This window comes from Spinacia oleracea, chromosome 6 (genome assembly GCF_020520425.1).
Source record: "Spinacia oleracea cultivar Varoflay chromosome 6, BTI_SOV_V1, whole genome shotgun sequence".
Classification (NCBI taxonomy): domain Eukaryota; kingdom Viridiplantae; phylum Streptophyta; class Magnoliopsida; order Caryophyllales; family Amaranthaceae; genus Spinacia; species Spinacia oleracea.
Genome location: NC_079492.1, coordinates 3,703,855 through 3,768,722, shown reverse-complemented (window position 1 = coordinate 3,768,722; position 64,868 = coordinate 3,703,855). Strand labels below are relative to the sequence as shown.

Below are 64,868 nucleotides of genomic sequence, written 5' to 3'. Positions count from 1 at the left end.
AAGGAGAATTGATGAAATGTTCGGTTTTTATTAAGTTGATATTAATTGATTCTTACACATTTCTTCATCATACATAAGATGCATCTATTTATAGATGTTACTAATTCTATATACTATTCTAGCTAGATATCTCTTTGGTTAATCATAGTAGATTAGTGTAGTTACTTTTCTTACGAGGTTTTTCCTACACACTATCAAGAATTACAATTGATGTTTATCTAGTTTCTTCTAGATTAAAATTAATTTTAACAAGTAGTCTTGCATTTTTTCATTTTCCCGTTTAAATGAGCTACGTTGCTTATGCTTGTCCGTTTTATTGTTGTAATTGTCTATCACTATATGCATATTCATGTAAAAATTGTATTAGGTTATACGAAGATTTATTGGAACAAAAACGTAGCCTCTTGTACGCAAATCACAAAACACTTAGGGGTTCTCATATGATAAATTTCTTTGTCTCTGTTCATACCTATATTTCTCTTGGCCATGGAGAGAAGAGAACAACATAAAGTTGCTACTATTAGGGGTGTGCAAAAATTGGTCCGGGCCGAAAAGAGGACCGGATCGGACCGACCCAGATCGAACCGAAACGGACCGAAGGCAATCGGTCCGGTCTCCGGGTCAAGAAATATTAATTTCCGCTCTGGTTCAAAACCCGATTTTGGGCCGAGCCGATTTTTCCTTAATAAAATGTAATATAAACTACTTAAAAATTTAATTCTCTCCTTTAATATGTTGTAAATATTACTACATTGTGATATATTTAATTTTAGCTTCCAAAAAGACCTTAAACAATTTTTTTTTTATTTATATTTTATCCTTCTTACCATAATTTTTAGAAAAAATAAAAAATAGGATAAATGGTTTTTTACCACCTAAAAAAATCGAAAAAATATTTTTTACCACCTAAAAAACTAGAACTTGTATTTTACCATCTAAAAGAAAATTAAAAACTTGTTTTTTACCACCTGAAAAATGGAAAAATGTATTAAAATGTTATGTAGGGGGCGACAATAACGGTAATACTTCTTATATGTTTTATTCTTCCACGATTTCATGTATTTAACTCTCTTCACTTCCCCAACTTACTTATGTTTCATGAATTTGCATAATTTTTCACCACCATTAATTCACAAAATCGACAAAATTTAATGAAAGTAAAGCAAGAAGGGTGAAAGAGTTAAGGAAAATCATATAGGGAGTGTAAAAAATTGGAGGAAAGTTGAATTAGATAGCCATACTTCAATTAGTAGAAGGTACACCCGGTTGCGTGTAGCTCTACACGTAACCGGGTCAAAACTACGTCGTTTTGATTGTTTTTTACCAAAAAAATAAAATAAATTAACAACACAAAATACTTTGCAGATATTTTGGTATCTTTTGGCAGTTATATTAGGATAGAATTTTTAAATTTAAAAAACTGCCAAATAAAAAGTCAATAGAAAAGGAAAAAGATTTAGAGAATCAATTAGAATCCTCGTTGATGTCGTCAAAAGGGGAAAACCAAAATAAAGAACATCTTCATCTCCAAAAATCGCAAATTAGGCGACACAGTTGCTCAAATTCGTAAATTACGTATGTGTTAATCTTCATTTATTCAAGTAAGTGTGTATTGATGTTCTTTTCATGTGTAATTTAATTGTTAATTTCATTTATTTTGACAGTTTTTGATAATTTTATCTATTATTAATTGGAATTTCATGGGTTTTCTTTACACCCAAGAACAGACGTGCATCTTAATCAATGGCAGACGTAGTGTTTATCAACCAGTAATTAGAATTTGTCCTATTTTGCGTTGATTTCCTTTTCCAATTGAACATGTGCTTTTCTTCCTAGTTATGTGCTTGTAGTTGTAAATATGTACTTTTATGTGAAATAATGTTTTTTTGGTCATAGTTATGTGCTTGTAGTTGTAAATATGTACTTATATGTGAAGTAAGATGTACTTTTATATATAGTAATGTGTTTTTGGTCTTAGTTATGTGCTTTTGGTTAAATGTATTTTTTTTTGTCCTATCATGTACTTTTACACCTTCAATGTATTTTTGTTTTACGATTTGTTTTTTATATGCCTTTACACATGTATTGTATCTCTACTCCATATTAATTTAATACATGATACGAGAAATATGGAGTATGAAAAAACCGCAAATAAAACAATGTAAAATGTTAAAGATTTAAATGCAAATAAAAGTAATTGATTGTTTTTGTAAAGATTTGTCAAAATATTAATAGAATCTTTGACTTTTTTAATCAATAAAAATAACTGATTGTTTTTGTAAAGTAACCATGATATGCGTGGTTTTTGGAGGAAGTTAGTTATGTGATTTTACATTTTTTTTTTTGGCAAAAAAATCAAAACGACGTAGTTTTAACCCGGTTGCGTGTAGAGCTACACGCAACCGGGTGCACCTAATAATTTGCGGCCATACATAAATGATTTATCTAATTTTTCTCTTTTAGGTGGTAAAAAACAAGTTTTAATTTTTTTTAAGGTGGTAAAATACAAGTTATAATTTTTTAGGTGGTAAAAAACAATTTTTCGATTTTTGTAGGTAGTCAAAAACAATTTGTCCTAAAAAATATATAAAAATATTTTATCCAGTCCAGGTCGGTCCAGTCCGGATTTCGACCGATGAACACCTAAATACCGCCACTATCGTCTGCCGGAAAAACTGACGATGGGATTTCATTAGGAGTATTATGACATCATGATTTGCACCCAGAAAGAAAATTAAGGGAAGTTTATAGGAAATATCTATTTATATTTATTATTATTACACAAGGTTGTTAGAAGTTGTTACACAGTTAGTTAGAGTTTGTTAGCCTAGGCTTTACTAGCTTGTATATAAGGCAACTTTAGCTTGATTGTTGTGCAAGAAATCAGATAATAAAAATATCATTCTCTCTCAATTCCCTCTGATCTTCTGATATTCTTCATGGTATCAGAGCCAAATCTCTCTTCTGAGATTTAGGTTTCGTTTTTTTTTTCCCCTGAAATCAGCACATTAAAATTGTGTGATTTCTCAGATTACTTGCTGCGAAATTTCTTGCAACTGCGAAATTTCTTGCGCAATACGACAATATCTTGATCAAAGTATTGTGATCGATCAATTAGTTGAGCGTAATGGTGATTGTGAATTCAGAAAATTCTGATTCTCAGGTGCACAATGGAGACAGTGGAGGTAATTTTGATCCATTCTTCATTGCTAATTCTGATAATCCTACTGCTTCTTTAGTTTCTGTAGCTTTTAATGGCATGAATTTCATTCGCTGGAGTAGAAATGTTAGGCGTGCATTGATAGCTAAGAACAAAGAAGGTTTTATTAATGGTGAGATACAAAAACCAGCTGTGAATAACAAAGATTACCATAAGTGGAAACGTGTGGATTTCATGGTAGTTAGCTGGATTTTGAGTTCTATGAACAATGAGCTTGCTGATGATTTTGGATATATTGACAATGCTGTGGAGTTATGGAAAGAACTGAATGAAAGGTTTGGTCAATCCAATGGACCTTTGATCTATCAATTAAAAAAGCAGATTGATAATCTCAATCAGGAGAACATGACTATAGTCACATATTACGGCAAATTAAAGAAGCTTTGGGATGAAATGCAGAATCTAAGAGCATTTCCTTCATGTATCTGTGGTGCATTAAGTCAGTGTAGCTGTATGTTCTTGAAAAAGATGGCTGAATTTGAGGAAGAAGATAAGATGATGAAGTTTCTGCTTGGTCTTAATGGAGGTTTTGAAGGAACAGTTACTAATGTGTTGTCAATGGATCCATTGCCTAGCATAAATAAGGTGTTTTCTATCACACAACAAATAGAGAAGCAGGAGGAAATGAATAACACAGCAGCTGAAGGAATTGTTATGAGTAGTAGTGCTATGGCTGCACAAACTAACAAAGGAGGACAGCAGTTTCAAAGATACACTGTTGGATCTGGCAAGAAAGATTGGAAGGAATTGAAGAAGGAGAAACTGAACAGAGTTTGCTCTCACTGCAAAGGAAAAGGACACACAGCTGATCAATGTTTCAAGCTGATTGGATATCCTGATTGGTATAATTCAATCAAGGCATCTAAAGGCATTCAATCCAATGGAGGTAGACTTGCAGCTAATGTTCATACCTCTGAAATTGGAGATAATCCATTGGATGACACAACTGGAGATACTGGTACTGTAAGCAATGAGATGCTGAATGCTATTTGTCAAGAGGTTATGAAAGCAATGAAGGGCAAACAAACTCAGAATGGTGAAACCAGTGGCACAAATTGTTCTTTTGCCAACTATGTAGGTACAATATCTCACTCTTTTAATTGTACTGTGAGTGAATTGCCTGATGAATGTTTGTGGATTGTTGACTCTGGAGCTTGTGATCATATGACATATGATGAAAGTATACTGATAAACAAGAAAACTCTGCTTAATCCTATTAAGGTTGGTCTGCCAGATGGAACTCAAATGAGTGTTGAAATCATTGGTGATACCTTTCTAGGGAACAATCTGATGTTGAAAAATGTTTTGCTGGTGAAAGGTTTTAGACACAACCTTTTATCTGTTGGTAGACTAATTGAGCACACTGGTGTTAATGTCATATTTACTGGGAGTGAATATTGTTTCCAGGACCCCTCTAATTCTGTGCTGCTTGGTGCTGGAAAAAGGAGACATGGTCTTTACTATTTTGTCACACCTGCAGAGAACAAGTCTTCAACTATTGTGAGAAGTTCTGGCATTAATTGTCATGTTTCAAGTTGTAGTACAGTAGCTAATGTTGCTGAGGAAGTTGTGAATAATGTGAACATGATTAGATTACCAAATAAAACTGCTACTGGTATTTCTAAGCCTAAGAATAGTGACAGAAACAATCTTGATCTTCTACATGCTAGACTAGGTCATGCATCTCTGTCCAAACTGAAACATGTAAATGATGAATGTTGCAGAGGTATTTCAGAATATAATTGTGGTGTATGTTACAGCTCTAAGCATCATAAATCTCCTTTTCCTATCAGTGATAGTAAAGCATCTGAGTGTTTTGAATTGATACACTTGGATCTCTGGGGTCCATACAAAACCAGAAGCTTAGATGGTGCTTCTTACTTCTTAACCATTCTTGATGATCACAGTAGGGTTACTTGGACCTATCTATTGCATAACAAATTGCAAGTGGAAAGAGTTGTATCTGAATTTGTGTCTATGATTGAGATACAATTTAATAAAAAGGTCAAGAAGATTAGGACAGATAATGGTACTGAAATTGTCAAGGAATCATGTAGATCATTCATTGCTTCTAAAGGTATTTTACATGAAAGGAGTGTTCCATATTCTCCTCAACAAAATGGCAGGGTAGAGAGAAAACACAGAAGTCTTCTTGAGATTGCTAGATCTCTACGGTTTCATGCTGGCCTTCCAAAGAAGTTTTGGGGGGAATGTGTTCTTACAGCCACTTATTTGTTAAACAGAATACCCTCAAAGGTGCTGAACTGGAAAACACCATATGAGGTTATGTTTGATACTAGACCTGTCTATAATAATTTGAGAGTGTTTGGTTCACTTTGTTTTGCCTACAATGCTCAAGTTAAGAAAGACAAATTTGATTCCAGAACCAGAAGATGTTTATTTCTTGGATATCCTGCTGGTTTTAAAGCTTTTAAGTTGTATGATCTGGATACACACACTGTTTTTGTGTCAAGAGATGTTGTGTTTTTTGAACACACATTTCCTTACAAACTATCATCTCAGTCCATTTCTTCTGTCAACACCAATCCTCAAATGGTGCAATTTGGCACTGACTCTTCTTCTTTCATTCCCAATTCTTCTCATAATTTTCACTCTACAGCTCAACCTTTCACTCCTGATTTTGTACCTGATACTCCTACTTCTGAACCTTCTCTAGATAGTTCCTCTTCTAAAACACATCACAACTCTTCTTCTCCACCATCTTTAAACCATATTGCCTCTTCTCCTGCTTCTCATTCTTCTGATTCTAGTACTTCAGACAGTCACACTAATGACACTCAACCTATGACTGAACCTACACCAATTCTGGCTACAGAATCTCTTCCTCACACTGATACTGTCATTAGACATATTCCTAGACAAATTAAACCTTCCACTACTCTCAAAGGTTTTGTTGGAGGATATGTTCCTCACAGACATACAGAAACTCCATCTAGCAGTGATTCTCTTTCATTTTCAGTCAATTCCTGTTCTCCTAATTTTGAGAATGATGAAGCTTGGTTGATTGCAATGGCTCTTGATAGTTATGATACATGGGAATCTTTGGCTCTCTCTGTTGGTCTTGCTTCCAATGATCCTAAACACTACAATCAAGCCAAAGATGATGACAATTGGATTCTGGCTATGAATAAAGAGATTGAAGCACTTGAGAGCAATGAAACTTGGGAACTTACTCCTCTTCCTGAGAATAAAAAGGCTATTGGATCAAAGTGGGTTTACAGGACTAAACTGAATCCAGATTATACTATTGACAAATATAAAGCCAGATTAGTTGCTATTGGATATCAACAGGTTGAAGGCAAGGATTTTACTCAAACCTTCTCCCCAGTTGCCAAATTAGCAACAGTCAGGGTTGTAATTGCTTTAGCTGCAGTCAGAGGTTGGGATCTGTTTCAATTGGATGTTAATAATGCATTTTTGCATGGCTTTATTGATGAAGAGGTTTACATGAAGCCACCACCTGGTTATCTTAAAGCTCAACCTGGTGAGGTTTGCAAGCTGAAAAGATCTCTCTATGGTCTCAGACAGGCATCTAGACAGTGGAACAAGGAGTTAAGCAAGTTTCTGAAATCTTTACACTTTGAGCAATCTAAGCAAGACTACTCCTTGTTTACCAGATCACTTCATGGAGAATTTTTGGTACTTTTGGTGTATGTGGATGATATTCTGATAACTGGTACTTCTGTTTCACAAATCAATGAGGTCAAACTTTTGCTTGATCAAGCATTCACAATTAAGGATCTTGGTCTTTTATCATATTTTCTTGGCATTGAAGTTCACAGAAACTCTAATGGAATTTTTCTTTCTCAAAGAAAATACATCAAGGATATTCTTCTTGATGCTGGCATGGATAATTGTACTGCTGCTCCTGCACCTCTTTCTTGTGGTTTAAAGCTGACCACTGATGAAGGTGATTTACTCACTGAGCCTGATGTATACAGAAGATTAGTGGGAAGATTACTGTATCTCAGTATCACCAGACCAGATTTATCTTATTCAGTGCAACACCTCAGTCAGTTTGTGAGCTCTCCAAGGGTTCCTCACTTAAGGGCTGCTCTTCATGTTCTCAAATACTTGAAAGGGACTATTGATGAAGGCTTATGGTATTCTGCTGATTCCACAACTCATCTGTCTGCATATAGTGATGCAGACTGGAGTTCATGTCAGTACAGCAGCAGATCCCTTAGTGCTTATGCTGTTTTTCTTGGTACAAATTTGATTTCTTGGAAAACCAAAAAGCAACGAACTGTGAGCAAATCTTCAGCTGAGGCTGAATACAGAAGTATGTCAGCTACAGCTAGTGAACTAGTTTGGATTCAGGGGCTTCTTGAAGACCTACAAGTCACTGTCCCATTGCCTGTGCCTCTATATTGTGATAATACTTCTGCTGAGCATTTGGCCAAGAACCCCATGTTTCATGATAAAACTAAACACCTAAAAAGGGACATGCACTATGTTCGTGAACAGGTTGAGGATGGATTCATCCAAACAGCTCATGTTTCAAGTTCAAATCAGTTAGCAGACTTGCTCACCAAACCCCTTTCTTCCTCCCAACATCGATTTTTATCTTCCAAGTTTGGCCTTGCTTCCAAAGTCCAGCTTGAAGGGGGGATATAGGAAATATCTATTTATATTTATTATTATTACACAAGGTTGTTAGAAGTTGTTACACAGTTAGTTAGAGTTTGTTAGCCTAGGCTTTACTAGCTTGTATATAAGGCAACTTTAGCTTGATTGTTGTGCAAGAAATCAGATAATAAAAATATCATTCTCTCAATTCCCTCTGATCTTCTGATATTCTTCAAAGTTAATAGGATAATTAAGGGATTGCACACCAAAAAGTCGTGGTATTGTGAAGTATTTTATTACATTTTATTTGTTTAGTTGACTATGTTAGAGTATTTTATTACGAATAATTTTCTAACTGATAATAACTTGAACATAGTGAACTAAATAATTACGGAGTAGTCAAATTCTAATGGGGCTATTCACCCTTTCTCTTCATTTTATTTGATGTAAATTCTTCAACTATAATCAGGTAAATCAGACTAAAATCATATTCATTATTGCTATAATTTTGACGTTATATATGACTTTTTTTTAATCAATGAATTGATTTTGATTTTAAAAAAATAAAGAAAACACCTCATTTCCCTCTAATACAATAATTTAGGAATGAAAGGAAGTATATTTGGTACGTACCACCCTCTTAAGCTCTTCATTTTTCTAATATGAAAAGCATATATATGCTACAAAAAGAACATTAAAATGTCCATGTTTAACCATTAACAACTCACTAATTGATGAATGATTATCCTTTTTAAAGATAATGATTTATACAACCCCTAATGGAACAACATACTACCTCCGTTCCTAAAAGTTCTTTACGCTTTCCGTTTTAGTCTGTTCCTGAAAGTTCTTTACACTCCTACTTTATTCCATTTGTACTCTTATTTGGCCCATCATAACTTACCCACTCACAATACTTTAATATTAGTTTCCACCCACTCACATTGTTGGACAATTTATAGCCACTCATTTTCCATTTGTTACCCCCACCATCACATGTTCACCAAAATTCCTTAATTACCGTGCAAATAGTAACCGTAAAGATCATTTAGGAACGGAGGTAGTACATTTTTTTTAATGTAAAAACGACGATATATTTCTTAATAATTAGAGAAAGTCGGATACAAGCCTCAAAACATGAGGAAAATACCTAGCAACCTACCCGAACTTGTCTCTAATAAAACCTAATCCCCCTCGTACGCAAAAACTTATAATAAGGAACAACATACAATTAGTACCTTATAATAGTAATCAGTAAAACCAAATATTAATTATGCTGATCAATATGTAATTTTATCATGCATTCTAAACTAAGTCCAATTTTTAAAATATAATAAATGTTTATTTACGTTCCTAAAGACCGTAAATATCATTACTTTTCTTTTTTACGAGTCATACGTAAGACTATGAGTAACATGTTGAGGCCGTTATTTCCAATAATTGTCATAGAAGTACATAACATGGGTATATGAAGAGAGAAAGTAAGTTGCTTTGACCAAAAATCAAATACGATTGACATATATACTCTGTTCTTGACAGGGCCTGGCCTACTTGATTCCGGAGAGGTCTAAAGGGACCCTATTATTTTGCAAAAAAATTGTTAAATTGATATTGAGGTAATTAATTACACTTAAAATAGTTAAAATGTATATAATTAACCTATAATAATGACGATGAAATACCTTAGCTTAATGGTTGCTTAATTTATATTTCACCCAGGATTTGAATCCTCACAATAGGACATTTTTTACAATTTTATTTGTCATTCGTTAATCCTCTAAATTCTTCAATTTTGTTTGTTTTTCTCTTTGTAAGTCGTTTTTTCTTCTTCACTTTTTATACTTTTTGTTTCTGTAATGAGATAAACAAAAACTCTATATTTAGATTCAAATAAGGATTCACAATACCATTACGGAGTATTTTGTTAAAATAAAAGTTCAAAACATTTACAACAATGCCACGTTACGATTTTATCTTTTCTTAATCGTTATAGAAAAAACATTATTCCTCGAAACAGGTTGGCCTAACAAAAAGCTTCAAATAGACAAATTAATACTTCAATTGTTTAAGGAGTAATCCCAAACACCAAGGCAAAGAATTGGGAATACCTTGACTACCACGACAATCCAACAAACAATCCCCTTAAATCCTTAATTACACCGCAAATTCCCTAATCCTTAATCCTCTCCTTTTATTCTTCCCTATTAAAATTAATTAAATAAAATAAATAAATAAAAAGATCAAACCACGAAATTTCCATATAAATATCCACAAAACCCTTTTCCAATCCTTTTGATTACTCTTTTTGATTGCGACGTCCCACATAGAGTTCTTCATTCAAAAGCTGTTCCAATCGCAAATTCTTCCCTTTTCTTGTTCTGGGTAATTTTCAATTTTTATAATTGATGTTCTTTGGATTATTTGATTGTTGATACTTCTTTGTAAATGTCTTTGAATTACTTTATGTTGATATTTTTCCTACTTTTGTTTGATCTTTTTGCAGATATCAATTCGACACCTTTGAGTGCTAATATGGCTAAAAACTCGTTCAAATTCGAGCACCCTCTTGGTTTGTTTACAATTCATTGATTTGGGGTTTTTCTTCTTCCTTAAAATTTTGGTGTTTTTGGTGTAATTTGAATGTTTTATGATGTGTTGTGATCATTTTTAGTGAATTATGCATCTGGGTAGTTTCTATTTATGAATGTTGGTAGCAATTATGTTCAATTATGTCTTAGTTATTGTATTAAATACATAATTGGATTAGGGTTTTGATTACAAAGATACATTTCTTGCACTTTAACAAAATGTAGTCAAGATCTTCTTGTTTGATGGATTGTTGTGGGATTGGGAGTTATGGTTGATGATGCCCTGCCTCTTGTATTATTTCATAAATGAACCTGATTTTGGGGCTTTCTTTGGTAATGAATGGTGGTGGAATGTTTACTTGAATATGACTGATTCCTTGCGCAAATTCGGTACGAAATCTGAGTATATACTTAAGGAATAAGATAAACAATACTGAATTTGCCCTTTTCTTGAAGGAATGTCCTTAAATAAATATAGAGGTATGATGAATATACTGTTTGAATTGACATTGATGAATTACATTCATAAGTCTTGTAAACTTTGGAAAGACAGGAGTTAAGATTTTCAATTGAAATTAGGCAGCTTGCTTATTTGATGAACACATTTCCTCTGCTTTTTTCACCGGGGTTTGCACGTTAGTGTAAAGTTTTTCAAGGTTATTTATGTTGCTTGGAAAAGTTTGAGATGAATGTGTTATCTGATGTGTATACTGAAGGTTACTGCTTCTTTCAAACAATGTTAAAAATATGTGGTGTAGCCTTAATTACTTCCATGTTTGATGTACTAAATTAGTCAATCTATTAGATTGTAACGTTGTTCTCCATTACGACTCCTGTTTTTCTCTTGAGAATGTAAGCACGAATTGAAGCCCGTTTTTTTTGTATCTTTCCAGAAAAGAGACAAGCAGAATCTTCTCGTATCAGGGAGAAATATCCTGATAGAATTCCTGTAAGACAGTTTTGTTTGCTGAATTGATTCTGATTATAACAAGACAAGCAGTTTTGGGGTATGATATTTTCTCAACTTCTTGAGAAATTCTCACCTAGTTGACCAATTTGTGCAGGTGATTGTGGAGAGGGCTGAAAAGACTGATATTCCCGACATTGATAAGAAAAAGTTAGTCCCATTTCTGGCAGTTCCTTAATTGCAGCCCCCATTATTTAACGCGGATTAGTTCTAAAACTAAGGTGTTTTAGTTTAGATAGAACAAAGAAGTGCACTTTTTCTCAAATTTAGAAAGATTTATCTAGCTAGTGATTTATGTCAGAAATCCCTAATCTTGTAAATTCTTGCAGGTACCTCGTCCCAGCTGATTTGACCGTTGGTCAGTTTGTGTATGTGGTGAGGAAGAGAGTGAATCTGAGTGCCGAGAAAGCCATCTTCGTATTTGTCAAAAACATTTTACCTCCCACTGGTAAGTTGGAATGATATAGGCTCTGTTTGTTTCAACGGAAAACATTTTGAAAGGAAAATGATTTTCCATGGAAAATAATTTTGCCAAATAATTTTCAAGGGAACATATCAAGTGTAAATAGTTTTCCTTTGTTTGTTTCCTTTCAAAAAAAACATAGAAGTGAAAATGAGAGGAGAAAAGGGAAGTTGGTTTCCCTTAGAGAAAAGTTGTTTTCTGCCATTGGGAAAATTGCTTTCCACGTTTAACAAAACAAACAAAGGAAATGAAAGGTGTTTTCCGCCAAAACAAACAGAGCCTTAGTATTGAAATTGTTATGCAAATTTTTGTTTCTGAAAATGTTTGCAACTTTGGTTGTTTGGTTTTGCTACAGCCGCTTTACTGTCAACAATTTACGAGGACAATAAGGATGAAGATGGGTTTCTTTACATGACTTACAGCGGCGAGAATGTGTTCGGATTGAGGTGCACTACTTACTGATGCGTGCGTAAATAAGCATGGACTCATTCATGGTTGACATAAACTAGAAATGTAAATGTTCTGATGCTCATAATAACTATCATACTACTGTTTCTTAGAATCTCAATTTGTGTTGCTAACAATCAGTCTTGATTCTGTTTATATAATTAACTACATATTTTGAAGATGTTGGTTGTTCAGATTGCGTAGTTTACTGGCTAAGTATTCTCTTTAGTTTGATGCTTTGTTGCTAATCATGTTCATCTTTTTGTATAATACTCTGTTCCTTTACATGCTAAAGAGTAAAGACGTACTACCACCGTTTTAAAACGATCTTTATACTTTCAGTTTTAGTCCGTTTCGTGATGTTATTTACAATTGTTTTATTCTATTTTGGGGTATGAAAATTTATTACCTTCTCTTTCTTACCCCACAATTTTTTTTTCAATTTTCCACTCACTTTCCCTTATTTTATTCATTTTTTTCTTACACTCACCCACCTTTTTACACATTTCTCTTACTTCATCCATATTTTTTTTAAATTCAACCAACTTTTTCATTTTTGTCTTAATATTTGTGCAAATAGTAATCGTAAAGATATTTATAAAACGGAGATAGTATGTAAAGCACAGGAGAGAAGCGAATAATCCGTTATATAGACAGGGGGAGGAAAAAGAACACGATTCCTCGAGGTTTTTTGAGTCATATTCAGGTGATGAGTCACTTGATTCAATTTAAGTTATGATTTCCCAATAAACCTTTGAGATACATACAAAAACATCATTCATAAGCTAATTTCTCACAAAGGAAAACAGAAGAAAAACCATAAACATAGGAATAACAGATAAAAAGATTGATTTTGTCACTCGGGAGGAGGATTCTTCTTAACACCTTGTTGTTTCCCCAACTTGATTCCCACCATGGCCGCAACCTTAGCCCCGAATCCACCCAAAAACGCCGTCTTCTTCTTCTTCGTCTCCACCTTTTCCGTTGGTTTCGCTTCATCCATTGCCCCGAAACCTCCTTCACCCCATTGATCAGCCCACGTTGGCGCCTCCGAAGCCATAATAACACTACTCTTATGAATGAAACAAGAAGTTTTCGGTTACCTTAATGAAGAAAGAAAGAGTGAGATTTGAGGGTAGATTTGTGCTAGCTTGCTCTGGTTACAAGAAAACTAAGAGAGGGTAATCTGGTTTTTAGATTTCTTAGGAATAATATATGGTTGGATTAGGATTTAGGCATGTGGGTTTGGTTCTTTTATGGTGCTTTCAACATCTTTTCAGTGGACATTAGACAAGCCAACTTACTTTTATTCACTTGTAGCTTTTCCTTCTTGTTAAGCAAAGTCTTATTGCCAACTAGCCAAGGATGTAAATGAGCCGAGATTCTAGATAAACTACCCGGGTTCAGACTCAGCCAATCACTATTTATACTTTTCTTCATTTTTTTTTTGTCCAAATCATTCTTCATGAGTCGAGATTCTCGATAAACTACTCGGGTTCGAACTTGGCCTGTAATTTTTTATATTTTTCTTTCATCTTTGTTGTCCAAATCTTTCTTCCTAATTTGGAAGGTCTTGCAATTATTTGCTAGTTTTGTAATGTGTATCCTTTCTATTTGTTGATCTTAATACCACAATGGTGGAAACAGATAGTTTTAGTTAACATCTTCAAAAAGATTAATCTATTTTTATCACTTTTTTCTTTACTATTCTATTATTTGGTTAGGTAAGATGAATGATCCAATTGGATCAAACTTGACAGGCCAAGCCCCTTATGGAATTCTCACCTCTACACACATATTAGTACACTATACCGAGGTCCTTGGCCAAAACTACTAGTGCAAGTTTCCGGCATAACTCAATAATGCCACTAACACTCATCTGAGTGTTTATGGTTCCAAACAACCTTATATATAATCTTCGAAGTAGTTGAGTTTAATTACATAGGAACTAGCCGTATATGGTCCATATAACCCCGAATAATTTAGTCGATATGCACACACAAAAATTAAGTTATGAACATAATTGTTCAGAGTGTGGAATAAGAACATCTGACTTGTGAGATTGTATTCTTCTACTGTGATCGCCGGCTGGGATCTGCACAATAGAATGGATTAACTAGCCTCGGGGTGATTCGAAAATCCCCCTTCGAAGCTAAACTAAGATTTCCGAGAGTGTTCAGAGAATAGCTAAGTGATAAATGAGTTGTGGGTCATGACAATAAATGAGGTCCTTCTTATATAGACGGGCAGTCTGTACGGACGTGTGGACAAGCCTTTTGTTCGTAGGTGATCTGTCTGATAGTGACCTCTCTATGGGATCTAACGATGTGGCATGATCGTTTTAGCCGGTAGGAGTGTGAGATTAGGCAGTAAGGCCTATAAGTATCAGCTTAACCTCTAGATGACTTTTGCCTACGAGAGTCTTGCCGGTAAACCGGTAGGACACCCCGTACAAGGATATTTTAGGTATTAGACCTTACTCGATGGAAGTTGTTGAGTTTGGTTATTAAGAAATAGCCCGAAAATGATTCAATATCTTTGGCTACCATAAATATAATGTTATAAAAATGTCTAAAACATAATTTAACAAGAATTAGAAGAAGAAATACATGGAAAGGGAAAGGAGGGAAAAGCAAAAAAGAAAAAGATGCAAAGTGAGAGAATTACTTCAAGGAATGGGAAAATCTAGAGCTTTAAGATATTCAAAGCCCATATTCAGCAAGATTTCATGTTCTACTATGGAACATATTTTCAACCTTTTAAAGCTTAGCTTTTAATGAGTAGATAGTTGGCTGGTAGGTCCTTGGTAAATATGAGTGTGGGATGGGCTGGGCCGGGCTTCATGTCACATTCATATGCCTTGGGCCTGAACAGGCCCAGTCCACACCAAATCCACTTAATTCATATTGGGCCAAAATTTTCAAAAGGACAGTCCACGTGCCCAATCGTGCCTAAGCACAATTTCACTCAGTTTAACGTTGTCGACTTGTCGTGTTATATCTTGTCGTATTTTTTCGAGAAACGCAGACCAAACATGACCCACAACTTCGTATTCATGTCGGGACGGGCTTTTCATGTTATGTCATGCCGTGCCTTGGGCCGCACTGGCACGGTGCTACCTTTAGTACTTGGTTGCCCTTCAGTAATATGCTTATGGATAAAGGGAGAAGTGGATGTAAACTCGGGATTCACGAAGACATGCTTGGGCCGTAGAAATCGTGTTCGTTTTCATTGCTCTCTCACTCACCAAACTATGGCTGAAAAACCTCACTCATTATATCTACAATCTCGTATGCAACCACTCAGACAACAGGTATAATAGATGATTCTACGAACAAGTATAATCAAGATTTTATTCTCAAATTTCATTTAAAGTGCTTATATTAAATATATAGGTGTGGAGTAACTAAATAAGCATTCATCAACAATATTTATCTATTACTCCGTAATAACTTTCACAGCTTGATTCAAATGTAAAGGTTTTCGCTAGTCAAGCAAAAAGTATAAATCGTAAGACCATATTTGAGTCGGAGAAAAAGATTCTACAATTTGAATCGCGATTTCAATAACCATGTTTCTCGAGCCGTAGAAATCATATCCGTTTTCATTGCTCTCTCACTCACCAAACTATGGCTGAAAAACCTCACTCATTATATCTACAATCTCGTATGCAACCACTCAGACAACAGGTACAATAGAAGATTCTACGAACAAGTATAATCAAGATTTTATTCTCAAATTTCATTTAAAGTGCTTATATTAAATATATAGTTATGGAATAACTAAATAAGCATTCATCAACAATATTTATCTTTTACTCCGTAATAACTTTCACAGCTTGATTCAAATGTAAAGGTTTTCGCTAGTCAAGCAAAAAACATAAATCGTAAGACCATATTTGAGTCTTAGAAGAAGATTCTACGATTTGAATCGTGATTTCATTAACCATGTTTCTCGAGCCGTAGAAATCATATCCGTTTTCATTGCTCTCTCACTCACCAAACCATGGCTGAAAAGTCTCACTCGTTATATCTACAATCTCGTATGCAACAACTCAGACAACAAGTACAATATAAGATTCTATGAATAAGTATAATCAAGATTTTACTCTCAAATTTTATTTAAAGTGCTTATATTAAATATATAGTTGTGGAGTAACTAAATAAGCATTCATCAACAATATTTATCTATTACTCTGTAATAACTTTCACAGCTTGATTCAAATGTAAAGGTTTTCGCTAGTCAAGTAAAAAAATATATATAAATCGTAAGACCATATTTGAGTCGTAGAAGAAGATTCTACGATTTGAATCGCGATTTCAATAACCATGCTTCTCGAGCCGTAGATATCATATCCATTTTCATTGCTCTCTCACTCACCAAACTATGGCTGAAAAATCTCACTCGTGATCTCTACAATTTCGTATGCAACAACTCAAACAACAAGTATAATATAAGATTCTACGAATAGTATAATCAAGATTTACTATCAAATTTCATTTAAAGTGCTTAGATTAAATGTATAGTTGTCGGAGTAACTAAAATGCTTATATTAAATATATAGTTGTGGAGTAACTAAATAATCATCAACAATATTTATCTTTTACTCCGTAATAACTTTCACAGCTTGATTCAAATGTAAAGGTTTTCGCTAGTCAAGAAAAAAAAAATATAGAATCGTAAGACCATATTTGAGTCGTAGAAGAAGATTTTACGATTTGAATCGCGATTTTAATAACCATGCTTCTCGAGCCGTAGAAATCATTGCTCTCTCACTCAGCAGACTATGGCTGAAAAACCTCACTCGTTATATCTACAATCTCGTATGCAATAACTCAGACAACAAAGATTAAATTAGCAGCAAACTACACTACAATTATATACCTACCTTTCCTCTTATCTATCTATCAATCTACTTGACTTTCCTTACTGATTTAGATTTCTTCATTTTACTGCTTTTACTACTGTCAATACTTTCCCAACTGTATCCACTTGGGATACCAAACGGGTCTGAAATCAACGCCTCTGGACACGGACATTGCTGCTGCGTCTTGTTAGATGATCGACTGCTGCTGTTACTCCGTCTAAGCCACGAAGAAGATGAAGATGGTGCAGGCTTGGTGTGCCATTCTCGTTCTCGTTCTCGTTCTCGTTCTTCAGAAGAAGAACAATTCCCGTTTCCCAAGAATCTGGGACTCGATAATGGAGTGTAGAAAGACTCGGTTGGTTGTAGCTCTACGAATTTTGCAAATGTGACTACTACTCTTACTGTTGGTACCACGGGAATTGCTATCTGCAACATCAGGAAAAACAGTAAAAAAACGGGTTAGTGTCAAGGTTTACGACTAAGTAATAAGGAGTAGTCTAGAACTCTAGATTAGAGTTGCCAAAATCTGACAAGACACGAACCGGACACGAAAAAAAAGTAAAAAATGGGTTAGTGTCGAGGTTTACGACTCGTTTAATTAAATGGGTCAACACGATACGACACGTTTAATTGAATGGGTTGGGTTAGTGTTGAGATTCTCAACACGAAACTGACACAACTTAAACCATTTAAGAGAAAAATAGCCAATAATTTAATGTATTGGGTTATAAACCTTATAATGGAGCCAATTTTATCGAACAAACATGACAACACGACACGAACCGGACACGATAAAATCGGGTTAGTGTCTAGAGTTTCCGACACGATTAGTTAAACAGGTCAACGTGACACGACACGTTTATTAATTGGGTCGGTTAGTGTTGAGGTTTTCCAACCCGTTTATATTCGACACGAACACGAACACAACTCGACACGTTTGCCAGCTCTAGTCTAGATGGCAGAACAATAGAGGAAGAGGACCACTAGATATAGGTATATACAGCAAAAGATGCATTATCTGGGTTGTTGAGATTGGTACCACCAAGAAACAAACCAAAAGGAGTTCATAAACATCAATGTTCATTATATCCGTGATACCTCAACTACAAAAGTTCTGAGTCTTTCAACTTAAATCAAGTAAAAGAGAGATTAGGTAAATTACCCTAAAAAAACTCCCATCCTTTTCAAAATAACTTGCTTATTGCATAATGACAGCAAAATGCAGTTAGAGAGCATCTACACATACACAACCAGCTAAAACTGACTCCTCAACATGAACAACCCTATATTTTGCTGGGTTCTGACTCTTCATTTCACATTAAGTATCAGTGTGGGACCCTAGACACTCGGACATGGTATGGACACTTCGAGTTTTTGACACTTGATTTTAGGCCAAAATCAAGGAAGATTTTCACAAAATAACATAGTTGGTCACTTGGGCATGTACTCGTGTCTGACAAGAGTGTTCAGCCAACTAACATAGGTTTAAGGCTAAATTAGCATGCAAAATGCATTGAGGAAAGGGCAATTAGGCAGTACTCCACACAATCCACACTCCCAAAAATGGCACTTCACTGCCCAAACCCGAGACGGGGTGACTTGATCAACACAGGGAACAATAAACCACGCAAACATACACACACACACACACACACACATAAAACTCTAGTCCTTAATCACTAAACAAACAGGTTTGGCTTCGAATAAATGTTTGCAAGTTTTCATGTTACGGTGTGAAATGAAGAGTCCGAGTAACATATTTAAGGAGTATCAAACATACACATTTGGATTCCAATAGATGTTTGCAAGTTTTCATGTTATGGTGTGAAATGAAGAGTTCGAGTAACATATTTAAGAAGTACTAAACATACAGGTTCGGCTTCCAATAAAAGTTTTCAAGTTACGTTGGTGTGAAATTAAGAGTCCGAGTAACATGTTTATGGATTACTGCTTTATATCTCAAAAGTGTCACACAAATCATTGAAGTTTATCTTACTTAATCCCTAGATCCAGCTTGAAGTTCAAGACATCTACTCTCACAACTCACAAGTCATGCCCCCAATACACCAACCTGGAAAACCAATCTCTAAAAAGGACATATTTCTGCATAGGGTTGTCCAAATAATTAGTACAAGCATATAGAATGTCACATGCCTACATCATTCCTTAATTTTGGTGGACTGCTATAGGTAAAGTTTCCTCCACTCCATCTCAATAATCAGAAATTCAGAACACACAGCAAGTACAATTAACAAATGGGCCCCACATGCTTAAGGGTGACCCACATGTTTAGGGGTCCTAAACCCGACATTAAAAAATACTATCAATGGTCCTACAAAATAAATTCCTTAATTATACTTTACAACTTTGATTTTATAAGGAGTAGTAGTTGTAAGTAGAATTTCAAAATCAAACGGTCACATTTCCAAGACGAAAACATTGGATCATGTGGACCCATTTGGATTACATAAAGCCTAAACAAAGTTTTGTTTTGATCCTTCCATATCAATTCATCCATTAACCCCACCATCAAAGCCAAATCATTCCCCCAAATCTCAACAATCTAAACATTGTAAAAAGTTCCAAACTTCAATTTTACCCTAAAAAGTCCCAAACTAACCCACATTTCCCAATTATCAATAAATTAATATTACTACTATATTCATAGATAAAGCAAACCAAGACTAGCACAAAAAGAACAAGGTCAAAAATCAGAAAGGATTTGTGTAAAATGCACACAAATTACTCTCCATATTTCCCAATTACCGAGTATAAAAGATATCCACGCACGCATGTTGATTATTTCTGTTGTACAACCGGTTATATTCACCGAGCAGGCAAATCTAGCAATAACAAACGAACAAAGGTTTTATAAAATAAGGTAGAATTTTATACCAAAATTAAGTGAGATGCCAAACATATCCTTTTTCTTTAGTAAAAGCACCAGGTAGAATTTTGGTACCCCCACATTTCCAAATTACAAGTAAATCAAAATATCTAAGTGACCAAAGCAAAAATAGAACAAAGTTAAAAATCAGGTACTATGAACAGCATAAATACCCCAGCTGCCCTTCGTCTTTACTGGAAAACCTGCCAAACCCCACATTTGACATTTCCCAATTATCAATAAATCTATTTTACTGTACTTTTAATGAACAAAGCAAGCAAGACCAACAATAAAACTGGAGTAAAAGAAAATCAGGCTAAGAGGAATTATGCAAAATACCAAAAGTGTCCTAATTGGGATTCTCTCTATTTTTCGTGTCTCCCATTCTCGTCTTCAAATTCTGACACCTAAGCTAGAAAAATAAATAAATTAATCCCTCTTTTTTCCCCTTCACGCATTTCAAACCGTCCATTCACCAAGAGAAACCCGATACTTGATGAAACTTGGCAACACACACAAACTATATACACCAATTGTCCACTTCCGGTGATTGGATCATTTGATTCAATCTCGAGTTATTTAATCTCGATCCTTAATGGAACTTGGCAACACACGCCAACTATACACCATCCGTTCACCAAGAAAACCCGATATTTGATGGAACTTGGCAACACACATAAACTATATACACCAATTGTCCACTTCCCGTGATTGGATCATTTGATTCAATCTCGAGTTATTTAATCCCGATCCTTAATGGAACTTGGCAACACATACCAACTACACACCAATTGTTCTCTTTTCGTGATTGGGTGATTTTGATTCAATCTCGAGTTATTTAATCTCGGTCCTTGATGGAACTTGGCAACACACACCGACCGTCCACTTTCCCTGATTGGATTGATTTATTCAATCTCGAGTTATTTAATTTTAGACATTACCCCTCTATCGAAAACTCAAACATTACACACCAATTGCTATATATACCCAAAACATCAAACAAAGCAAGAACAGGTTAATAAGATTGGTCAAATTCTTCAAGATTTTGGAGAGTGATTTATCATTCCTTGAAACAAAGAACAAAGCAAGAAACACTAGCAAAAGTTGTTCCTAAGTTAAAAATCAGGTAAATAATCATGTGAACAACTAAATAAACCCTTTACCTTTACAGAAAGAAACCAGAGAGGCAGATACTAATGACATGACACTGACAAAAACATGGCAACCCCAACATTTCCCAATCATCAATAAATCAAAATTAAAGCAACCAAAAACAAAAAATAAAACCAACAATATAAACTGACAAAGTTAAAAATTCAGCTTAAAATTAAAGTCAAATGCCGAAAATACCCTTTACCTTAACAGGAAAAGACCCCGGTGGAAACTTGGTGGTGAGCAACTCCCGCAACCTTCTCACGGCCTTGACTTTATTAGCTAAAATGTCAAGTAACGGCAAAACCTCCTCTGTTTTTAACGGAAAATCATCCGTTAACCACACCGTTGGCCGCAAACTCTTAACATACTCTTTCTCCTTTGTCTTAACCTCCGCCGCAGACGCAGACACCACCGGAATCCTCGCCGCCTCTCGCCGCCTCTCCACCACCGGTATCTTAGCTGACTCGTTCACTGTCGAACCTCGCCGCCTCTCCGGTACTGGTATTCTCGCTGTCTCATTCACTGTTGAACCTCGCCGTCTATCAACGGTCTCCGCCATAGGTAACCTTGCTGTCTCATTCACTGTCGAAGCTCGCCGCCTATCCGCTACCTTCGACGACGGCGCAAAATTTATATCAACACTCTTCCTCCCTACCGACACCCACTCTCTCTCCTCCTTAACAAAACTACTATGCCGCCGTTTATCTTCGTAATTAAACTCGAAATTCTCCGCCACTAAAAAATCGTCCTCTTCATCAAGCTCTAATGGAAGCACTTGTTCATCTCTTGAACTCACCCTCCTTGACCTAAAACTAAACACTACATTCTGAACGTCGTAAACTTTCGCCTTCCATTCTCCAACGCTTTCAATTTTATCCTGCCGTCGCCAATTTGTACGCGGAATTAGCTCCGCCTTGGTAACATCCATCCCTGGGCGGTACACGCTCGTTTGAGAGCAGAACGCCGCCACGTCTTCATCCGCCATTGGTGATCCGGCATTCTCAAAAGCGTCGAAGATTTTTCCGTCGTCGCGGTTGAGAACAATCAGAGAACCTTCTGGAATTTCTTTCTCGGCGTCACCATCGCCGAGGAATAGGAAGCTTTGATCAGCTCGTTGGATTTTCATTCCGTCGAATCCCGCCAGTGTTGTGTCGGCGCGTAGATTTCCGTCGCGCTTCCATATTCTGCAATTAGCAAGTAATTAAGCGTTATTAGTACCATATTTAAGTTTATTGCAATTTAAGTGTCAAATTAATGATAATTTAATGCTTGTTAATTAAACGTAGAGTAATTAAACCAAAATTAAAGGTTTCAATTCTGTAATCAACACGAAATTGAAGCTAAATTTGTAAAATAATTTTTAAAATTTTAAATTTGCTCAAATTTTCAAAATCAAATTACCAAAATCCATGAAAATTTACATATTAAGGACAATGTAGATTAAATTGATTAATTTTCTTAATTTGGTAATATTGTAGGCAGACTCCAGTGTTTTTCCTACTGCAAAACTCATGACAATTTTGGTAGATACTATGAATATTAATTAAGCATACAAATATAATTTCCTAAATCTTCGCTAAATTTCTGTGTACTGTGTCTAAATACATTGTGAGAGTGTGTAATCTTACGTTATAAAGCAAAACCTGTTGAAGGAATAAAAATGGCGGAAATATGAAGTTACCGGTAAGTATCAGAGGGAGCAAGTTTGCCAATGAAGGGAACAAAAGAGGATTCAAAATGGAATTGAATCTCAAGATAAAAATCTCTCATCCTTCTCAATACAGCAAGAAGTCTAGGAAGGCGGCGGCGCCACTTAGACCAAGCGGAGAGGTGGTGGTGTTGGACAAGGATTCGAGAAATTTCAACTTTCCGACGACACACAGCGTCTTGAAGCGGGTTCCACCCTGAGGAGTTCTGCAGTGACACGTCGGCCCCGGCGGAAGCGAGGAGTTGAGCGGAGACGGCGTCGTTTAAGCGGACAGCGAGGTGGAGGGGAGTATCCCGGAATGGAACGTCGTCGCGGCGGTCGAGGAGGGAGGAGATCTGATCGGAGATTTTCTCTTGGCGGAGTGAGTCGGACTCGGTGATGACTTTGGAGGGGTCAGCGAGTTTGGGGAGGGTGGAGAGGAGGCGGGTTAAGGTGTGGTGGTCGTGGAGTACGACGGCGTAGTGGGCGGGGCTGTGGGCGTAGTCTGATGGGTTGATGGGGTGGGATGAGGAGTGTGACGGTGGTGGTGGTTTTGACATTGTTGCAGAGAGGTTGGAGAAGGTGGAGGGTAGTTTTGTATTTTTGTGAGGAGAGAGAGAGAGAAGAAGAAGAAGACAAGACGGGAGGACAGAATGGAAGAAGAAGAAGAAGGGAGGAGGTGAAGGGGGGAAGCGGAGCGCGTCTTTTGTTGAGGGAGAAAGAGAGAGAATTCGGACGTCTTTGGATTTTATTTGTCTTTTTTGGATTTCTTTGAAAATGTGTCTTTTTGAATTTTCAATATAAAATTGAATATCGGGTCGGGCTGAAGTTACAGGTCAATGTACGGAGTATGTTTTTTTTGTACCGGTAAAATTTACTCCCGTTCTCAGAATATTTGAAACGGTTTGACTTTTTGCACTATTCACATCATTCATTTTTCCTCTATTTTATTTCAAGTATATGAAAAATATATAATATATTGTTGGCTTCATCTTAATATATATTTTCAAAATATTACTATATTTTATAAGTTTTTATAATATGTACGGAGTAGTTAAATATATTGATGGTCAAAGTTGTGCATTGGCAAACGTGTCCAGTCAAAACGTTGTGAGTATTCCGAGATGTAGGGAGTAATTCATTGATAGTAGATTCATAAGTTTATACACATTTGTAAGGGAGATATTTTTCAATATTGTGATCCTTGAATGGACATTGCATTGTAGAATGTTTCTCGTATTGATTGAAATGATGTACTATATAGTGTTGTTTGTTACTTGTTGTTTGGCTTCACTATTCAAATCATACGAACTAAGTAGAGATGGCCAACGTGGTAGGTTGGATTGGTCTTGGGTGGGTTTGGTGTATCGGTGATAATTCATACGGCCCGCTTCAGTTGAACTCATGGTGAATCGAGTTGTGGGTTGTGTCGGAAAATATGGACACAGTACATGATGGGTAGGGATGGCAGTGGGTAATGGACCCGACCCGGATCCGTGGATCCAGATCCATTTTCAACGGATCTGGATCCTCAATTTTTGGACCCGACGGATCCGGGTAGGATATGGATCCTTGGTTTTAAAAACGGATCTGGATCGGGTCCTAAGTCATTACCCGGATCCAGATCCGTTTACCCGTTTGTATAAAAAAAATATATAAAAATATAAAAGTAAAGACTTAAGACTTGTAGTATTATTGAAGTTTTTGAACTTTTAGTATTATTTATGTTGGATTTGTTAAATTTTATTTTAGTAAATGCTTGTATGGAAAAATAGCTTTGTTATTAAAGTTTTATTAAACTATGTTTTAAGGTTAAAATGAAAATTAGTTTCGTTTGATGAAAAAATAAGTTAGGATCCGTTTTGGATCCGTTTTGGACCCGGATCCGTAGGATCCGTCGGATCTGGATCTGGATCCTCAATTTAATTACCCAGCGGATCCGGGTAGGATCTGGATCCTTGCCTAAAAAACGGGTCTGGATCTGGATCCTAGAGGATCCGGTTCAGATCCTGGCAACGATGGATCCGATTAGTTTGGTGGGTTACAACAAGTTTTGAGGCTTGGTGTGACTCTGATGGGTCAGGTGGGTTAAGTGGATTTTGTGGGTTTAGACGAGCTTTAAGAGCTGATGTGGGTCAAATACTCAAATGGATTTGGACGATAACTTAAGCGTTAAAAATTTTATATGAACTTAAATTAATTAATTTTTATGTCATTCACGTACTCACTTAAATATGGTTAAGGTATATTTAAACAATAAAATTAAAATTTATTAGCATTTTAAATATACAAATAGTTTAAACTAAGATGGATTTGGTGGGTTGGGTTCGTGCGTCGGTTTGGGTGGCTCAAGTGTTCTGTGATATGTTGTGTCGACTCCGATGAGATGGATTGAAATAGGTTGTTTTTAAGAAAAAACTAAACCCACAATACATAAAAAAAAAACGGGTTAGACAGGATGTCATGGGTCATAAGTGGGTCCGACTCATATGACCCACTAAGGACTGTGTGAGGATGGGTTAAGTCAGACCCGAGTCACCCGACCCACTCGCCATCTCTTGAACTAACAATGATACTGGACATGACCATCAAGTTACTTACCTGTATCTACGATGTTTGGAAAATGATTTATGTACAGTTTAAAGGAAATGATCCCATTTTCCCCATTTTTCTTCCAAGGTCCCCAATAATCAAACAAATTTTAGAAGCGTTGGAATACAAGCTGCCTTTTCAGAGGCAAAGTAATACTCCGTAATTGTTTTGACGGTAATAGTTATTTTTTTTTCTCTACATAACTACATAATTCGTATATGACAAATCTATTTTATCAACGTAGATGTCGTATGACTGATTATTAATGATGTTGCTCTTACCCGTAAAAGAAAATAAAAATGAAATAAAAATCAAACAAATTATATGTGTTGCCAAAATTGTACACATAACACATTTATGAAATTCACTTTCCACCCAACACATTAACGCATAACACATTTATCATGATGGTGGTGGTTTGTGTATGTTGCAAAGATAATAGCTGTTTGGACTTTGGACATCAAAGAAAAAGGATTTGGGTTAATATCTATCAGCAAATGAACCAGGATTCAAGATCAAATATACATGTCGAAAATGACTCATTACATGTAGAAATCGAATCACTCGGTAAAAAGTTAGCCAATTTGATTTCTTTGGAAGAAGTGAAATTCTACTTTTGATTTAGCATTTGCGGAGTATTGTGTCTAATTTAAAGAAGGCAGTTATATGATCATATCCTTCTTCTATTATCTACTCGGATTTTCTTCGAAGCTGAGCCAGATTGCGTATTTGAAGAACTTGACGATTCAATCTGAAACGAGGGTGTAATAAGATTCGAGAACCAAATCGCAAGGGTAATCTTGCAAGAACTAGAATTGCAGAATTACAGAATACTCACCTTATCAAGCTTCTCTCTTACCCTTTTAACTGTTTCATTCATTGACTGAGATGGGAAATAATCCTGACAGTAATACAAAATATGCATCTGAGGTTAGACATTAAAAAAGAAAACAGGAGATATCATCTTGATGATTTCTAAAACAGTAATACTACTACAATAAATGAACCGGAAAAGATCAACATCAGCTTCGTGTTTAAAGATTTGAAAGATCAAAAAAATGTTGGCTCGGGAAGTTGTTGCAACAAAAGATAAGTTTCAATAAGTTCCAATAAGTTCAGATAAGTTCAAATAAGTTCATTTCAGATAAGTTCAGGTCGGATAAGTTGAAGAGAACACGCCCTAAGATGTATAGATGTAAGGTTATTAAAGACTTGGTGTGAGGTATACTGCAGACACTGTAGAACACAAAGAAGTTCCAGGGGTCAAAATAGTTTGTTGATAGTCATAATCGCAAACTGAAAACAGGTTTATCAATCATCACTTCAATAGTTATTAAAGACTTGGTGTGAGGTATAATGCAAACACTATAGAACACAAATAAGTTGCAGGGGTCAAAAAGTTTGTTAATAGTCATAATCGCAAACTGAAAACAGGTTTATCAATCATCACTTCCAATAGATCAGCAGTTTGGTGTGAGTGTGAGGTATGATGCAGACACTAGAACAGAATGTACAAAAAGGTAGAAAATACCAATTGTTCGTGTATCGTTTGTTCAATTTCAATAAAAATGTCATTTTACATAAAAGCATATTTGAAGCAATAAACAGATTACCTGGTCAGAGGACACCCTGGTGATTGATGAGTGTTTTACTTCAGAATATTGATTCATTTCTTTGGCGTACCTGCATAAAAAGTCACTGACATAAACTCCCAATGACCTCTCCAAAATTACCAAATTGGGAAAACCGCAATCAAGTAGAACAATATACCATCCTTGTTTTAAGTCCAATTGCTGAGAAACTTGTGATGAAACTCCAGCTCCGTGTGACAAGGGATGAGTTTCAACACCTTTACTCTTCATTTCGTCACCTCTGTATCTTCCAGCTGCGATTACACCACACATTATAGATTTCAGCAGTATTTTATAAAACATTTTTTTTTTGTCATTTAACACCTTAAAAGAACCGGTTTTTGTAATTTAACACCTTACTTAATTTTTATTATATTTAAACACCTTAAAAAACCAAAAAAAACAAAAAAGATATTGATTTCCTTTAGAAAAATTGTTCATAGCTTGATTAATAGACACCAATAAGCAATTAATGACAAAGTACTCTTAATTTTCCTTTTGTAATTTAAGCAAAACAGAAGATTTCAGGGTGCTTAGCAGTTATGGAGCATGATTATGTAACACTGAAAAAGGTAGCTTACTTACACTTCAATGAGTTCAATCGTCCTAGAACCTCCTTTCTCCTGCCTTCTAACTTCTCTTTTGTGTCAGACAGAGTCTCATACTCAGTAGCATACGACACCTGCAGCCGATTCCCAAGGAAAACAGACTCGTCTAGTTTTCTTTTTGCAAACCTAAACAATGTAGCAATAAACCATGACAGACTCATCTAGTATCTTCATGCAAGCAATTGTTATTCAATTTTCCTTTTATGCTATCAAGCACCAGCAAATGTTGCCCACCCAAATTGCTAATATAACCCTGAAACTATGAACACAATGACAAGCAAGCTTTAATCACCTCGCGTTGCTGATCATGTGAAATTTGATCCAGTACACATCGGTAAATGCCTCGCAGTCTTCTGCATCCATAGGTTTACACCTACATTGCAGAAAAGTAGAATCAGGTAATATGTCAATAGATGACTGAATCAAGAGACCAGACTTTTATCCACTCAAAAGGGTTGGTTACATGGATACTACATACTCAAACATAATCGAAATCCATACAGAATAGCTCCAATCAAGTTCCAGGTTGTACACTGGTTGTAGGTTGTAAATGAATAAGGAAAACAAAATCTGGAACCATATAGTAATATCTAGAATCTAGATGCACATAAACAAGTTCATGTCAACAGAACAGCCTTCAAAGTTCAAACCACATTGCTATATCATCAATCTATTTCTTCTTGCGTAGATGCTAAGGAACTAGTAATGCCAATAACATGAGTAGAATCCTTCAAAGCCGGCTTTTAAAAAAACTCAACTACCATTGTTGTAAGTCCAAGGTCAACTAATGGACTCTTAATACCCAGAAAAACGCTCTTTCAACTACGTACTTAAGCTATGTCTCTACATATTCTTACAATCCTGTTTCCTGAAGTCACTAACTAATTTTCTCAACAATCCACTAATCTTGTGTACATCACATTCCTCTTTCCCATCTAAAGCACCCATGTATGAGTGTTATACTCTTGGATACCTAAATACAATTCCTACACTTCAAATTGTATCAAAAACATCAAATAGTTAGCGCTTGACTCTCGGCATTGGAGCTACACCATAAGGCCGACATCAAACCCATTGTAAATTCCACCAAGCTCTAGTTTGTACTTTCCGTTGTGACACTGGGTTTTTTTCCTACCCAAGCGCATTGCTTCATCCTCAATCCAATGCCATGAGTACAATCCTTCAAAACAGGCTTTTAAAAAGGCTCAATTACCATTGTCGTAAGGCCAAGGTCCGCTCTTAATACCCAGAAAACTGCTCTTTCAACTACTTACTTAAGCTAGACTTAATAGTAATCAATTAAAACAACAACTTAACAAATATGGCCCTACAACTTCTCACTCCATAGAATCCAATTTCCTTAAGTCACTAACTAATTATCTCACTGATGTCTGATCCTATACAGAAAGCTAGTGTTTTCCACATATGTGGTGTACATCACATTCCTCTTTCCCATCCAAAGCACTCATGTTTGAGTGTTTTACTCTTGGATACCCCAAATACAATTCATACACTTCAAATTAGATTAAAAAAAATCAAATAGTTAGCATTCGACTCCCGGCGTTGGAACTACACCATAAGGCCACATCAAACCCATTGTCTCATATACTTTAAGTACCTTTGTACCATACATTCCTATTATACTACTACAAGTGATCTTTTAGGGGCGGAGGGAGTGCAATTCATGCTAGTCAATCACACTTCATACCAATAAAATCAACCAAGGACCCCATTAGCCCCAGAATTATTTCATCAATCAGTAAAACAATTCACATTAGTTGTAACTTGTAAGTCAATAGTTAGAGTTCGACTCTCGGCAATGGCTCTACGCTCATAACAGACATCAAATCCATTGTCACAGTCTCATAGAATTCAAGCACCAATGTACCATACATTCCTATCATACAACCACTAATAATCTTTCAGGGACGGAGGGAGTACAATTCAAGCTAGTCAATCAAACTTCACACCCATAAAACTAATCAAGGAACTTAAATACAGTACTTATTTCATCAATCAGTAAAACAATTCACATTAATTGCAAGTCAATAAAACATAAAAGAAAATAAGATAAGTTGAAAAAACAAGCATACTCTTCAACATCTCCATATGCTGCAAACAGTTGTCTCAGTTCATCACCACACCCCAGTGCTGCTACATTCCTCACAATCAAGTACCTTCAGCAATTGGGTAATTCCTAGAATTAATACACCAGACAAAAAAATTGAGGGAAAAAGTTCACCAAATTATAAACTAAAATTAAGAAAAAGGAAACTTCAAAAAAAAAGAAAAAGAGACAAACTTTGATTCGTCGCAAACAGTATATACACGAACTGTGGGAGGTTCATCCTTGTATCGTGGCATAATTTATTGTTCTTGCTCCCTGAAAACCCCCAGAAAAAACTCATCAATTTCACAAAGAAGAAACAATTAAGCATGAAAAATTAGAGCACATCCCATCGAAACAAAAGGGCAAAAAAAAAATTGAGCTTCATTCCAGAAAGTTTTAATCTTTACCTAGAAAAAAACAAACCTTAAAAATGGGGTCATGGAGTATGAGAGGGGATGGAATTCTGGAAGGTCACACATTGAAAAAAAATAATTCCCAATTTAGAGGTTGAGTTGTTCGCAAAGGACCAAATTAATTTCTAATTTTAATTAGAGAGTTGCTTAAGTGAAGCTTTTGGGCGCAAATTATTAGGTGCACCCGGTTGTGTGTAGCTCTACACGTAACCGGGTTAAAACTACGTAGTTTTGATATTTTTTGCCAAAAAATAAAAAATAATTAAAATTACATGACTAATTTCCCCCCAAACCACGCATATCATGGTTACTTTACAAAAACAATCAGTTATTTTTATTGATTAAAAAAGTCAAAGATTCTATTAATATTTTAACAAATCTTTACAAAAACAATCAGTTACTTTTATTTGCATTTAAATCTTTAACAATTTACATTGTTTTATTTGCGGTTTTATTTATACTCCATATTTCTCGTATCATGTATTAAATTAATATGGAGTAGGAATACAATACATGTGTAAAGGCATTTAAAAAAACAAATCGTAAAATAAAAGTACATGATAGGACAAAAAAATACATTTAACCAAAAGCACATAAGTAAGACCAAAAACACATTACTATATACTCCCTCCGTCCCTTAATACTCGCACCGGTTTGACCGGTGCGGAGTTTAAGACATTTAAATTGACTTATTAATTTAATGGGTGTTAGCTGATAGTGGGTATTTTTTTAATATAGTTAGTGGGAAATGAGTAAGAGGTGGAGAGTGGTGAGTGGGGGAGTGAATTTTTAAATGATTTTTTGTAGGGAATAGGGGTGTAGGTGGGGTTAGTAAGTAAGTGTGAGAAATAATATAATATTGGTATAAATTTCCATTTATAGAAGCGGTGCAAGTATTAAGGGACGGCCCGAAAAGGAAAGCGGTGCGAGTATTAAGGGACGGAGGGAGTATAAAAAGTACATCTTACTTCACATAAAAGTACATATTTACAACTACAAGCACATAACTATGACCAAAAAAACATTACTTCACATAAAAGTACATATTTACAACTACAAACACATAACTAGGAAGAAAAGCACATGTTCAATTGGAAAAGGAAATCAACACAAAATAGGACAAATTCTAATTACTGGTGATAAACACTACGTCTGCCATTGATTAAGATGCACGTTTGTTCTTGGGTGTAGAGAAAACCCATGAAATTCAAATTAATAATAGATAAAATTATCAAAAACTGTCAAAATAAATGAAATTAACAATTAAATTACACATGAAAAGAACATCAATACACACTTACTTGAATAAATGAAGATTAACACATATGAAATTTACGAATTTGAGCAACTGTGTCGCCTAATTTGCGATTTTTGGAGATGAAGATGTTCTTTATTTTGGTTTCCCCTTTTGACGACATCAACGAGGATTGTAATTGAGTATCTAAATCTTTTTCCTTTTCTATTGACTTTTTATTTGGCAGTTTTTTAAATTTAAAAATTCTATCCTAATAACTGCCAAAAGATACCAAAATATCCGGAAAGTATTTTTGTGTTATTAATTTTTATTTTTTTTTGGTAAAAAACTATCAAAACGACGTAGTTTTGACCCGGTTACGTATAGAGCTACACGCAACCGGGTGTACCTTCTACTAATTGGCTTTTGGGTGTGATTGTTGTTGAGCTTTTACGATAGATGGGAATATGGGATTCGGAGGAAAGTAGACCTGATTACATTGCGGGTTGGGCCGGGTATTGGTGCGGACCATTCCTTAAAAAAATCTGCCCATTAGGTCAGATTGGGCTGGGCAAACTTTAGGCTGATTTTTTCTGTCCCAAACCCGCTATTTCGGGCCAATTTCTGCCCAGCCAAATGTATAACTAAAATTGCATTTTTGAGTTGCCCAAAAAAAATATTAAAATTAGTCTGGGCCGTGCTCGAAATTTGCCTAAAATTATACTTCAAATCCGCTATTTTTGGGTCGGGTTCGTGATGATTAAGTCTAGAGGAAAGTAATTGATTTTCACTATTATTTACGTGCGTCACTCGTGTCTTCACGAAAAAAAAAATTGGCCTCACGCCCGCGCATCGCATTCCCCAAGTGGACCCAGCCGTCGTGCGCGCGAGTGTTATGTGTCCACCCATATAACTCTCACACTTTTTTAAACAAGAGTTATACCCTCAACCCAATATAAGGAAGAAATGATGAATTTTTTCAATGTGGGACAAAAACACTATTCACAATTTACATTCTTTTCTTTTGTACGGAGTATTTTCAAACAAGAACTTCCAACTATGTTTTCCTAATCGGACGTTTTCCTTTACTTGTTTTGTTTCTATTTTGTACATACATTTTTTCTACTTTTCCATAAATCATTGTTTTTTCCTACACATTCGACATTTTTTCTCACTTTTTCATCCATATATCCACTTTTATTTTTACATTATCAATAAACAATCCTCTATTTTATCTCCTTCCTCATAAAAACACTCACAATCATTGTTTTTCTTACACACTTTTTACATTTCTTAATAACCGTGATTTTCACCGAATGAGGAGTATATATTTAATATACTCTGTAATTGATAAGAGTTTCACCTTATTATCTGAACTGGACATTATATATTCCATCCCTACCAACGTCCCTTAATACTCGCATCGCTTTTCTTTCCGGGTCGTCCCTTAGTACTTGCACCGCTTCTATAAATGAAATTTTTTTCCAATATTATATTATTTCTCACACTTACCTACTAACCCACCTACATCCCTATTCCCTACAAAAAATCATTTAAAAATTCACACCTCCCACTCACTACTCCCCACCCTTAATACATAATACCCCACTATCAACTAACACCCAATAAATTAATAAGTCAATTCAAATGTATTAAACTCCACACGAGTCAAACCGATACGAGTATTAAGGAACGGAGGGAGTAAGATTATTTGCGAGGTAAAAAAGGGCGGGAGGGGAGATGATAACAAAGGCAAAGGAAAAGAAAGAAGTGAAAGATTGATGTGAGGGAAGGTGTCAGGTGGAATGGGTAACCAAAAAGAGCCAAAGTTAAGAATAGGGTTCATTGTCTCTTAATAGCCAGACCATATCTCTTCCATTACCATGCATATAATATTGTGTACGTTAACCCAATCTCTACATTTCCTCTCCTCTTTCTTTAGCATCTAGTACGATTAAAATTTTAAGAAAATTATAATCTATTCTTATCTTTCTTAATTAGACAACCTCGAAAGGTCGGTATCATAAACGACATCAAAACTCTTCTATGCCATTTTTAATTTTGAAATATCAAGTATGTTATCGGGAAGTTAATCGGGCAGCGGATTGGATTACAAATGTTGGTCATTTAGTTATCTATACTATGCATATTGTGTTAACCCAATCTCTAGATTTCCTCTCATCTTTCTCTTAGCATCTAGTACCATTAAAATTTAAGGAAATTATAATCTATCCTTATCTTCCTTGATTAGACAACCATGAAAGGTCGGTATCATAAACGACATCAAAACTCTTCAGGACACTTTGAAATTTTAGAATATCAAGTATTTACCGAGAAGCTAATTGAGCAGCGGAATGGATTGCAAATGTTGGTCATTTCGTTAGCTTTACTCTGTATATTGATTTCTTGTAATTAACGGCCCACAAACACTCTCAATCTTAGGTAGTGGTTATTTAGGTGTGACCCTCGAGAGGGGGACTCCTAATATATTTTTTCTTAACTTTCACACAAACAAAAAAAGCAGAAAAGAATTTAATAAAATAAAATAGGATTGAAAAAAAAGTAACACGTACATATCTATAACTACTCCTTACGTCCCAAAATACTCGCACCGTTTTGACCGACACATAGTTTAAGGCAATTTGATTGACTTATTATTTAAGTAGATGGTGGTTGATATTAGATATTTTTTTAATATAGTTAGTGAGAAATGTGTCAACTTTTTGAGGGTGGTGAATGGTGGGGTGATTTTTTTAATGTTTTTCTAGATGTTAAAAATACAAGCGGGGAAAAGGAATTCGTCCCCATGTCCCTCTAGGGTTTCTTGGCTCTTGGGAGGGTTTTTCTAGCTAATTGGCTAGCATTTTTCCTCCAATTCTCGGAGGTTTTTGCTCGATTTCCTGTCGAGATTAGGGTTTAGGCTGTATTGATCTGGCACGATGGTGGATGTCACAACCCATGAGTCTCCCCCACGAAGGGAATCTAATACGGAACCGGAGGAGGAGGAGGCCGAATGGGAGTTCGGTGGAGATGAGGAGGAGGAATCGAAGGTGGCTTTAAGCATGGTGGGAAAACTATGGACTGAACGGTGCATCAATGCAAATGCCCTAATTGCAACCATGAAAAGAATCTGGAACCCTAAGCATGGTATGGAGGCTAATTGCATCGAAAAAAATGTCTTTTTTTTTCAATTCCACCATTGGAGAGATAAGGAGAGGGTGATGGAAGCGCAGCCATGGCACTTTGAACGACACATACTGGCCCTATCAGACGTACCTGCTGAGGCAAAGCCCTCAGAAATCCCCTTACACTCTGCACCGTTCTGGATACGAATTTACGACCTACCACTGGTGGGAAGATACAATGATGCAAATGCTAGAACTTTGGGGAACAAACTCGGTACGTACATGGGGATTGACAAGTCAGACATTATCGGAATCAACAAGTCCCTCCGCATCCAAACGTTGGTGGACTTGAGAAGACCTCTCAAACCAGAAGTAACCCTTAAAATGCGTGGAGGCAATACCGCAAGCTTCAAGGTGAAATATGAAAAGCTCCCACTGTTTTGCTTCGTATGTGGAATGCTAGGGCACGGTGAGAAAGACTGTGACAGCGGCTCGCACACCCAAAACCCTAAGCGAACCTACTCGGATAAGCTTAGAGCATCGCCATGGCAAGTTAATAAGGGCGAGGTGGATGAGGAAGGACAGACCGGTACATGTGCCAGGAAGCTGTTTGTGAGGAAGGAAAAGCCGGTGGGATCAACTGTGACGAAAGAAAAGGTACTGGATGTGGTGGAGCAACTAAAGGGGGTCACCCTAACTGTGGAGAGAGGTGAAAGTGAGGAGAATGGAGTGGAAGAAAAACAACAGGAATAACATATAGAGCAGGGTACAGAATCACAGGAGCCAGAGGAGGAACATGCCTCAATTACACCCATACAGGCACCGGCTGCCACCCAACTGCTTGCCTTTGAGGTAGGCACAGGATCGACTAGCTCAAACAGGCTTCGAAAGGTGCAAAGAGGGATCCGACGAGTCACGTCGGGGAACCAACATGTGGCTGTTTGCGGGAAACGGAAAGACCTAATGGACATAGATGTTTTTGAACCAGGAGGTATGGAAGCTGAAACAAAGAAGTCGCGAGGTCGGGGGGTAGAGGCAGCAACATGGAATACGAAGGAAGTAACGGAGGTTGCCCAGCAACCCCGCGAACAACAATGATTGGCCTTTCTTGGAACTGCCGGGGGTTGGGGAGCCCTCGAGCAGAAAATGCGCTCAAAGGCGTATTACGAATCGAACACCCCAATTTCGTCTTCCTCTCGGAGACAAAATTAAAAGGTAAGGAGTGGGAGAGTGTCAAAAGAAAGGTGAATCTTTGCAATTTTGTCTGTGTGGACTGTGAAGGAGAAGGGAGGCATCGTAGTGGTGGACTTGCCATGTTCTGGGACGATAATATTAACCTATCCCTGCAATCATACTCGCTGCATTACATGGACTTTGTGGTGGATAGGGGATTGACAACTCAGTGGCGCCTAACTGGAATCTATGGATACCCAACAGAAGGCACGAAGGAGGAAACGTGGAAGCTTATGAGGGAGTTGGGTAGGGACAACGACCTCCCGTGGATGTGTGTTGGCGACTACAACTGTGGGCTATATCATGATGAAAAGATTGGTGGAAACCCTGTAGACCAACGGGACCTTGATGGGTTCAAACAAGCTGCTGATGCATGTAGTTTCCGTGATATATGCTATGAAGGTATACCCTTCACGTGGTCCAATAATAGGGAGGATGAAGACAATATACAGGAGCGCTTAGACCGTGCACTTGTTACAGACTCTTGGTTTGACCGATTCCCATGCTCTATGGTCGAACACTTACCTCGGAGAAGGTCGGATCATGTGCCACTAAAGATCTCCATCAGAGAACAAGTCGAGGTCCGCAAACATAAGAAAAGAAGAAAGGGGTTCAAATTTGAAAAAGAATGGCTCCGAGAGGATGAATGTGGAAATATTGTTGCAGATGTGTGGTGCACGAACACTAGCAGTGACGCTAGAGGCAAAGTAAGTGCATGTGCGGGTAAACTTCGAAGCTGGAGCAGTACACGCTCGACTGATTTTGTGAAAGATATAACAGAAAAGAGGGGTAGAATGAAAGTCCTAATGTCTATGACACCCACATCACAAATACTGCAGGAAATGCGTGAAGTGGATGCTGCAATAGATGAGCTTGAAAAGCGGGAAGAAACTTACTGGGCACAGAGAAGTAGGCAGAACTGGCTCCGAGATGGAGACAAAAACACCACTTTCTTTCACAGGAAAGCAGAACAAAGGCGTAGAAGGAACACCATAAAGGGAGTGTTTGATGGTGGGGGAACATGGAGAGATGATAAGGAGGAAGTGGAAGCAGTATTTGTCTCCTATTTCAGCACTTTGTTCGAATCCAGTGGAGGCAACAAAATGGACTTAGTACTTGAGAAAGTCCAAAGAAGAGTAACTGCAGAAATGAATGTTGACCTCACGGCTACGTACACAAGGGAGGAAGTAATCATGGCTTTGAAGCAAATGCACCCCACAAAGGCCCCGGGACCGGATGGAATGCCCGCTTTATTTTACAAGAAGTTTTGGGGGATTGTAGGGGAGGATATAGTTGCGTATGTGCTAGATATTCTGAATAATGGAGCACCGATCGAACAAATCAATTACACATACATTGTTCTCATTCCAAAAAAGAAAGTCTGTGAATCTACGAAGGACTACCGACCGATTAGTTTATGCAATGTGTTGTACAAAATGGTCTCGAAAGTGCTGTCAAATAGACTCAAAGCTACCTTGCCCGATGTAATTAGTGAATCCCAGAGTGCCTTCGTCCCGGGACGACTTATTACTGATAACGTTCTGGTCGCACATGAGATGTTTCATTACCTACGGAAAAAGAAGAAGGGGGCCAAGGGCTACATGGCAATGAAGCTAGATATGAGCAAAGCATACGACAGAGTGGAATGGGGGTTCGTTAAAGGGATGATGCTGAAACTTGGTTATGATACGGGGTTTGTGGACCTGATAATGAAGTGCATATCCTCAGTCTCGTACTCACTGTTATTCAATGGCTTCCCGTCCCAGAGTTTCATACCTACTAGAGGGCTTCGACAGGGCGACCCAATCTCACCTTTTCTCTTCCTTCTATGTGCGGAAGGCCTCTCGGCACTACTTAGAGATGCTGAAACGCGAAATATAATCCATGGTGCAAAAATTGCCAGACATGTCCCGACGATATCTCACCTCTTCTTTGCAGATGATAGCTTGTTATTTACACGGGCTAGCGAATCGGAGGCGGAGGCTATACTGGATATCCTTACATCTTATGAAATAGCCTCAGGTCAGAAGATTAACTTGGAAAAATCGGAAGTTTCTTTTAGCCGTAATGTTAGCACAAATATGCAGAATACCCTTCAATCGAAGTTAAACTTTATGGCGGTAAAGGAGCACGAAAAATATCTTGGGCTCCCAACCTACATTGGGAGGTCTAAGAAAGTTGTTTTCCAGGTGATCGAAGACCGAGTGAGGAGGAAGATCAAAGGATGGAAGGAGCGTAGTCTATCAAGGGCCGGAAGGGAAATTCTTCTTAAAACTGTGGCACAAGCTATCCCTATATACGCTATGCAATGTTTCAAGATACCAGAAGGTGTGGTTAGCAATTTGAACTCAATGTGTAGAAATTTCTGGTGGGGACAAAAAGGCAATGAAAGGAAGCTAGCAATGATAAGCTGGAGCAAAATGTGCCAACCGAAGTCAACTGGGGGAATTGGGATGCGAGACTTAAGGGCATTTAATACTGCCTTGCTAGCCAAGCAAGTATGGAGACTTGTCACAACACCACATTCATTTGCTGCAAGGGTCCTGAAAGGTAAATATTTCCCTAGAACGTCTATTTGGGAAGCAAAAGTAGCCACGAATTCGAGCTTCACTTGGCGCTCAATTCTGTCGGCTAGGGAAGTAGTACAGGAAGGTGCTAAGTGGATAATTGGGGATGGTAGAAGTGTCAGGTTATGGGGAGATGTTTGGATCCCTACTCTACCAGGGGGGCGTGTTCAATCCCCTCCCCCAAACAATGAGATGGCAAGGAGCACGGCGTATGAATGGCGTAATGAGAACGGAGAAGGGTGGAACACCAATGCTCTCAGTGAGTATCTATCCAATGAGGAAGTTGAAGCAATACAGAGAGTATCGTGTGGGGAAAGTGACCAACCTGATTTTGTCTCTTGGGTCCATACAAAAAATGGTGAGTTCACAGTCCGTAGTGCCTATCATATGGTGATGCAAAAGGAGAGTGGTGGAGAAGGATCCTCTACGAATGAATGTCACAAGAGCCTGTGGAAGAGAATATGGCGAGCTGAAGTCCCCTCAAAGGTGAAGAACTTGGTCTGGAGAGCCGCAAAGGAGGGGTTACCAACCATGGCAACACTTGCCAAACGCGGGATCCCAGTCGACCGCATTTGCCCAAGGTGTGGTGAGGCAACAGAAACTACAGTACACATGGCCCTCCTATGCAGGGAAACCAAAACCCTATGGAGACTTTCTCCATTGCGGCTCGAAGTGAGAGAATGGCAAGGTAGCTTCCTGGAATGGTGCATTGAGTTTTCTGAAAAGTGTGTAGAGGATAGAGCATGGGACATGGCCATGATGTTCCTATGGCAAAACTGGAATGCCCGAAACATGTGGGTGTTTGAAAGGAAAAAAACAAATGAGAAGCTGTTGTACGACAGAACCATGAGACTAATTGGCGAGTACGAAGCTGAGAATGCCAGAATTACACCCCAACAGGGAGCCGGTAGCACAGGGATGGAGAATGTATGGAGACCACCAGATGTGGGCAGATGGAAGATGAATACGGATGCAGCTCTAGAAGGAAATACGGTGGGGATGGGGATGGTGATTCGTGATCATGTTGGAGATGTGGTAATGACAGCTGGAAGTAAGATGGAGGGTGCAGCAACACCATTGCACGCAGAAGCCATGGCAGCACGGGTCAGTATGCGCTTTGCCTATGATGCTGGATACAGGAGCATAATGTTGGAGACTGATTCTTTGAATTTAAGCAGAATGTTACAAGAGAAATGCAAGGAGCAGACAGTCACTCAGGTGGTTGTAAACGATATCTTAGCATTAGCCAGCAAATTCATTAAATGTACCTTTCATTTTGCTAAACGATCTTGTAACATGGTGGCACACACCATGGCTAAGGCTTCCCTATCTTTCGAGGAAGCACTAGTCTGGCTAGATGAGTGCCCACCACACATTGCTCCACTCGTTTTGGAGGACAAAGATTCAATGAACTCATAAGCCACAGAGCTTTTCCCGTCAAAAAAAAATACAAGCGGGGTCTTAGATAAGTGAAAGAAACAATATAAATTTAGAAAAATATGTCATTTATAGAAATGATGCAAGTATTCCGAAACGACTTCATAAGGATAGCGGTGGGAGTATTCCGGGACGGATAGAGTAGTATTTAAAAAAAAGGAAACCATTGATTATTAGAAACTATTGATTCGACCAATTATTAACCCACATCAATCTAACTCGGCCTGCCGAATAAACATGCTTATTTTATATTGCTAAATAACTTTAATCGTAAATTCGTAATGATAACTTGGTGAGTGTCGGTGACATGAGTAAACGTTTGAATCGGCCTTGCAGAATGTTGGGCCAATAACAAAACAATGTACTGGGCTGGGCTAAGAAATAACTCTGATGATTTTTCTAATGCAACCTTTAAGCCCAAAGAGATATTTCATATTTTGGAGTAAACCCAAAGTTAGGAAATTACTAGATTAAATCCCGTACACACACGGATTTTGAGAAATTTTTTCGCAAAATATTCAATTGAATATCTCCCAAACTACTGCATATTTATAACATTTTTAACATACTCATTTAAATTTATTCATCTAATAATGCATATTTAAAATGCTACTCCCTCCATTTCTTTTTGATGTATCCGTTTCCATTTTAAGCGTTTCTTTTTGTTGTATCCGTTTTTATTTTTGGACATACATTTTATCCTAAAATACCCTTACACTTCTATCTAATTACCATAATACCTAAAGATTCTCCACTTAAATTTCCTCAACCATAATATTAAATGATTTTCTAATTCCCAAAATCTTTATTTAATTCATTTAACCCACCCAACCCCCTTATTTAATTCATTAAACCCTAATGTCACTATCCTTCCCTCTCTCATATTTAGCCGTCCCTTTCACCCCTCTCTCTCCCTCATTCTCTCCGGATTCCTTTCTCTCTCTATGTTTTCTCCCTCTCTCTCCTCAAAAAAACTCTCTGTTTCTTCAAAACCCAAAGGTTTTCCGCCTCTGTTCTTCGTGTTTCTTGGTGAGATCTCTCAGATCTTTGTGTTTTTCGCAAAAATTTGTTCTTCAATTATAAACGGAACCACATTCCGATCAGATCCCCTCTTGATTTGTCCCCTTTTTTGTCCCAAATCTTCGTTGGTAATCGATTTTATGTTAAAAAAATTTTGGGGTAAAAAATGAAGGAAATAATGCCCTTGGTCCAAGTATGCATTCTATGTTAAGTCTAATAAATGCGGTTCAGTATTAATTAACAAGTTAATAATTCAGTGAGATCAAGTGAGCTGAATGCCTAGCTAGAGGCCGCTTCAGTTCAAGTGGAATTAATGATATTAATCCACAGCTTACTCTTGACTGAACCCGTAGGGTCACACAAATAGTACGTAAACGGATCAAGTATTTAATGGCATTAAATACTCCATCTATGAATATTCGGAATCGACGGATCTTGGTTTCAGTGGGAGCTAAGATCGTCACAGGCAAGAAATGAATACTCCGGAAACGATGATATTGCCGGAAACGGAAATATGGATCGTATCGGAAATATGAATATTATCCAAGTCGTAGATGTTGCCGGAAACGGAAACATGGTACGTATCGGAAAATATTATTGGAAAAGGAAATATTTGTTCGAAACGGAAATAAATTCCGGAATCGGAAATATTAAATATTGTTCGTATCGGAAATAAATTCCGGAACTGGAAATTTAATCGGAAGCATATCGTACGAATTAGCATCGGACGAGTCCTGCCGGACGAAGGCCCAGCACGAAGCCGGGCCATCGCCCAGCAAGCACGCGCGCCACAAGCCCAGCCAAGGCAGCGCCCAGGCCTACCGCAAGGCAGGCCCAGCGCGCGCCAAGGCCACAGATGCGTGGGCCGCGATGCGTGGGCTGCTGCTCGCACGCGCATGGGCAGCCCTTGTGGCTACCGTGTGTGTGTGAGTTTGTGCTCATGCGTGATTCCTAAATCTACAAGAGTTAGTGTATGATTAAATTCCTATTCCTAATTGGATAAATTAATTAAATAGAATTCATGTAGGATTCTAATTTCAATTAATTCGTATCCTACTAGGATTACGATTCCTTTTCCATAACTCTATAAATAAAGGCATAGGGGTCATTATTTATACACAAGTTTTAAGTATTCAAAACTAAGATTTTCAAGCAGAAAAATCAGCCAATATTCTTGCCTACCTAAACCGAAAATATTAGAACCTTAAGGGCGATTCTAGTTAGTCAATCTTAAGGCGGATCCGGACGTGCTGTGGACTATCTACGGAGGGACGACACTTGGAGTCATAAAGACTTGTTCTTGTTCGGTTCGGGCGCAGCTAGGGAAGGCACGCAACAAAGAGTATGCATCTAAACTATGCTAAATGATTATGTGTAAATAATATGTTTCCTGGCTTTATGGTTTTTCCGCATGATTTATGAACTGTCATATGAATCATAACCTAACAGTGGTATCACGAGCCCCTTATTATTTTCATAATCTAAATTGCATGAACATGGTTAAATATTACAAATTTGCAAGAATTAAAAGGGGTGATTAATTTTCGTAATTGTTAATTAATTGCAAATTGCGTTTATTTAATTATACGTACGCAGTTTTTCGGCAGTTTCTTCGTTACTCATCCGAATTGAGTGATTTTTGTGTCAATTCCGCATGTAAAAGGCATTCTAAAATTTTGACAAAAATAGTATTTTTCTGCCGAACCCAGAATTCTCAAATTCGAAGCCTAACTATGACTTTTCGAAGGTTTTAGTTTTTCGAATGCAAAATTTCGTAAATTTAAGATGTTAAATTAAATATTTGCGATTCTTGTTGATAAATCTTGAATTTTTGATTGACCTACTGCATATGTTTAACAAGTTTGAATGCCTAGTCTTGTTAATTATGCAATCTAATTTGTAATTATGATTAATTTGTTGAAAATTAGAATAATTTAGAATTAATTTGATTTTCATAATTAATTGTAATTTAATTAGAAACCTATGATTAAAAACCACCATAAAAATTGTAAATTTACGATAAATTTTAAATTTTTATGACCTAGACTTGAATCCATATCAATCGGAAATCAATTGGATAATAAATTTTCGATTTTTCGCCCTAAAATTATGAAATTAATATTATTTATTAATTTGTCATTAATTTTAAATATAAATTTTTAAATTTTATGCGATTCGTTCATATAACTTGCACGCACGAAGCAATGGACGCTTCGTGTTACCCTTAAGGGGTGTTGTATAATGCGGGCATGCGACGACGAGCAAGGGAGCTCGTCGCCCGTGCGGCACGAATGCAATGAGCAAGGGCGTAGTGCACGAGCACAAGGCAGCAGCCCTGCCTTGTGTCGTGTGCCACGAGCAATAAACGAATGGGCATAGGCGAAGGGCGAGCCAAGGCAGTCGCGTGTGGGCAGCAAGCGAGCTGCGCCACAACGCGCGCTGCCTCGCACAAGAGCGCGCAACCTCGCGCGCAGCGAGCGCAAGCTCGCGTGCCACGAGCGCTGCGCCCAGCATTACTCGCACGCACAGCGCGCGATGTCGCCCGCCCAGCGAGCGATGTCGCGCCCCAGCGAGCGATGGCTCGCGCGCACAGCGAGCGATGTCGCGCGCCCAACGAGCGATGTCGCGCGCCCAGCGAGCGATGGCTCGCGCGCCCAGCAAGCGATGGCTCGCGCGCCCAGTGAGCGATGTCGCGCGCCCAGCGAGCGATGTCGCGCGCGCGCACTGCGAGCGATAGCTCGCGTGCGATGAGCGCTGGCGCGCGCAGCGAGCACCAATGCGTGCGGAGGCTTGCGATAGGGAAGCAGCAGCTATGCGACGAGCGCATGGGCTGCGCGCACATGGCCAGCAATGGCTGTGTGCGTACAGCCCATGGGCGTGCAACGCGTAGGGTGTTTGCGTTACGATTAGATCGTTTTGAATGTTTAATTTGAAAATTTCAGTTCACGTAATTTTAATTGATTTTAAAATTAATAATTTGAATTATTTTCTTGGATTTTAATTTTGAATATTATAATTATAATAAATGTTATTTATTCTAATTATTTTACTAAAATTAAAATCATGAATTAATTTAAATACGACTGAAATTAAATTAAATTTTTGGATTCAATTATAAATTGATATGAGCTTTAAATTTTAATTAAATTTGTATGTTTCCGGTTGGACTAGAAATACATTTTTATGTTTAAAATTGGTAAAGCATATGAATTTATTGGTTTAAGTGGGAGCGCTTTTTAGTCATAAACTCTTGATTAGGTCTACAAATCCTTAAGGTTAAAACAACTTGATTAGAATTAATAAGGACTGAATAATTGGTAGATTATTGGTGCCCTTGATTAATTGCTGCAAATGTTTACGTGATGCATAATGTGTTTTACTAACCAGCTATGTGGGCCATTCATGATAATGAATGGGTGAATGGTATATATTGTATATGTACTGTTTTGCAGGTTATGAAGTGACTAGTATGGCCCAAATAGGATAGAAAATATGGTCTGCGTGCCATTAATTTGAATGTAATTGGTCTAAAGTACCAAAGTTATTTTTCAATTCAAATATGGTCTGCGAACCATCAAATAGTTGTAATTAGTTATAGCTTATCCTATTTGAAGAAAATGGTGCCTCCCACGGAGATTTTCAAGACGAACTTTGAAGTCAAAGCTTCAAGATGAAGTCGGGCCATACTAGATCACAAATATCTTATGCATGTTTTAAGTTATTTATTGTTTTAAATATGTCTTAAAATGCATGAGATCAAAAGCTTGATTATGTTGCATGATTAAGGATTTTAGTTCACTTAAAATCTAACCAACATAGTAAGAGCCTTAAGTTCCAAACTTAAAAATTGAGTTAAAAGGTGCCATGCCAAAATATACACTTGCTTGGATATCCTTTACATCAATCTAGTAATAGTTTTCGCTCAGCGAGGTGTTACTTATTGGTCCTAAAGGGGCAAGGTACACAAATAATTGTGAGTACATGTTAGTTTTGGTGAAACTCAACGATATAAGTAAGGAGTCCTTTTATGTCGTGGCAAAATCGATAGGTTTACCTAATAAGTTCTTAGACGTACCTATCAACCAAGAGTAGTTTCTAGACTATTAGCAAAAGGCTTTTGCTTACCTAAGATGTTTTAGGATTAAGTCGACAAACTGTGCTTAGTTCTTCAATGATTTTAGGATCTTGGAATCATTTTATTCACACCTGCCGGAACAATAAAATCGAATAAAATGCTAATAACTTGTTTGAATTGCATGGTTGCTTTAATTTTCAAGTTATTATTCATGATAAATGTTTAGACTTTGCATGCTTCAATGTATGTTTTAATTATTGTTTATAATTAAATATCTTGCACTGCAATAAATCCTTTTAGAAAGGTAACAGTAAATTTCCTCGATTGGTAGTGAATCCAAGAACGATTCACGGAAAAGAGAGAAAGTGAGCAATTTAAAATGTACGTTTCTTATAGCGACTTTTATGGTTGTTTTCGAATATCAAAATCGAATGGCAAACCAATTGGTGCTTGTGAATTCAAAATACACTGTAGTTTTGAGATCATGAAGCATTGAGTTTAACACGCTCAGCTTTACCAATGGTTAACAACCTAATATCTTTTTCCATTTAATTCTCGAATGAGTCTAGTCCCTAGACATTCGAATAGATCGATGCTTAGAGAACTTTAGAAGCTTCTGGTAAGATCATCTAGTTGAAACAAAATATTCAACATAAATGGTAAAGAACCTTGTTGGGGTGACATTGGACATGTCTAACAAAGTATAAAAGTCAACACTAAAGAATTCAATTCTTAAGACTATAAGAAAGGGTACAAGAAATAGGAAAACAAAGGAACAAATGAAAGGAATTTACGATTCCGGTTCTACCTATAAGTTTAAAGAGAAGTGACCTAGCAATCAAACTTCCTTGGTATCATATACCGCTTGAGGTTCTTACTTCGGTAATAACTCAAACAATGGAAGCTAGGATACACTAATGACCTACAAGTGGGAAATGAAGCATGGCAATGCTACATTAGTTGTAGGGTCATCTAGTTTGTTTTAATTCCTTTCAAGGCTGGAACTTAATGGCTATTTTGTTCCATAATCAGCATACCTAAATTTCTGCTTCAAACACAGAAAGACTCACATTCAAGAAAAACAAAAACAATGTTTGTTTGTTTATTTGAATGAAATGGTCAATTACAGGTTGAGTCAATATGCTTGATTAAAACAAACAACTCTTTAAAGAACTTTACTAGGTTCAAATCAACCCCTTGATTTGAGTTCCACAAATCTTTGGCATTGTTGCTTAGACCATATCAACAAGTTAACATTCATAAGCCCTATTTTGATGGACTTCTGAAAGTTGATTGATTTCTAGATCATTTTAAGACTACTAGTCTTACTTGCTGAAAGTAACAAAAGATATGAACTATTGTTAGAACGCCTAGACAATGGAATTCAAAGCTAAAGAAAGATTTTATGACTTTATTATTTCACATGGATTTGAGTGAATATAGGTTTATTTACTCAAATGTGATATAAGTTGAATCTGTTTGGCTAGTTCAAAGATTCAAAAGTATAAAATCCACTTGGCAAGAAATCATAAAGATCTAGGTTAGATCATGTTGATGATTACTTGAGACCAAATATGATCATCAATGATTGTGTGTTGTAATTTCACAATCTAGGTCCATAAGATATGGCATATCTTAGTTGGAATAATCGAAGTCAATTAGTACTTGATTCGATCAATGACGGATCATAAAGACTTTTCCTATAATTTCTAAAACAAAATGCTCAACTACCACCAAACTAAACCAATTTCGTCAAAGCTATTGAAAAGTAATTTCAGAATATCTTTTCATAATATATCTAAAGAGTTCCTAAACTCAGTGGGAGCTTAGTGTTTGTTATTCAACAAACTAAGGCCCAAGTATAGATATATGTTTCATTGTGATTTATTCAAATGAGACACAAGGGTATTGTTTCTACCACAAATTTTTGAGAACATAATGTTTGTTTGCTCGAAATAATGTCCTTTTGGAGATTCGTTTCCAAAATGACAAGTGGGAGAAAATAGACCTCGAAAGTTTTCGAGGCAAACAACAAACATAAACGGACATTCCGGAGGCTTTTCGAAGTGCTTCAGAAAATCCGAACTTATTCTTTAAGGACTTTAGAAGTGGCTTTAAAGAATAGACATCTCTTAGAAGACTTTACAAGTGCTTCAAGGAGAACAGAATATTCAAAGGACTTTCAAGTGGCTATTTGATATTCTATTGTTTGATGTTCTATACCCTAGTAGGCATAGAGTTCAAGTCACTGGAACTATGAGATTCTTCTATTAGATAGTGAAGAAACATGGAGTTCAGGTCATTGAAGCTATGCGATTCTTCCATTAGATAGTGAAGAAACCTACAACTTGCAGTCAAACTATTATCATGTAGATTAATGAGTTTGTGACTTGTAAGAAAGCTATGACGAAACCCAGATTCCCTAAAAAGGTTAGAGGCCATATATAGACTCAAATGTTTTAAATGGTTAGAGGCCATAAAACATACTCAATGTTTTGATGACAAAATTGAAATTTTGTTGATTTGCAAGAATAGTTTCACACCTATTGGTTGCAAGTTTGTTTTAAGGATAAAAACCATCAAACATGAATTGTGTTCACACACAAAGCTAGATTAGTTGCTAAAGGTTACAAGCAAATTCATGGTGTAAATTGTGTTGAAACCTCATGCATAATCGTAATGCTCAAGTCTATAATTCAAGCAATGATTGCATATTGGTACATATAGCAATTGGATGACAAAACGTATTCCTCAATCAAATGTTGGAATAAACTATGTACATGGTATGTCATAGGATTTGTGGATCCAAATAAATGCTTGAAAGAGAAAGCTAGCTTATAAAATCTAAGTACAGATTTAAGCAAGCAATTGGGAGTTGGAACTGTATTTTAGTGAAGCTAATAAATATTTTAGTTTCATAAAATGTACATGATTCTTATAGATGTATAAGAAGTTTAGTGGGAGTACATAAAAACTTATTTGGTCCTATGTGTATCACACACATATCTCTCTATTGTGAAATAACATTCAAATGCTAAATACTTAGATTTGAGATTATTCATCAATGACGGACCAAGGCGAAACTTAGTACATACTGGGTATTAAGATCTATTCACAAAGATCTTATGATATTGTTTTGGATTAAGTAAATGGCATTTACTAAATCAAACACGAAAGTCTCCATTGGAGATATTCGACCCATGTGAATAAATCTAAGTAAAGGATGTTTGAACTATGTATAAGCATTTACTAAGTTAAACATCAAAGGATCTAAATAAGATTCTTAACCTATATTATATGTCAAAGAATTTAGCTGGATTTAGTATCTACTGAAACTAGATAAGCTAAAGTTACATGAATAGAATTCAATTGGGAATTATTCTCCAAAAGAATTTATCATGTATGATATAATATGAGGATCGCCAAAAACGTATCGTATGACTTTAGGCATGACGAACATATACCAGTCTCTATTGATCTAAGTGAAGATCAACTAGATTGAGATCAAGAATACTTATGGTACTTGAAAAGGTACATAGGAATAGTTCTTGATTCAAGGAAATAAAGATATGCTAAATATTGATGCTACACGCATAAACACTGGCAAAGGATCAAGCAAGACCCTTTGGAGTTAACCATTGATAAGGACGAGCTATAGAGCATCGTGTTTTGAAATGGCAACATGGGTTGGAGACCATGAGTTGTTGCGTGGGAAATTAAAATATTAATTTCTATGTTCTAAGATACAGCTGGAAAGTCTTCCACATATCTGTGAACTGCTTGGATAAGTAAATCCAAACAAAGCATCACTAGCAACCTAAACAGTTGAAGTAAAAGTAATTATTGCCTAAGAAGCAATAAAACAGGGTTGTTTAAAGTTCTTCACTGAACTTGGGTAGATCACCTGTCTGCTGGCTCGATGGTTCTTCATTGAAAAATGCGTAGAACCACTCTTGAAGCAAGAAAAACGTCTGCTAACTTGATGGTTCTTCATTGCAAAATGAGTAATACCACCATCGAAGTAAGAAAGACTAGATCACATAATAAACAAACTCGAAAAGATCTTATCATCATATCTCGAAGAACATTCGATGAAAAGGATATTAAGATTGGCAAAGCATGATAACTAAACCTATGCAACAAGTGAGAAGCAACACTCACGTTGTCGCACTGGAAATCAAGCATAGCTTTGAATTCCATGAATTGTTTTAGAAAATGGGTTTGAGGCCCATGGTTATAAAACATTGGGGTTGAACATTTATCATATATGAAATGTATTTTCATATTCCATTTAATCTTGGTTTAGTATTAAATGATGAGTCCCTTCAATTTGACAATATATTCAAGATAGACTGTCAGGACCAGTCCTGTGACTAAGAAATGTCTATCAAGTGAACTTGAATGTCAAAAGTTGAAAATGGTCCCTAGTCGGAGTTTTCTATAAAATTGGACGCATAGAAAACGTTAGACGATTAGAATTGAAGGAAATAATGCCCTTGGTCCAAGTATGCATTCTATGTTAAGTCTAATAAATGCGGTTCAGTATTAATTAACAAGTTAATAAATTCAGTGAGATCAAGTGAGCTGAATGCCTAGCTAGAGGCCGCTTCAGTTCAAGTGGAATTAATGATATTAATCCACAGCTTACTCTTGACTGAACCCGTAGGGTCACACAAATAGTACGTAAACGGATCAAGTATTTAATGGCATTAAATACTCCATCTATGAATATTCGGAACCGACGGATCTTGGTTTCAGTGGGAGCTAAGATCGTCACAGGCAAGAAATGAATACTCCGGAAACGATGATATTGCCGGAAACGGAAATATGGATCGTATCGGAAATATGAATATTATCCAAGTCGTAGATGTTGCCGGAAACGGAAACATGGTACGTATCGGAAAATATTATTGGAAATGGAAATATTACCAGAATCGGAAATATTGCCGGAAACGGAAATATTGTCAGAATCGGAAATATTACCGGAATCGGAAAATAATTCCGGAAACGGAAATATTAAATATTTGTTCGAAACGGAAATTAATTCCGGAATCGGAAATATTAAATATTGTTCGTAATCGGAAATAGATTCCGGAAATGGAAATTTAATCGGAAGCGTATCGTACGAATTAGCATCGGACGAGGCTTGCCGGACGAAGGCCCAGCACGAAGCCGGGGCCATCGCCCAGCAAGCACGCGCGCAGCCAAGGCAGCGCCCAGGCCTACCGCAAGGCAGGCCCAGCGCGCGCCAAGGCCACGGATGCGTGGGCCGCGCTGCGTGGGCTGCTGCTCGCACGCGCATGGGCAGCCCTTGTGGCTGCCGTGTGTGTGTGAGTTTGTGCTCATGCGTGATTCCTAAATCTACAAGAGTCAGTGTATGATTAAATTTCTATTCCTAATTGGATAAATTAATTAAATAGAATTCATGTAGAATTCTAATTTCAATTAATTCGTATCCTACTAGGATTACGATTCCTTTTCCATAACTCTATAAATAAAGGCCTAGGGGTCATAATTTATACACAAGTTTCAAAGTATTCAAAAGTGAGTTTTTGAGAGAAAATTAAAACACATCTTGCTCATAAAGTGCCGAAATTTTCTAGTACCTTAAGGGCGATTCTAGTTGGTCAATCTTAAGGCGGATCCGGACGTGCTGTGGACTATCTACGGAGGGACGACACTTGGAGTCCTAAAGACTTGTTCTTGTTCGGTTCGGGCGCAGCTAGGGAAGGCACGCAACAAAGAGTATGCATCTAAATTATGCTATATGATTATGTGTAAATAATATGTTGTCCTGGGTTAATGGTTGTTTCCGCATGATCTATGTAATGTCATATGTATCATAACCTAACAGTGGTATCACGAGCCCCTTATTATTTTCATAATCTAAATTGCATGAACATGGTTAAATATTACAAATTTGCAAGAATTAAAAGGGGTGATTAATTTTCGTAATTGTTAATTAATTGCAAATTGCGTTTATTTAATTATACGTACGCAGTTTTTCGGCAGTTTCTTCATTACTCATCCGAATTGAGTGATTTTTGTGTCAATTCCGCATGTAAAAGGCATTCTAAAATTTTGACAAAAATAGTATTTTTCTGCCGAACCCAGAATTCTCAAATTCGAAGCCTAACTATGACTTTTCGAAGGTTTTAGTTTTTCGAATGCAAAATTTCGTAAATTTAAGATGTTAAATTAAATATTTGCGATTCTTGTTGATAAATCTTGAATTTTTGATTGACCTACTGCATATGTTTAACAAGTTTGAATGCCTAGTCTTGTTAATTATGCAATCTAATTTGTAATTATGATTAATTTGTTGAAAATTAGAATAATTTAGAATTAATTTGATTTTCATAATTAATTGTAATTTAATTAGAAACCTATGATTAAAAACCACCATAAAAATTGTAAATTTACGATAAATTTTAAATTTTTATGACCTAGACTTGAATCCATATCAATCGGAAATCAATTGGATAATAAATTTTCGATTTTTCGCCCTAAAATTATGAAATTAATATTATTTATTAATTTGTCATTAATTTTAAATATAAATTTTAAATTTTTATGCGATTCCTTCAAATAACTTGCACGCACGAAGCAATGGACGCTTCGTGTTACCCTTAAGGGGTGTTGTATAATGCGGGCATGCGACGACGAGCAAGGGAGCTCGTCGCCCGTGCGGCACGAATGCAATGAGCAAGGGCGTAGTGCACGAGCACAAGGCAGTTGCCCTGCCTTGTGTCGTGTGCCACGAGCAATGAACAAATGGGCATGGGCGAAGAGCGAGCCAAGGCAGTGGCGTGTGGGCAGCAAGCGAGCTGCGCCACAACGCGCGCTGCCTCGCGCGCAGCGAGCGCAAGCTCGCGTGCCACGAGCGCTGCGCCCAGCATCACTCGCGCGCACAGCGCGCGATGTCGCGCGCCCAGCGAGCGATGTCGCGCGCCAGCGAGCGATGGCTCGCGCCAGCGAGCGATGGCTCGCGCGCCCAGCGAGCGACGTCGCGCGCCCAGCGAGCGACGTCGCGCGCCCAGCGAGCGATGTCGCGCGCGCGCACTGCGAGCGATAGCTCGCGTGTGATGAGCGCTGGCGCGCGCAGCGAGCACGATGTGTGCGGAGGCTTGCGATAGGACAGCAGCAGCTATGCGACGAGCGCATGGGCTGCGCGCACATGGCCAGCAATGGCTGTGTGCGTACGGTCCATGGGCGTGCAACGCGTAGGGTGTTTGCGTTACGATTAGATCGTTTTGAATGTTTAATTTGAAAATTTCAGTTCACGTAATTTTAATTAATTTTAAAATTATTAATTTGAATTAATTTCTTGGATTTTAATTTTGAATATTATAATTATAATAAATGGATTTTATTCTAATTATTTTACTAAAATTAAAATCATGAATTAATTTAAATGCGACTGAAATTAAATTAAATTTTTGGATTCAATTATAAATTGATATGAGCTTTAAATTTTAATTAAATTTGTATGTTTCCGGTTGGACTAGAAATACATTTTATGTTTAAAATTGGTAAAGCATATGAATTTATTGGTTTAAGTGGGAGCGCTTTTTTGTCATAAACTCTTGATTAGGTCTACAAATCCTTAAGGTTAAAACAACTTGATTAGAATTAATAAGGACTGAATAATTGGTAGATTATTGGTGCCCTTGATTAATTGCTGCAAATGTTTACGTGATGCATAATGTGTTTTACTAACCAGCTATGTGGGCCATTCATGATAATGAATGGGTGAATGGTATATATTGTATATGTACTGTTTTGCAGGTTATGAAGTGACTAGTATGGCCCAAATAGGATAGAAAATATGGTCTGCGTACCATTAATTTGAATGTAATTGGTCTAAAGCACCAAAGTTATTTTTCAATTCAAATATGGTCTGCGTACCATCAAATAGTTGTAATTAGTTATAGCTTATCCTATTTGAAGAAAATGGTGCCTCCCACGGAGATTTTCAAGACGGACTTTGAAGTCAAAGCTTCAAGATGAAGTCGGGCCATACTAGATCACAAATATCTTATGCATGTTTTAAGTTATTTATTGTTTTAAATATGTCTTAAAATGCATGAGATCAAAAGCTTGATTATGTTGCATGATTAAGGATTTTAGTTCACTTAAAATCTAACCAACATAGTAAGAGCCTTAAGTTCCAAACTTAAAAATTGAGTTAAAAGGTGCCATGCCAAAATATACACTTGCTTGGATATCCTTTACATCAATCTAGTAATAGTTTTCGCTCAGCGAGGTGTTACTTATTGGTCCTAAAGGGGCAAGGTACACAAATAATTGTGAGTACATGTTAGTTTTGGTGAAACTCAACGATATAAGTAAGGAGTCCTTTTATGTCGTGGCAAATTCGATAGGTTTACCTAATAAGTTCTTAGACGTACCTATCAACCAAGAATAGTTTCTAGACTATTAGCAAAAGGCTTTTGCTTACCTAAGATGTTCTAGGATTAAGTCGACAAACTGTGCTTAGTTCTTCAATGATTTTAGGATCTTGGAATCATTTTATTCACACCTGCCGGAACACATAACTTGAATAAAATGCTTAATAAACATTGAATTATGCATGTATGCTGGAATTTAAGTTTATTAAGAGAAACTGTGAATGGTTATTTATTTGTTTATTCTTTTCAATTGTAGTTTTTAATATGGCAAACAACAATCAAAACATCATCATGGGTTCTGAGCTTATGGTCAAGCTGAACCTGACAAATTTTCTTGAATGGGAAGCTAAGCTAGTTGAAATAGTCAAACTCAATGGACTTGAGTATGTACTATCACATCCCATGCCAAGCTACTATGCCAGAGACATGACCCCTGAGAGATTTTACGCCTGGGATGCGGATCTCAAAAAGGTTATGAGTCTCATGCTGAACAATATCCCTGATGATTGGGCTAGAAGGTTTGTAGCCTATGAACCTTTTACGCTCATCAAGAATCTGAGGGATATCTGTCGTGGAAGTACGGAGGACAGGGACCTGAACGTCCATGAGTTGATTGAATCAATGTCTGGGCTAAAGGTTAGTTCTCCCAACAGGTGTTATAGGATGGAGGTCCAAGAAACACATGTTCAGCTCCTTCGCACTAAACAGAGGGTAGGCGTCCCACTGAGGTTCCATGTGGATCTTATGTGTTCATATTTTGATCGCCTAAGTCTACTAGGAACACCAATAAGCGAAAGGATGGCAGTCTCTGTCTTGCTCAATTCACTACACAGTGGGTTTGGTCGCTTCAAGCAACAATACCTAAGTGAACCAAGAGAAGAAACAGTTGCAGAATTTATTCACCTTGTCAGAAAGGCTGAAATAGTACTGGACTGTGAAGCCAAAGATTTACTCAAGGCTAGAAAGAGACCATTCAAGAAAGGTGGAAAGTCCAAGGGCAATGCTAAATCAAAGCAGGACAAGTCCACATCAAGCTGTCTTTATTGTGATGGAATAGGCCATTACAAAAAAGAATGTCCAAAGCTAAAGGAAGATCAGAAGAACGGAACAGTCGTTCCATCTTCAGGTATTTTCGTTATAGACTGTATACTTGCTAATTCAACTTCTTGGGTATTAGATACAGGTTGTGGCTCACACTTATGTTCCAATCCACAGGGACTAAGAAGAAGTAGAAAGTTAAGCAAGGGTGAAGTCGACCTACGAGTGGGAAATGGAGCACGGATTGCTGCATTAGCCGTAGGAACTTACTATTTGTCGTTGCCCTCCGGGCTAGTTTTGGAACTGGAAGAATGTTTCCATGTTCCAAGTCTTACTAAAAACATCATTTCAGTTTCTTGCTTAGATGCTAAGGGATTTTCCTTTATAATAAAAGACAATAGTTGTTCGTTTTATTTTAAAGAGATGTTTTATGGATCTGCTAGATTAGTCAATGGACTTTATTTATTAGATCACGACAAACAAGTATATAACATAAATACCAAAAAGGCCAAAAAGGATGATTCAGATCTCACCTATCTGTGGCATTGTCGATTAGGCCATATAAACTTGAAACGCTTAGAAAGACTTCAAAGGGAAGGAATTCTAGAACCATTTGACTTAGAGGATTATGGTAAATGCGAATCATGTTTACTTGGCAAAATGACAAAGCAACCTTTCTCCAAAGTTGGAGAAAGAGCAAATGAACTATTGGGTTTAATCCATACAGATGTATGTGGACCAATGAGTACAAATGCTAGAGGTGGTTTCAGCTACTTTATCACTTTCACTGATGACTTCAGTAGGTATGGTTATGTCTACCTAATGAAGCATAAGTCTGAATCCTTTGACAAATTCAAGGAATTTCAGAGTGAAGTAGAGAATCAATTAGGCAAGAAGATCAAGGCACTGCGGTCTGATAGAGGCGGTGAATATCTGAGCTATGAATTTGATGACCATCTGAAAGAATGTGGAATTCTATCAGAATTGACTCCTCCTGGAACACCACAATGGAACGGTGTGTCAGAACGGAGGAACAGAACCTTGCTAGACATGGTCAGGTCAATGATGGGTCAGGCCGAACTTCCATTAGAATTTTGAGGACATGCACTAAATACAGCTGCACTCACTATAAATAGAGCTCCGTCTAAAGCTGTCGAAAAGACTCCATACGAATTATGGTTTGGAAAGCCTCCAAATGTGTCTTTTCTTAAGATTTGGGGATGTGAAGTTTACGTCAAACGATTAATTTCAGACAAACTTCATCCAAAATCTGACAAATGTATCCTTGTGGGCTATCCAAAGGAAACAAAGGGGTATTACTTCTACAATACATCTGAGAACAAAGTGTTTGTTGCTCGAGATGGTGTCTTTTTGGAGAAGGATCACATTTCCAAAATGACAAGTGGGAGAAAAGTAGACCTCGAAGAAATTCGAGTCGAACAACAAACTCTAGAGAATGCTCAAGATGACATTCAGGATGAAACTCAGAGATCTTTAGAAGAATCTGGTGAGAATCATGGTCAATCTAGAAATGTTACCCCGCGTAGATCGCAAAGATATAGATCTCAACCGGAAAGGTACTTAGGTATTTTGACGAACGAGAGCTATGACGTTCTATTACTTGAAAGTGATGAACCTGCGACTTACAAGCAAGCTATGACGAGCCCTAGCTCCAAGCAGTAGCAAGAAGCCATGCAATCTGAATTAGACTCCATGTCTGAAAACCAAGTATGGGATTTGGTCGATTTGCCAGATGGCTACCAAGCCATTGGAAGCAAATGGGTTTTCAAACTGAAAAAGGACAAGGATGGGAAACTTGAAGTTTTCAAAGCTAGATTGGTTGCAAAAGGTTACAGGCAAGTCCACGGTGTGGATTACGATGAAACCTTTTCACCAGTTGCAATGCTAAAGTCTATTCGAATAATGTTAGCAATCGCTGCATATTACGATTACGAAATATGGCAGATGGATGTCAAAACTGCTTTCTTAAACGGCGTTTTAACAGAAACTGTGTTTATGACACAGCCTGAAGGTTTTGAGGATCCAAAGAATGCTAAAAAGGTATGCAAGCTAAAGAAGTCAATCTACGAATTGAAGCAGGCATCCAGGAGCTGGAATATACGTTTTGATGAAGCAGTCAGTGACTTTGGTTTCATCAAGAACGCGGACGAATCTTGTGTATACAAGAAGGTCAATGGGAGCAAAATTGCTTTCCTAGTATTATATGTCGACGACATATTGCTTATCGGAAATGACATTCCTATGTTGAACTCTGTCAAGATTTGGCTTGGGAAATGTTTTTCGATGAAGGATCTAGGAGAAGCACAGTACATATTGGGCATCAAGATTTACAGAGATAGATCTAAAAAGATGATTGGACTTAGTCAAAGCACTTATATCAATAAGGTGCTTGATAGGTTCAAGATGGCGGACTCCAAGCGAGGCTACCTACCCATGTCTCATGGAATGACTCTAAGCAAGACTCAGTGCCCAAAAACACTTGATGAGCGTAGACGAATGAATGGGATTCCATATGCATCATTGATTGGTTCAATAATGTATGCTATGATATGTACACGCCCGGATGTTGCGTACGCACTCAGTGCTACGAGCAGATACCAGTCAGACCCAGGAGAGGCGCATTGGACTGCTGCCAAGAACATTCTGAAGTACCTGAAAAGGCACAAAGATGACTTCCTGGTCTATGGTGGAGATGATGAATTAATTGTTAAAGGCTATACGGACGCAAGTTTCCAAACCGACAAAGATGATTTCAGATCACAGTCTGGGTTTGTCTTCTGCCTCAACGGAGGAGCAGTAAGCTGGAAAAGTGCTAAGCAAAGCACCATTGCGGATTCTACAACTGAAGCGGAGTACATTGCTGCACATGAAGCAGCAAAGGAAGCTATATGGCTAAGGAAGTTCATAGGAGAACTTGGTGTAGTCCCCTCCATTAAAGGACCAATAGCCCTGTATTGTGATAATAACGGAGCTATTGCACAGGCAAAAGAGCCTAGACACCACCAGAGAGTCAAGCATGTACTTCGTAGATTTCACCTTCTACGAGAGTCCGTTGAAAGAAAAGAAGTCGAGATAAGCAAAATTGGAACTGATGACAACATATCAGATCCATTAACTAAACCTCTGCCGCAAGCGAAGCACAACTCGCACACTGCAGCTATGGGAATCAAGCATATTGGAGAATGGCTTTGATGTCTCTGTTTAATGTTTTAAAGTTTTAGAGTTTAAATCTTTGTAAAACATTATTGGTTAATCATTCACAATAAATGAAAGGAATTCATTTTTTCCATTTAATTTGTGGTTTATTAAATGATGAGTCCCTTCAACTTGACGATATATTCAAGATAGACTGTCAGGACCAGTCCTGTGACTAAGAAATGTCTATCAAGTGAACTTGAATGTCAAAGGTTGAAAATGGTCCCTAATCGGAGTTTTCTATAAAATTGGACGCATAGAAAACGTTAGACGATTAGAATGCAAGATGACTAGTAGTTCTGTTTCTTGAACTATGTGGACATGGCAATGTCATAATCATTTGCATAGATACTTACTTTGGGAAGACTAGTATCGGACAAGACCTATGAAACTTTACTGTAAGAGATGAAAGTCTGTCATAAGTAAATTTCATTAAATTATTAGACACTAAATCCTCAATACCTGAGTGATTTGAGATTACTTGTTTGAGAACTGGTTGCTTTGACGTTGACCAACCGTCGCACCGTAAAAGGAGGCTATAAAGGCAACGCTCAGGTAATCACCTATCAAACGAAGTCTAATCTCAAGATCGCAAGATTGGGATTGTCCTCCCATAAATCGGGAAGAGATGCTTAAAAGTTGTACAAGGCCACTCGGAGAGCTAGAAACTGTGAAATGCATGGCCGTGCTCGGATGAATCATAGGCTATGATTATCTGTTTATTTGATCAGTTGAACTCTGAAACCGAGGAACACCTCTGGACATAATAAGGATGACAACTCTTACCTTATGTTCAAGAGCAAGCATCGAGCGACAAAGGAATTAGGAAATGCATACTTGTCCCTAAGGACAAGTGGGAGACTGAAGGAAATAATGCCCTTGGTCCAAGTATGCATTCTATGTTAAGTCTAATAAATGCGGTTCAGTATTAATTAACAAGTTAATAAATTCAGTGAGATCAAGTGAGCTGAATGCCTAGCTAGAGGCCGCTTCAGTTCAAGTGGAATTAATGATATTAATCCACAGCTTACTCTTGACTGAACCCGTAGGGTCACACAAATAGTACGTAAACGGATCAAGTATTTAATGGCATTAAATACTCCATCTATGAATATTCGGAACCGACGGATCTTGGTTTCAGTGGGAGCTAAGATCGTCACAGGCAAGAAATGAATACTCCGGAAACGATGATATTGTCGAAAACGGAAATATGGATCGTATCGGAAATATGAATATTATCCAAGTCGTAGATGTTGCCGGAAACGGAAACATGGTACGTATCGGAAAATATTATTGGAAATGGAAATATTACCAGAATCGGAAATATTGCCGGAAACGGAAATATTGTCAGAATCGGAAATATTACCGGAATCGGAAAATAATTCCGGAAACGGAAATATTAAATATTTGTTCGAAACGGAAATTAATTCCGGAATCGGAAATATTAAATATTGTTCGTAATCGGAAATAGATTCCGGAAATGGAAATTTAATCGGAAGCGTATCGTACGAATTAGCATCGGACGAGGCTTGCCGGACGAAGGCCCAGCACGAAGCCGGGGCCATCGCCCAGCAAGCACGCGCGCAGCCAAGGCAGCGCCCAGGCCTACCGCAAGGCAGGCCCAGCGCGCGCCAAGGCCACGGATGCGTGGGCCGCGCTGCGTGGGCTGCTGCTCGCACGCGCATGGGCAGCCCTTGTGGCTGCCGTGTGTGTGTGAGTTTGTGCTCATGCGTGATTCCTAAATCTACAAGAGTCAGTGTATGATTAAATTTCTATTCCTAATTGGATAAATTAATTAAATAGAATTCATGTAGAATTCTAATTTCAATTAATTCGTATCCTACTAGGATTACGATTCCTTTTCCATAACTCTATAAATAAAGGCCTAGGGGTCATAATTTATACACAAGTTTCAAAGTATTCAAAAGTGAGTTTTTGAGAGAAAATTAAAACACATCTTGCTCATAAAGTGCCGAAATTTTCTAGTACCTTAAGGGCGATTCTAGTTGGTCAATCTTAAGGCGGATCCGGACGTGCTGTGGACTATCTACGGAGGGACGACACTTGGAGTCCTAAAGACTTGTTCTTGTTCGGTTCGGGCGCAGCTAGGGAAGGCACGCAACAAAGAGTATGCATCTAAATTATGCTATATGATTATGTGTAAATAATATGTTGTCCTGGGTTAATGGTTGTTTCCGCATGATCTATGTAATGTCATATGTATCATAACCTAACAAGAATGCAAGATGACTAGTAGTTCTGTTTCTTGAACTATGTGGACATGGCAATGTCATAATCATTTGCATAGATACTTACTTTGGGAAGACTAATATCGGACAAGACCTATGAAACTTTACTGTAAGAGATGAAAGTCTGTCATAAGTAAATTTCATTAAATTATTAGACACTAAATCCTCAATACCTGAGTGATTTGAGATTACTTGTTTGAGAACTGGTTGCTTTGACGTTGACCAACCGTCGCACCGTAAAAGGAGGCTATAAAGGCAACGCTCAGGTAATCACCTATCAAACGAAGTCTAATCTCAAGATCGCAAGATTGGGATTGTCCTCCTATAAATCGGGATGAGATGCTTAAAAGTTGTACAAGGCCACTCGGAGAGCTAGAAACTGTGAAATGCATGGCCGTGCTCGGATGAATCATAGGCTATGATTATCTGTTTATTTGATCAGTTGAACTCTGAAACCGAGGAACACCTCTGGACATAATAAGGATGACAACTCTTACCTTATGTTCAAGAGCAAGCATCGAGCGACAAAGGAATTAGGAAATGCACACTTGTCCCTAAGGACAAGTGGGAGACTGAAGGAAATAATGCCCTTGGTCCAAGTATGCATTCTATGTTAAGTCTAATAAATGCGGTTCAGTATTAATTAACAAGTTAATAATTCAGTGAGATCAAGTGAGCTGAATGCCTAGCTAGAGGCCGCTTCAGTTCAAGTGGAATTAATGATATTAATCCACAGCTTACTCTTGACTGAACCCGTAGGGTCACACAAATAGTACGTAAACGGATCAAGTATTTAATGGCATTAAATACTCCATCTATGAATATTCGGAATCGACGGATCTTGGTTTCAGTGGGAGCTAAGATCGTCACAGGCAAGAAATGAATACTCCGGAAACGATGATATTGCCGGAAACGGAAATATGGATCGTATCGGAAATATGAATATTATCCAAGTCGTAGATGTTGCCGGAAACGGAAACATGGTACGTATCGGAAAATATTATTGGAAAAGGAAATATTTGTTCGAAACGGAAATAAATTCCGGAATCGGAAATATTAAATATTGTTCGTATCGGAAATAAATTCCGGAACTGGAAATTTAATCGGAAGCATATCGTACGAATTAGCATCGGACGAGTCCTGCCGGACGAAGGCCCAGCACGAAGCCGGGCCATCGCCCAGCAAGCACGCGCGCCACAAGCCCAGCCAAGGCAGCGCCCAGGCCTACCGCAAGGCAGGCCCAGCGCGCGCCAAGGCCACGGATGCGTGGGCCGCGCTGCGTGGGCTGCTGCTCGCACGCGCATGGGCAGCCCTTGTGGCTGCCGTGTGTGTGTGAGTTTGTGCTCATGCGTGATTCCTAAATCTACAAGAGTTAGTGTATGATTAAATTCCTATTCCTAATTGGATAAATTAATTAAATAGAATTCATGTAGGATTCTAATTTCAATTAATTCGTATCCTACTAGGATTACGATTCCTTTTCCATAACTCTATAAATAAAGGCCTAGGGGTCATTATTTATACACAAGTTTTAAGTATTCAAAACTAAGATTTTCAAGCAGAAAAATCAGCCAATATTCTTGCCTACCTAAACCGAAAATATTAGAACCTTAAGGGCGATTCTAGTTAGTCAATCTTAAGGCGGATCCGGACGTGCTGTGGACTATCTACGGAGGGACGACACTTGGAGTCCTAAAGACTTGTTCTTGTTCGGTTCGGGCGCAGCTAGGGAAGGCACGCAACAAAGAGTATGCATCTAAACTATGCTAAATGATTATGTGTAAATAATATGTTTCCTGGCTTTATGGTTTTTCCGCATGATTTATGAACTGTCATATGAATCATAACCTAACAAAAAATCGGAGTTTTTAGGGTTTCTTGAATATTTTCATGGGATCTTCTTCCTCCAAATCTCGTCCAAGTTATTCCATGGGTACTTCTGGGCAACGAATTCCTGACCCAAACTGTGATTGGGGGTCGAAATGCAATTGTCCCAACAACGACCACTCGTATTCTGGCGAGTATTTGAATAACTTGAGATTTGCCCAGAAGGAGAATACGAGTACTCGAAATTATATCAAAGCGTGGTTCGAGAAAAGGGAAGTGGAGCCTGGGGAAGAGGTGGAGTCGAAATATGACGATCGACTCCCCACACCAGCAGATCTGAGATTCTTTGGAGGAGACGAAAGTGATGAGGTATATTTCTTTTTTTTGGGTTATTTTTTTGATTTCTAAGTAAATAAGGGTATACTCTGTTTTCTGGGATTGATTCTGATATTTTGGTGATTTTTTGTGAATATTTGTTGAAATTTCTGATTTGTAACGAATTTGGGGGGTACTTTGATTTTCTGGGATTTTTGTTGATTTTTTGTGAAATTTGTTGATATTTTGTGAATTTTGTTGATTTTTTTTGAAAAAACATTAAGTTTAATAAATTTCGGATTTTTCCACTTGCATGTCTGAAATAAGTTGATCGTATGGTATTATCATGAATTATTTTGAATTATTTTGTTAAATGATGAGATTTCGACTTGCATGTCAGAGAAATCATGAAAATTTATGTTATTTTTGAATTGCATTTCCTCGATCCCTTGAATATCCTTGTGAATCTATATGAAATTTGAATTGCATGTTGAATATCATGAATGAATGTCAGATTTTTTTGAGTTGCATGTTCGATCCCATGTTGATATTGCTATGGTGATGTTGTTATGATGATTTTTTCAAAGATGATGATGTTATGATGATGTTGTTTAGTTGATCTTGGTTGTTTGATGATCATGTTTAAGTTGTATGTTGAATCCCATTATTGTTTTTGGTTATGCTGTTATGATCATGTCTTGTTATGATGATCTATTTCAGTTGCATGTTCAATCCCATGGTTGTTTAGATGATCTTGTTCAGTTGATCTTGTTTTGATGATCTTGTTCAGTTGCATGTTGAATCCCATGATTGTGTTGGTGATGGTGTTCAGTTGATCTTGCCAGTTGTTATTTTTTTGATGATCCTGTTCAGTTGCGTGTATGATTATGATGATCTTGTTCATTTGCATGATCTGAAATATATTAATCACCATTTATGTTCCATATTGCTTGCAAGGAACCCACTCAATCTGATTCATTCGACCTATACTATGTGGGTGGAGTGTGAGAACACAGATGGTGTTCCTGAGGTGTCTGATGGGCAGTGTTCAACTTCGTCCCCAAAGTTGAAGGAAGATGGAAAAAAAAATTACCCAAGGGTGTTGATGATGCTTAGAGATAAGTGTGTCTTCTATATACCCTCTTTTATTTATATTTATATTGTTGGCTAGCTGTGGAGACATAAGATGGAGTAGCCAACTGAAGGAAATAATGCCCTTGGTCCAAGTATGCATTCAATGTTAAGTCTAATAAATGCGGTTCAGTATTAATTAACAAGTTAATAATTCAGTGAGATCAAGTGAGCTGAATGCCTGACTAGAGGCCGCTTCAGTTCAAGTGGAATTAATGATATTAATCCACAGCTTACTCTTGACTGAACCCGTAGGGTCACACAAATAGTACGTAAACGGATCAAGTATTTAATGGCATTAAATACTCCATCTATGGATATTCGGAATCGACGGATCTTGGTTTCAGTGGGAGCTGAGATCGTCACAGGCAGGAAATGGAAATATTGCCGGAATCGGAAATATTGCCGGAAACGGAAATATTGTCAGAATCGGAAATATTACCGGAATCGGAAAATAATTCCGGAAACGGAAATATTAAATATTTGTTCGAAACGAAAATTAATTCCGGAATCGGAAATATTAAATATTGTTCGTATCGGAAATGAATTCCGGAATCGGGAAATTAATCGGAAGCGTATCGTACGAATTAGCATCGGACGAGGCCTGCCAGACGAAGGCCCAGCACGAAGCCGGGCCATCGCCCAGCAAGCCAACGCGCCACAAACGCACCAGCCAAGGCTGCGCCAGGCCCACCGCAAGGCAGGCCCAGCGCGCGCCAAGGCTACGGCAGCGTGTGGGCTTGCGGCAGTGGGCTGCGAGCTCGCGGGCTGCGCGCGCGCGCATGGCGCCCCTCGTGGGCTGCTGTGCGTGCGTGTGTGTTTGTGTGCTACTCGAATCCTAAAGCTACCGGGATTTTTCATATGATTAAATCTAATCCTAAAAGATTTAGTTTATTTAATTAGAGTCCTAGTAGGATTATAATTAAATAAATTAGTATCCTAATAGGATTCCAAATCCTTTTCCATAACTCTATAAATAGGTGCCTAGGGTCACATATTTACATCGAGTATTCAAGTATTCAAAGTGAGTTTTGAGAGCAAAATTCAGTCATACAATTGCCTATAAAGTGCCGAAAATTCTAAGTACCTTAAGGGCGATTCTAGTTGGTCAATCTTAAGGCGGATCCGGACGTGCTGTGGACTATCTACGGAGGGACGACACTTGGAGTCCTAAAGACTTGTTCTTGTTCGGTTCGGGCGCAGCTAGGGAAGGCACGCAACAAAGAGTATGCATCTAAACTATGCTAAATGATTATGTGTAATAATATGTTTTCCTGGCTTTATGGTTTTTCCGCATGATTTATGAATTGTCATATGTATCATAACCTAACAGTGGTATCACGAGCCTCTTATTATTTTCATAATCTAAAATTGCATGAACATGGTTAAATATTACAAATTTGCAAGAATTAAAAGGGGTGATTAATTTTCGTAATTGTTAATTAATTGCAAATTGCGTTTATTTAATTATACGTACGCAATTTTTCGGCAGTTTCTTCGTTACTCATCCAAATCGAGTGATTTTTGTGTCAATTCCGCATGTAAAAGGCATTCTAAAATTTGACAAAAAGAGTATTTTTCTGCCGAACCCAGAATTCTCAAATTCGAAGCCTAACTATGACTTTTCGGAGGTTTTAGTTTTTCGAATGCAAAATTTCTTAAATTTAAGATGTTAAATTAAATATTTGCGATTCTTGTTGATAAATCTTGAATTTTTGATTGACCTACTGTATATGTTTAACAAGTTTGAATGCATAGCCTTGTT

The 64,868-nt window shown here is 37.4% G+C and overlaps 3 protein-coding genes across 5 annotated transcripts; 1 reads left to right on the top strand and 2 right to left on the bottom strand.

Moving 5' to 3' along the window:
* The first annotated feature begins 9,946 nt into the window (after positions 1-9,946).
* Positions 9,947-12,456, top strand: LOC110799715 (autophagy-related protein 8C-like). Its single transcript, XM_022004990.2, has 6 exons — positions 9,947-10,192; positions 10,314-10,379; positions 11,292-11,347; positions 11,463-11,515; positions 11,695-11,813; positions 12,184-12,456. The coding sequence occupies exons 2-6, from the start codon at positions 10,343-10,345 to the stop codon at positions 12,288-12,290; spliced, it is 372 nt and encodes a 123-aa protein (XP_021860682.1). The 5' UTR covers positions 9,947-10,192; positions 10,314-10,342; the 3' UTR covers positions 12,291-12,456.
* Positions 12,457-16,801: 4,345 nt separating this feature from the next.
* On the bottom strand, positions 16,802-23,645 carry LOC110799710 (uncharacterized). 2 transcript variants are annotated; one of them, XM_022004985.2, is made up of 3 exons: positions 22,866-23,642; positions 21,387-22,368; positions 16,802-17,568 (listed from the first exon to the last, which is right to left on the bottom strand). In XM_022004985.2, exons 1-3 carry the CDS (start codon positions 23,429-23,431, stop codon positions 17,188-17,190), a joined length of 1,929 nt encoding a protein of 642 aa, XP_021860677.2. In that variant the 5' UTR covers positions 23,432-23,642; the 3' UTR covers positions 16,802-17,187. The 2 variants fall into 2 exon arrangements, with proteins under 2 accessions (XP_021860677.2, XP_056687044.1); XM_056831066.1 differs by lacking the exon at positions 16,802-17,568 and adding an exon at positions 17,586-20,232 and having other exon boundaries at positions 22,866-23,645.
* A 2,270-nt stretch (positions 23,646-25,915) lies between these two features.
* On the bottom strand, positions 25,916-30,366 carry LOC110799716 (uncharacterized). Of its 2 annotated transcripts, none has more exons than XM_022004992.2 (9): positions 30,220-30,366; positions 30,005-30,085; positions 29,796-29,879; positions 27,995-28,075; positions 27,680-27,828; positions 27,234-27,348; positions 27,077-27,146; positions 26,302-26,364; positions 25,916-26,214 (listed from the first exon to the last, which is right to left on the bottom strand). In XM_022004992.2, exons 2-9 carry the CDS (start codon positions 30,064-30,066, stop codon positions 26,134-26,136), a joined length of 705 nt encoding a protein of 234 aa, XP_021860684.1. In that variant the 5' UTR covers positions 30,067-30,085; positions 30,220-30,366; the 3' UTR covers positions 25,916-26,133. The 2 variants fall into 2 exon arrangements, with proteins under 2 accessions (XP_021860684.1, XP_021860685.1); XM_022004993.2 differs by having other exon boundaries at positions 30,236-30,363.
* Between the last annotated feature and the right edge of the window lie 34,502 nt (positions 30,367-64,868).

Bases quoted from the DNA above. Each gene is read 5' to 3' on its own strand.
- LOC110799715 (XM_022004990.2), top strand. From the start codon at position 10,343: ATGGCTAAAAACTCGTTCAAATTCGAGCACCCTCTTG. The intron at 10,380-11,291 runs GTTTGTTTACAA...GTATCTTTCCAG, and splicing joins CAAATTCGAGCACCCTCTTG to AAAAGAGACAAGCAGAATCT. The intron at 11,516-11,694 runs GTTAGTCCCATT...AAATTCTTGCAG, and splicing joins CCCGACATTGATAAGAAAAA to GTACCTCGTCCCAGCTGATT.
- LOC110799710 (XM_022004985.2), bottom strand. From the start codon at position 23,431: ATGTCAAAACCACCACCACCGTCACACTCCTCATCCCACCCCATCAAC. The intron at 22,369-22,865 runs GTAACTTCATAT...TGCTAATTGCAG, and splicing joins GCTCCCTCTGATACTTACCG to AATATGGAAGCGCGACGGAA. The intron at 17,569-21,386 runs GTAAAGGGTATT...CTGATGTTGCAG, and splicing joins CGGGGTCTTTTCCTGTTAAG to ATAGCAATTCCCGTGGTACC.
- LOC110799716 (XM_022004992.2), bottom strand. From the start codon at position 30,066: ATGCCACGATACAAGGATGAACCTCCCACAGTTCGTGTATATACTGTT. The intron at 29,880-30,004 runs GTTTGTCTCTTT...CAATTGCTGAAG, and splicing joins ACTGTTTGCGACGAATCAAA to GTACTTGATTGTGAGGAATG. The intron at 26,365-27,076 runs GTAATCTGTTTA...TATTACTGTCAG, and splicing joins CCAGGGTGTCCTCTGACCAG to GATTATTTCCCATCTCAGTC.